The sequence below is a fragment of the Temnothorax nylanderi genome, unplaced genomic scaffold (assembly GCF_030848795.1).
Source record: "Temnothorax nylanderi isolate EJ_2023f unplaced genomic scaffold, tnyl_v1.0 TNYL_tig0340_pilon, whole genome shotgun sequence".
NCBI lineage: Eukaryota > Metazoa > Arthropoda > Insecta > Hymenoptera > Formicidae > Temnothorax > Temnothorax nylanderi.
Genome location: NW_027249402.1, coordinates 137,450 through 201,313, shown reverse-complemented (window position 1 = coordinate 201,313; position 63,864 = coordinate 137,450). Strand labels below are relative to the sequence as shown.

Below are 63,864 nucleotides of genomic sequence, written 5' to 3'. Positions count from 1 at the left end.
TAGGCTGATATGTCTATTTTGATCGCTAATTTCCAGGTGGCTTCTACCTGTTGTAATTGTCCGGTTCTCTCGAATTGTCGTATCTCGTACGATGGTGCTGTCTCAGGTTTCGCTTTTTTCGCGAAGTGCTGGACGACGATCAGCGTCCTGTAAGATAAGGACTCATGTTACTTTTCTCTGAATTTTTCTCTTGGCTTTATTCTACTGTCTCCTTGCATTCTTTTTGTTGCGCGTTTAGTCGCTCTTGACGCTTAGATCTGAGCACATTATTCGTTGCGCTGATTTGTGGTACCATCTAAAATGAGGTGCATACGGTGTGACCTCTATTTTGCTCCATCAACGTGTGATGCGTGTTGGCGCACGTATTGGCTACGCGCCGCTCGTGCGGGCGCCGTGAGCGTGAGTGCCGCGCCTCGTGCGCCTAGTGCGCGGGTGGCTGCGAATTTAGGTTCGGGGCCGACGTCGCCCCCTCCCTCCTACGCGGAAGTGTTATTAACACCTCCGGGCACATGGGTGCCCATCATGCCCTTGGAAGTCTCGGTGGATGTGGCCACCGGTCGACGGGTGGTGCGGATGGTTCGCCGTGCTTGATGTTCGGTAAGTACTTATTATCTTATTTATCTTATTTTTTAATATCTTCTACTTTCTATCGCCTACTTTCTATTGCTTGCTCTTTTGCGCTTTTTACTGTTCTATAAAGGGCTTTAGTCGGTTTACGTGTACTCGCGTGGTTTTCCGTCCCTTTTTGATCGTGTAATTGACGTCTGAGTGTTTTTCAATTACTTCGTACGGTCCTATCCACGGGGATTCTAATTTTTTCGATCTCCCTCTACGCACCGTTTCGTCGTGCAAGAGAACTTTGTCTCCCACTCGGAAATTGATTTCTTTTGTCTTCTTATCATACGTCTCCTTGGCCTTAGATTTTCGTTCCGCAAATGTTCCTTTGCAACTCTTGTGTCGCTCTTAATTTTTCTTTCAGCTCTTGCGCGTAATCGTCATAAGTGTACGTTGGTTTTGGTGGTTGCGACAGTGCCGTCGGTAGTGTCGCTCGGTGCCCGTATACCAATTCAAAGGTGTAAACCCGGTCGCCGTGTGTGGCGTCGTGTTGTACGCGAACATTGCGTATGGCGTCCATTCGTCCCAGTCTGTCTGGTCCGCGTTAATATAATGTCTCAAGTATTCTGCTAACGTCCTATGAGAGCGTTCTAATGCTCCATTGCTCTCAGGATGGTACGCCGTTGTTTGAATTTTTTCGATCTTCAGTAATTTACACGTGCTTTTAAATATCTCGCTAAGGAAATTCGTTCCTCGGTCTGTCAGTACTTTGTCGGGGATACCGTATTCAAAGATGATCTTTGTGACAAATTCTTTCGCGATTGTATTCGCTTCTGATTAGGTACGGGTATCGCTTTACTGAATTTTGATAAATTATCCTGAAACGTGAGGATATATTTATTTCCGTTTTCGGTCACCGTCAGTGGTCCTACTATATCTAGAGCACATTTTTCGAATGGTCTGTCTGCGGTGTCTGTGATTACTAAGGGTGCTTTATTTTTCCGCGATAATTTGTTCTTCTGACACAATTCGCATTTATTAATGTACTCTTCGACGTCTCGAGTTAATCCTCTCCAATATGCGTCAACCTTATTCGGTTTATGGTGCGTTCCACACCTTGATGTCCTCCTACAGGTGCGTCATGGTATTCGTATAATATACGTTGCTTCTCTTCTTCTGTGTATTTCTTTCGCTCTCCTCTTCGTTGTTCTCTTCCTTCTCTATCTTGTTGATATCTGTCGGCACATGTCGACTCAGCGCATCGGCGTTTCTATTCTCTTGACCGGCCTTGTGTACGATAGTGTAGTCGTATTCCTCTAATTTTAACCTCCATCGGATTAATCGGGATCCGGGGTCTTTTACGTTAAATAGCCAAACCAATGATTTATGGTCTGTCACTATAGTAAATTTTGTTCCATAAACGTATGGTCGGAAGTGGTTTCACCGCCCATACTATCGCTAATAATTCTTTCTCAGTAGTGTTGTAATTTTGCTCGGCCTTTGACAGTACTCTGCTCGCATACGCCACGGGTTGATCTTGACCTATCTTTCCCTGTGACAGTATGGCTCCGATTGCGTAGTCTGACGCGTCGGTCGTCACTACAAATTCTTGGGAGAAGTCCGGGTATTTTAATACCGGTGCTGTAGTTAATTTTTCTTTAAGTATTTTAAATGCGTTTTGTTGTTCTGCGTTCCACTCGAATTTGATATTCTTTCTGGTCATTTTTGTGAGTGGCTTGGCGATTGCTGAGAAATCTTTAATAAATCTTCGGTAATATCCGGCTAATCCTACGAAAGCCTGGATGTCTTTTACCTTTGTTGGTGTCGGGAAGCTTTTTACTGCTTCTAGTTTTGAAGGATCTGGCGAGATTCCGTTTTCTGTTATTACATGTCCGAGATACGTCACTTCTTTCCGAAGGAATTCGCATTTATCGGGCTGTAATTTCAAATTGTACTTTCTCAGTCTTTTTAGTACTTCTACTAACCTTTTATTGTGCTCTTGTAAACTTGCTCCGTATACTATTATATCGTCTAGATATACTAAGCATTGTAATCCTACTAGTCCTGCTAGAACGGCTATTATTGCTCGTTGAAATGTCGCTGGGGCATTTTTCAGTCCAAAAGGCATTCGATTATGCTCGTAATGTCCGTATTGTGTAGAGAACGCTGTTTTTTCTTTATCTTCTTCTTCCATCGGGATTTGATGATATCCCGAGGCGAGGTCTAGCGTGGTAAAATATTTTGCTTTTCCCAGTTGGTCAAGGATATCGGTTATGTTTGGCAACGGGAAGGAATCTCCCTCCGTTAGATCGTTTACAAACCGAAAATCTATTACCACTCTCAGTTTTAATTTTCCTGATGCGTCTCTTTTCTTCGGTACTACTAGCAACGGCGCATTCCACGGGCTCGTGCTAGGTCTAATTATTCCGTTTTTTAACATCTCTTTCACTTGTCTATTTACTTCTTCCTTGTGCTTTTCTGGCAAGCGGTACGGTCGGACGTTGACCGGTACGCTGCCCGCCTTCGTGGTAATCTTATGCGCGACGATATCAGTGCATGTCAGTGGCTCTCCTTCCACATGCAATACATCGCTGTAATCTCTGCAAATTTCCATAATGGCTTTCTTTTCTTCTTCATTTAAGTGTTGCGTGCGTATCAATTTTTCGACTCTTTCGCTACGCGGCACTGTTTCTTCTGCCTTGTTTACTTGGTTTACTTCTATCTCTTCTGCTTCTTCTTGCTCTAACTCCTCTACTGTCACTTGCGGCATTAGCATTTCGACTGTCTTCTCAGTCGTATTCAATATGCTTGCTGGACATAGAAAGTTTTCTGGCATCACTAGGCAATTTCCTATGAACACTCCTGGCATTGTCTCTTCTGCCTGTATTATTCCTAGTGAATTTTTATCGGTCGCGACTTGTACTATTGTCTCGCTTCGCGGTTTTAAAACCATTTTCTTATACGGATATAATTTTAATATGCTTTTCCCTATGCGTATTGAGCTTGACTCGTAACTATATGACGCTTGATGCTTCTTTATAAAATCTACGCCTAGTATCCCGTCGTATTCAATCGGAAAATCATCCTTGACGACATATATCGTGTGCTTGATCTTTCTATCTTTCAAATCTATGGTCGCTGTAAATTTTCCAATCGTATGGGCTTTGTGACCTGTTACTCCGGTAAGGGCCATTTTATCCTCTTCTATCATTGTTTCGCCTTTCAAATGTTTTACTTTTATTATTGATACGGCCGCTCAGGTATCAAACAGTAAATTTATTTTTTCGCGCTTCGCTTCTCGCATGGGCAGAGTGATTAAGTCCAGTCCTGCATGCTTCCGCGGCTTGTTCGTCATGTGTGACACCTGATACTCTAATGCCGGTCGGCGGTGCTTTGTGTCCTCTTTGTCTTCTTCATCGCTATTCGCGGCTGAATTGCTGTCTTTTTTTCTCGGTCCGTTCGTTTTCGGATGAAAGTTTTTGTTTTGTCCTCTCGGATTATTAGGTTTGTGGTGGTTTGTTCTTTCTTTATTTGGTCGACCATTTAACAGCCAACATTCTTCGCGCATGTGTCCTGCTTTCTTACAATAATTGCAGACTTTATCTATCGCGTTTACGCGGGGTGTCCTATCGGGTTTCGGTAAGGTGAAACGGTTCGCGTATCTACTGGTACGACATTCCCTTCCGTGATGCCCGTATTTTCCGCATTTTTGGCATTGTACTATCGCTCGGTTATCGCGCGGTTGCGGCGAGTACGCATAATTATTTTTGGGACGCGGCGGAATTCCGCTTGGCCCGTTTACTTTTTCTTCGGCGCTTGCTCCGGCAATCGCTTCTTGCAAGGTTGCGAAATGTTGAGCTCGGACAAGTAACTTGATCTCGTCTCTCAATCCTAATTGGAAATTCTGTAATGCCTGTTGTTGAATCGTTTCTAATATAGTTCGCTTGCTTTCTATCGTGTGATTTCTTCCCTCTATCATGGAGTCGTATAGCTCCATTGCTAGTTTATCTGCTCTTAATCCGAATGCTCTTGCATTTTCTCCGGGTTTTTGCTTGAGTGTATTGAACTCTAGTTGTAAGTGTGTTGTGCTTTTGCGGCTCAGATAGCAAACTTCTAATTCTTTCTTTAGTTGTGCGAAATCTCTTATTTCTCGCGTTTGAAAATCTATCATCGCTCTTCCTTTTAGCTTTGTGCATAATACTGCTTCTAATAGCGTTCCTTCTTCCATAGGATTTATGTTTTTTATTGCATATGACGCGGCGCTTAAGAATTCTTGTAACTTACTCGAGGATCCGTCGAACTCGGGTATCATATCTCGTGCCTCTTTTAAGCGTAGATATCCGATAGCGCGTTCCGCTTGGTTCCGGATATCGTATGACGTTCGTCCGTACGTTACTTCGAACGGGAGGTTACTTGGCTCGCGTCTCGCGACAAATTCGCGGCGTTCAGGATTCGCCGTTTCTAGTTGATTTACGCGGTCTTGTAAGTTGCGGATTCCATTTAATATCTCGTCGAGAATGGCATCTCTATCGTCCGGTTGTAATCCGGGAATTCGGTTACGATTATTCGCCGGTGTTCTCCTCTGAGATAACACTCTATTAAGGCGGTTGATTTCTGCGTCTACGTCTTCTGGAGTTATCGGCGCGTTGTCATTTACGTTATTCGCGTCGTGGTTGCTATTAGTTGCTTCCGCCATCTCGAGTACGTTCACGTTTCTCGAGGCAGAATAATACTCGTGCGGATTAAATACGCTGCTATCATACGAGGTTAATGAAAACTCTCGTCTGTGTGTTAGCCTACTGGTCGTACTGTCCGCGTCTTCGGATTGTGTGTGCGCGTGTGAGGGGTGGAGTCTATCTTCGTCGGGGCAGTTATTTTGTCCTATTACTCTCGCGTCTAAAATTACAACGGAATCGTCGAATTGTTCGCGTTCGATTACGCTGTTCGGGTGTAATTCCGGTTCCGATTCGCTTTCGCTTGAGTAGTACGCGTCTAAATTTCTACGCACGGTTTCGCGATTATCGCTTACGACTTCTTCGGTCGTTTGCACGGGGCTTAACGGTCTATTTCTACGCGCTCGTCGTGACGTCCCGCTATGGAGCCACGATTGGTTTAGTTCCGCAGGTGGATTTTCGTTTTCCGACATCTACGGTAATTGCGTTTTACATAATTTGCTTAATCGACTTACATTACGGTCGCTAGTCGCATGTTGCTGGTCGGTGCTCGTGCCGCTTTATCAGTCGGTGAGCCCTCGTTGAGGTAGGTCGGTGCCGTCTCGGGTTACGCTGCTTGCTTGTCCCTCGTCGGCCGCTACCGTGTTGTCCGCTGCTTTTGAATCTGGCTGCCGTGTCTCCGTTGAGGATGTTGCACTGCCTCACTGATTCACTTGTTTTTCTTTTTCAGCTGTCGTTCCCGTCTTCCTGCCAATGGATCCCACCGCTGCCACCATTTGTTGTGCCCCCTTTTTGCGAGGGGTCACTTGGATCCTTTTGGTCCACGGAGGGTACGGGGTCGACGGAATTAAATAGCACTTTTTGAATAAAGGATAACGTTTAATAGTCACTCTGCGTTACAATCGTTATTCGCGTTTGATGCCCGTTACTGGTCTGCTCCCTGACTCACATTGCCCTCTCGTCTCCTTTTGTCGCTTCCTTTTGTATCCTCGTCCTGTCCTTCGTTATCGCTGAGTTGCTCGATCGTATGTGGGCCGATCGCGCAACTCATCTCGTTCTGATTCGGCTTGCGTAATTCTGTCGGACTTTCGCGGTCGCGTTCCTTATTGTTATTCTCGGTCTTTCTTCTTTATTATTAAATTCTTTTCTTTAAACAGTATTTCTTAATCTATTTCGTAATACTAATTGGGGCCGCAACACATTTTTTGTAAAAATTATAATTTCTTTAAGGAAAAATAAAGCTACTATCGCTTGTGTAGGAAGACACTTAAATACAGAGATATTTTTTAAAAATGATGCAACAGTTATTTTCCGAAGAATATATATTCATTTTTTAATTGGCGCAATTTATAGATTTCATTCATTTTTGTGAAAATACAAACATACCACATCGGTTTTTTAGAAGTATAAAAATACCTCATCAGTTTTTTTTAGGTACAAAGATACCTCATCGGTTTTTTGAGGTACATACATACCACATCGGTTTTTTTTTAGGTACAAACATACCACATCAGTTTTTTTAGGTACAAAGATACCTCATCGGTTTTTTTGAGATAATCATTTTCTTCGAGCTAACATGCTGCGCGTATACTTGGCGCCTTTTTTTACCTTTTTTTAAAAAAGGTAATTTTGTTGTGATATCATTTTTTTTTGTGGTATTAGGGATCATATAAACATTAAGCAGTACATATTTATAACATATATTTTGCGACATAGAATACAAATACAACTCAGCGTAATCAAACAAACAATATACTTAATTTTATATACACAAACATACACGCACAAGAGAGAGAAAGAGAGAGACACACACACGCATGCACGTAAAAATGACTTTAGTAGTATTTATTTGTATAAAAATAAAAATCCCACCATATATCACCCCCATCGTCTTAAAAACTAAAAGTCAATACGGTTCGCGCTTGATGTAAGTAGCCTAACTAATTGATATCTCTATATAGAACATATGCATTCCGCATAGGTATTTTTCCAAATTATCGTAGCTATCGGCAGCTTGGTTTGCCAGACTTAAAACACAGCTTAATTTTGAAAAATACATATGCGGAATTAGAGTTCTAAAGGACGGTAATTTTACCGGGTAACTTTGGTAATTTACCGTAATTTACTGTAAATTACCCAATAAAATTACCGTAATTTACCGAAAAGTTGAAAACACATGATCAATGATTACAATTATAATTTATAATAAATATTGCCTGTTTTATTCGATTTGAATAGCGTTTATTTTTATTTTAAAAAAGTACAGGAACATTTCAAGGGAACATCGCAATCGCAAATAGAGCTTATACTTATCTTATACTTATTTTTATTTGGTATTGCTTTTGTACTTAAAGCTTAGTTATAAAAAAAATTATTGCACTTTGCAAAACCTGCAAAACAAATAATTGCCGTACCTTAACGTCCTTAACATTAAAAAATAAAATAGTTTCAATTAGAAGTTAAAACAAACAAATCATACTTTATAGTCAAAACAAAACCAAACCAGAGTTCAGTCTTTTCGTTGAGCATTTGGTAACTCTCATCACATTAATATAAATATAAATTAAGATGACAATGATCAGATTATGATCTTACTCATCATTTTCTAGATCGCTATCGCTTTCAGTTTCAACGTCACTCTCATTTTCGTTAGAATTAGAAGACAAAGGTAAATCACGAACTACAAAAGGATCGCGAGATTTCTTTCCAGATTGATGTTTGACGCTATAAAAAGCATTAATTGCAACCAACATTTCAACTTTATTTGGTAGGAGCTTATTTCTAGATCGGGTATGAATTCTAACAAATGTGCTCCAATTTCTCTCGCATCCGGCCGACGTCGGTGGAAGATTGAGAAGCTGAACAGCAATGGGGCACAATGGCTGTTTAGTACATAATCCTTGCCACCAAGTAATTGGGTCAATATTTTGTGCAGAGTAACACAGTTGTGGCCTAGACCACAACCCTGACTTAGTTCTGTATTCTGCCAGATTTGACAAAACAAGGCTGGTATCCAATTTCAGGTGCTCAGCCAACTGAATGATAATATCAATAGCCTCAGTAGCAGCGGCATCCGTTATTACCTGACCACAGTACCGTGGATCTAGTATATTTACAGCTTTGTGTACAGGTTTGCAGCAAAACTCTTCACGGCGTGTCACAAACCTTCTAACTTGCTCTTGTTCATTTTCAGTCAGTGGAGCAGATGAGAGACAGTTGTCCATCACCTTATTTATTTCAGAAAATATTTGGGGCACATCTGACAAATATGCACTGTCTGATTCAATATATGTAATAGCCTCAGCAATAGGGATTAAAATTGCCAAAGCAGATCTAGCCTTAGCCCAAAAAGTTTCATCGAGTACAGTTTGGCGCACAAACCGATCAATTTGGAGATCTTTGTCAATGACTGTGGCTTGCAAAGCAGCTTCATTAGTTAATATGCTCTTTAGGCTAATAACAATACCACCCCATCAAGGTTTTACTTGGTAATTTTAAGGAAATACCGTTTCCTTTGCCATATTTCAAATCCTGGTTCTTTTTAAAAGTAATTAATTTGTTTCCACTTTTAATACTCTTAATAATTTTTTTCACGTTTAAGTAGAGATCATTCATGCTTTTTAAGTTCATTATATCAGACAATAATAAGTTTATTGAATGTGCAGCACAACCAATAGTAATAATGTGGGGAAATTTCTGCTTTATTATTTTCCATGCAGCTTTCATATTACTTGCATTGTCAGTCACTAATAGTATAACCTTATCTTTTCCTACTTCATTTATGATTTTTTCCAAATGAAATGCAATAAATTCACCAGTCTCTCTGTTTTCTCTTTTTAAAGATTTTAAAAACATAGGTTTTGGTGTAGAAATCATGAAATTTACAATACTTTCTCCTTTGATATTTGTCCAACTGTCTGTCATAATAGCTAATGAAGCAGCTTCATTAATCTTTTGGTGAGTTTCAGTCATAACCCTTTCATACTCATTTTGCAGAAGTTTTCCTCCTAAATTATATGCAGTGGGAGGTTTATAGGCAGGTCTAAGAATACTAAATGCCTTTATCCACAATGAGTGCTCAAATGTGCAGAGTGGTATAGCTGTGGCAAAAGCAGCTCTAGCCAAGGCCTCATCAACCTCAGTTTTTGAATCAAGAGAAATTGAGTCAATAAATGATTTCAAGCCTGTCTGAGTTTTAACAGCTACTGCATCACTTTGTTGATTTGCAGTTTTAGAATTTTGAGAAACCCCTGGTTGACCACTAACAGATGATATTGCCTGAATCTCATCATCTTCTTCCTCTTCACTTAAGTTTCCATGAGTGAGCTTAAACTTCTTACAGTCTTTCAGGTGCAATTTCATCCTGGTTGAGTTAGCATTCTGGTAAGATTTTCCGCAAGATTTGCAGCGAACAGATTTCTTGCCATCAGTATCGGTGACATGGAAATAGCTCCACACAGTTGATGCTGTGCGACCCATCTTTAAACCTGGAATAGAAACTTAATGACAGGTTCACTAATGACTGACACGTTATGAGACAGAAAATAGCCTTATTTAATGTACAAGATTTGAGGTTATGTTTCTATCTTTAGTCCTTACAGTTTTATACGGCTTGAGATGGTTTTGCCGGTTTTGCGTTACGGCGTGCAACGCTAGCAATTATTATGCAAAATATTGTACTTAAAATCCTTAGCTAATAATGTTTATATGTGAAATCGTGACGTCACTGGTGGAGTAGCTATCTCACTTATACTTTGAATGTCTCTGTCTTATACATGGTGTTTGTTCGTGCTGTCGTGCAGTTCGTGCAGCTCGTGCGGTAAGTCGGTCTGTCGGTAACTTGTACTGTTTGCACTCTTCGCACTTTTTAACATAATATGATAGCTACTCCACCAGTGACGTCACGATTTCACATATAAACATTATTAGGTAAGGATTTTAAGTACAATATTTTGCATAATAATTGCTAGCGTTGCACGCCGAAACGCAAAACCATCTCAAGCCGTATAAAACTGTAAGGACTAAAGATAGAAACATAATCTCAAATCTTGTACATTAAATAGGGCTATTTTCTGTCTCATATCGTGTGTCAGTCATTAGTGAACCTGTCATTAAATTTCTATTCCAGGTTTAAAGATGGGTCGCACAGTCGCACAGCATCAACTGTGTGGAGCTATTTCCATGTCACTGATACTGATGGCAAGAAATCTGCTCGCTGCAAATTTTGCAGAAAATCTTACCAGAATGCTAACTCAACCAGGATGAAATTGCACCTGAAAGACTGTAAGAAGTTTAAGCTCACTCATGGAAACTTAAGTGAAGAGGAAGAAGATGATGAGAATCAGGCAATATCATCTGTTAGTGGTCAACCAGGGGTTTCTCAAAATTCTAAAACTGCAAATCAACAAAGTGATGCAGTAGCTGTTAAAACTCAGACAGGCTTGAAATCATTTATTGACTCAATTTCTCTTGATTCAAAAACTGAGGTTGATAAGGCCTTGGCTAAAGCTGCTTTTGCCACAGCTATACCACTCTGCGCATTTGAGCACTCATTGTGGATAAAGGCATTTAGTATTCTTAGACCTGCCTATAAACCTCCCACTGCATATAATTTAGGAGGAAAACTTCTGCAAAATGAGTATGAAAGGGTTATGACTGAAACTCACCAAAAGATTAACGAAGCTGCTTCATTAGCTATTATGACAGACAGTTGGACAAATATCAAAGGAGAAAGTATTGTAAATTTCATGATTTCTACACCAAAACCAATGTTTTTAAAATCTTTAAAAAGAGAAAACAGGGAGACTGGTGAATTTATTGCATTTCATTTGGAAAAAATCATAAATGAAGTAGGAAAAGATAAGGTTATACTATTAGTGACTGACAATGCAAGTAATATGAAAGCTGCATGGAAAATAATAAAGCAGAAATTTCCCCACATTATTACTATTGGTTGTGCTGCACATTCAATAAACTTATTATTGTCTGATATAATGAACTTAAAAAGCATGAATGATCTCTACTTAAACGTGAAAAAAATTATTAAGAGTATTAAAAGTGGAAACAAATTAATTACTTTTAAAAAGAACCAGGATTTGAAATATGGCAAAGGAAACGGTATTTCCTTAAAATTACCAAGTAAAACCTTGATGGGGTGGTATTGTTATTAGCCTAAAGAGCATATTAACTAATGAAGCTGCTTTGCAAGCCACAGTCATTGACAAAGATCTCCAAATTGATCGGTTTGTGCGCCAAACTGTACTCGATGAAACTTTTTGGGCTAAGGCTAGATCTGCTTTGGCAATTTTAATCCCTATTGCTGAGGCTATTACATATATTGAATCAGACAGTGCATATTTGTCAGATGTGCCCCAAATATTTTCTGAAATAAATAAGGTGAAGGACAACTCTCTCTCATCTGCTCCACTGACTGAAAATGAACAAAAGCAAGTTAGAATGTTTGTGGCACGCCGTGAAGAGTTTTGCTGCAAACCTGTACACAAAGCTGTAAATATACTAGATCCACGGTACTGTGGTCAGGTAATAACGGATGCCGCTGCTACTGAGGCTATTGATATTATCATTCAGTTTGCTGAGCACCTGAAATTGGATACCAGCCTTGTTTTGTCAAATCTGGCAGAATACAGAACTAAGTCAGGGTTGTGGTCTAGGCCACAACTGTGTTACTCTGCACAAAATATTAACCCAATTACTTGGTAGCAAGGATTATGTACCAAACAGCCATTGTGCCCCATTGCTGTTCAGACTTCAGCTTCTCAATCTTCCACCGACGTCGGCCGGATGCGAGAGAAATTGAGGCACATTTGGTAGAATTCATACCCGATCTAGAAATAAGCTCCTACCAAATAAAGTTGAAATGTTGGTTGCAATTGATGCTTTTTATAGCGTCAAACATCAATCTGGAAAAAAATCTCGCGATCCTTTTGTAGTTTGTGATTTACCTTTGTCTTCTAATTCTAACGAAAATGAGAGTGACGTTGAAATTGAAAGCGATAGCGATCTAGAAAATGATGAGTAAGATCATGATCTGATCATTGTCAACAATGTCAACTTAATTTATATTTATATTAATGTGATGAGAGTTACCAAATGCTCAACGAAAAGACTGAAGTCTGGTTTGGTTTTGTTTTGACTATAAAGTATGATTTGTTTGTTTTAACTTCTAACTTCTAACTGAAACTATTTTATTTTTTAATGTTAAGAACGTTAAGGTACGGCTAATTATTTGTTTTGCAGGTTTTGTGTGTAAAGTGCAATAATTTTTTTTATAACTAAGCTTTAAGTACAAAAGCAATACCAAATAAAAATAAGTATAAGTATAAGCTCTATTTGCGATGTTCCCTTGAAACGTTCCTGTACTTTTTTAAAATAAAAATAAACGCTATTCAAATCGAATAAAACAGGCAATATTTATTATAAATTATAATTGTAATAACGAGACGGACATTTGTTGTTTGAGCAGTTTGAGTCAATGTAAGCAATGTATTATTACGTAATTTTCGCTCAAGTTCACAAATATTGTGTAAAATAATGTTCAATTGTTCAATAAGTCATCATAATCGACAAATCTAAAAATATAAATTAATTACCAAAATTACCGAAAATTACGGTAAATTACCGTAATTTACCGTAAAATTACGCTCGATTTTAAATTACCGGTAATTTTAGAACTCTATGCGGAATGCATATGTACTACATAGAGATATCAATTAGGCTACTTACATCAAGCGCGGACCGTATTGACGTTTAGTTATTAAAATTTGATGGTCTATTTTATTATAATAAAATAAAAATCCCACCACCACCTTCATCGTCTTTTGTAATTACAACTTAACAATATGAAAACGATGGTCGATTTTATTATAATAAAATGAAAATCCCACCACCACCCCCATCGTCTTAAAAACTAAAAGCCAATACGGTCCGCGCTTGATGTAAGTAGCCTAACTAATTGATATCTCTATATAGAACATATGCATTCCGCATAGGTATTTTTCCAAATTATCGTAGTTATACGGCAGCTTGGTTTGCCAGACTTAAAACACAGCTTAATTTTGAAAAATACATATGCGGAATGCATATGTACTACATAGAGATATCAATTAGGCTACTTACATCAAGCGCGGATCGTATTGGCGTTTAGTTATTATTTGATGGTCTATTTTATTATAATAAAATTAAAATCCCACCACCACCCCCATCGTCTTTTGTAATTACAACTTAACAATATGAAAACGATGGTCTATTTTATTATAATAAAATGAAAATCTCACCACCATCCCCATCGTCTTAAAAACTTACATCAAGTAAGTAGCCTAACTAATTGATATATATCTCTATATAGAACATATGCATTCCGCATAGGTATTTTTCCAAATTATCGTAGCTGTACGGCAGCTTGGTTTGCCAGACTTAAAACACAGCTTAATTTTGAAAAATACATATGCGGAATGCATATGTACTACATAGAGATATCAATTAGGCTACTTACATCAAGCGCGGACCGTATTGGCGTTTAGTTATTAAAATTTGATGGTTTATTTTATTATAATAAAATAAAAATCCCACCACCACCCCCATCGTCTTTTGTAATTACAATTTAATATCAAAACGATGGTCTATTTTATTATTATAAAATAAAAATCCCACCACCACCCCCATCGTTTTTTGTAAATGATAAAAACGATGGTCTATTTTATATACTTGGCGCGAGATACTACCGTGCCTCTTGATAATATGTTGTTCGCTCCACAATATCACTGAAAATAATGAAAGAGATAATAGTATTAAGCAGACATTGTAAAAATACAAATAAATATACCTACTTAAGGGGATGCTGGAGCCGCAGGCGAACTCGATCAGCGTCGATAAAGAAGTGGTCACCGACTATATCTGTCCTTGTATAGACAAAGATATAGACAAGGATAGCACGCTACATTGCACGCACACATACGCACGATACACATCGACATTATACTTTTATATTACGCTTCCAAATCTTGATTTGAGGGGTTTATCGATGTTTTTATTGTTGTGCAATTCAGGGGAACTTGTTTTCGCGTTCGTACCAATGGTATATCTCTTATATGAAATACATCTTGTGACGAGCTGACAGCTCGCCGCTACTCGAGACGCCATATTGGGATAAAAGTAGATAAGGAAATCTGTACTTCCGTAATTTTTTCTCGTTTTCTATATAAAATCGGAGTTCCCCTGAATCATTAATGTATGTACTGCAATTCTGGAGAAGGATTTTTAATTCTGTCAAATATTAACGACGCTACGTGCCGACAACAAAATGCCGGTAAAACAGACGGCTCCAGCATCCCCTTAAATACAAAGAAATATTAAATACAAATAAATATCTTTCAAAATACTTGACTGCTACTAAACTGAATTGACATTGCTAAACCGAATATGTTACTTTACCTAATTCCTTATAATCTAAACAACATTATAAAGATCGCCGAAATTACATGTCACTTACATTCTATACTTAATTCTAATTTTTTTATATACACACACACGCGCGCACGAGAGAGAGAGAGAGAGAGAGAGAGAGAGAGAGAGAGAGAGAGAGAGAGAGAGAGACACACACACACACACACACACACACACACACACACACACACACACACATGCACGCACGTACAAGAAATTAACACATCGGTTTAGCAACACCAATTCAGTCTAAACTAACAATTTTAACTAACTACTTACAATATTTATTTGTATTGAAATATTTTCTTACTAATTATTTAAATATTTATTTGTATAACAAGATCTGTTTAATATTATAATCTCCTTAATTTTTCCAATAAAACCTTTATTGTAATTTAAAAATCTTATAATTTTGCTTGCAATGGATGAGGAGATATATTTAACAAAAAATAGCCCACCATCAACCCAGTCATTTTTTAATTTTGTTTATATGTATATATGTATTTTAATAAAATCCATATAATTGTGTATGTAAGTACACACACAAAAACACACACATACATACATAACATATACATACACACAGGAAGTCCCAGAATTTTTCGGACTATTTTTGTGTACAGATAAAACAAACTAAAATCTGAGTCGAAAAATGATTTACCATTTTGCAACTTTTGCAATAGTTAATGAATTATTAATAAAAATTGCAAAATAGAGGACTTTTAAACTCAGTTTATTTTGTTTTATCTGCGCACAGAACAGCAACACGAAAACTGTTTCATTAAATAATGTCAAATTCTTGTTAGAAATGTGACATAGCTTGCTGGACAGGTAATTGAGCAGATTCGGAATAGAAATTTTGCTGTATAATAAGAAAAACGCTGCTTTACAAAAACATTATACAACTTACAATGTGCAACTACATATTCTTTGAAAAGGCAACTATGTATTTTTCGTTACATTAATTGATTCCTTTCATTATCCTGTGTATAAAAGTATGAAGGTATAGTTGTCGAAAAATTAATAATAGTTAACACAAGATATTTTATACTTAATTGTATATCCATATTCTGTGATATACGTTCAATATATTTATATATTATTCATTTTTTGTAAGAATAACATATAATACAACTTACAATGTGCAACTACATATTCTTTGAAAAGGCAACTATGTATTTTTCGTTACATTAACTAATTCCTTTCATTATCCTGTGTATAAAAGTATGAAGGTATAGTTGTCAAAAAATTAATAATAGTTAACACAAGGTATTTTATACTTAATTGTACATCCATATTCTGTGCAATACGTTCAATATATTTATTTATTATTCATTTTTTGTAAGAATAACATATAAATATCTGTAGCGCCTCTAGGCCATTGTCTTTTTGTAATTTTCGCATCATCAATTTCAATCCAACTAGTAGACATTCCTTCTCTACATATACTCGTGTAATGACCATCCTCAATACATAAACCACTATGAAATATAGCACTCATAACTTTATACGATTGTCCAGCTATTAATATTTTAGTTGTAGGAATAGCACATATGTTAAATTTACGTATTGCTTTTACCATCTTATCATCTTGTGAGAAAAATAACACTAAATAAATAACAACTATATCTTTCGTCAACGTTAATTCATTCTTAAACAAAATATCATGTCCTTTACACTCTTCGCATGACTCATTATCTGACTGACACCAATGTGAGAATGAAACATTTAATAAATCGTTAAGATTATAGCTCTTTTTTCCCAAATTTTTAATAGGTACTAAAACAACTAAATTATTATGAATATTTTTCTTTGTGTAACCACAAGATTTACACCGACTGGTAGAAATTACTTGATGCTCTACCAGTTGTTTTATACAATCATATTTTGTGCACAAAATTGTAAAAAACTCAAGTGCATCTCGTTTTATATTGATATTGGTGGAAAATGATTCTCCTAAATATTGCCGTACTGCATATGTATTCAAATTGCGCATTCCATTTTCATACAGATGCATTAACGTACGTAAGACATTTGACGTATCACAATTAACCAATTGTTTTCTAATAGCGCTTAAATGCAATAGACATTGTAATACTGCATTTGCGTAACATGAAACATTATCCGTATTTTGAAAACCACGTAAAATCCAAGCAATATTTTGTCCAGATTTTTTATCTTGGCAATTCTCTTGAACGCAAACAATTGCTTTTGACACTGCCCATGGAATATCTCTCACTTTGCGATAGCGTTCTTTTGAAACAGTAATTATTTCTGCTTCTGGTTTGTACTTATTTCTTAGCCGATTATATTCCCTAATAGCTCCTTCGTCAGCTGTTACTGATGAAGGATCGTAGTTAATCAAATGCAACCCTTCTAGAGAAGTTAATCGCGATAAGGCAACATAAACTTGACCGTAATTAAATATAGAATTACCTATGTCCATAATAGCATTTGGTAAACTCAATCCTTGACTTTTGTGAATGGTTATTCCATAACTCAGACACAATGGAAATTGTTTTCTAATAACAAACCCTCTATCTACTACTTCGAATTTAACGCTTACTCTTTCAATTGAATATTCTAATCCTGATGATAAATGAAGATTAATTTTTTCTACATAATCAGTAGATGTATCTTATACAACTGAAATTACTGTAGCTAGTGTACCGTTTACAAGACCTAAGGTAGCATCAATATTACGCCTTATCATAACTTTTGCTCCAATCTTAATTACAATTTCTTTCGAAAGTCCAGCAGTTTTACAATTATCGTCATCATTATTCGACAATACTCTTGATACTTTTTTTCTCATATATGGAATACAGTCTATCGTGTCTTCGGCAATTAATAATATCTCTTTCGATGCAATGCGACTTAACATTGCAGCATTAAGAACGTCACACATATGACGAGTAGGCAATAGACAAACAGTGTCCAAATAAAAATCATTAATAAAATTACATAATTCGTTTAATCTGGATTTAAAAGAATCACCTTTAAAAGATATTTTTCTACTTTCAAGAATCTCGCAATCAGACTTTGTCAGTAAACCAATGCGAATTCTTGACAACAACTGCCGATAACAGTCATCCCCTTGCTGACGCATATTAATCGTCAACTCATCGTAATGGAATAATTCAGTCCACAAATTAACAGAAGCAAAAGAACCGACATAATTGCTAATTTTGTCTTGTGGTAATCGTTCAAAAACAGGATCTTCGCGTACAGGAGGTAACTGAAGCAGATCGCCAAACAAAAGAACGTGCTTTCCACCGAACCATCCGTTTTCACAATCACTCATCGTATTAAATATTTCACACAATCGAAGATGTATATATATTAAAGTCAAATTAGATATCATTGACACTTCATCAATCACAAAAAGAACAACATCTTTAAGCTCTGCTCGTAAAACCTTTAATACATGATCAGACAATGGTTTATATTTTGGAGTCTGACCATGTTCAACAGGTAACTGAAGCAATCTATGAATTGTCAAACCATCTATATTGAACGCTGCTATACCAGTAGGTGCTGCTACAGCGGTATCTTTATTGAGGTGTTGCTTTATCCAACACTTAATTGTTTTAATTAAGAAACTCTTTCCAGTTCCACCTTCTCCGCTAACATACAATCGTAATATCGAATTATCTGATTGCAGAGTATCAATGACTCTATCGAATACTCTTTCCTGATCAGAATTTAATTTCGCTATTATTTCAGATACATCAATTTTCTCATCTATTTTATTACCAAAATCTCTAAAATCTTGCATTGCTTCACCAGCCTCTATATTTTGAACGCCTATCGGATTGTCAGGGTCATCCTGAGACTCGGTTTTTTGTAATTCTTCATCTAATTGCCGAACTAACTCTTGTGCAGTTTCAAATGCTTTTTGCAATTCCTCTACTTTTTCGTGGTATCGCAATGCCTCCGTAAGATGTAATTTTACTTTATGAAATGATTCAGCGTAAGTATCACAATTATTTCTAAGATCCTCTAATTTTCGCCACGGTTTGAACATAAGCAGTAAAGAAAAGAAATAGTCTTCTGGTCGATTATTAACATTATGTCTGTAGTGATTAATAAGACATCCACGTTGTCGCCGTTTAAGATAATGACTTTTATCTACTTTATAGTATTCAATATTATTTCGCGGTTCGATTGTTGTGATATCATACCATTGTACGAATTCATACAGAGACACAGATTCTAATTCTTCCGGTCTATTTGGATAATAATTATCTATTACAGATGGGTAAAATATATCTGTAGATTCACCATCAAGAGCTTCAATTTCTTTACGACTTTTCAATTTCCTCTGCCGTATTAAATTAACATCTAACCATTTAATAGTTGTTTTTGGATCAGTCCCGTATAAAGAAATACCTAGCAATTATCAGCAGCTTCATTGGCTCCACATTCTCTGTGGCTTATAGCTCGTAAACAATAATTCCAAAGAACACTTGCCAATGATTTATTTTTAATATTTGTACTATTCTGAAAATCAAAATCAGAAAACTCAATTTTTCCAGGTTTATTAATATATTTAGTAACGTACCAAGTAAGCAATGACGACTTTTCACCAATATATTGTATATCCATATTTCCTTTCCACGCAGCAAGAATAGCAGAATTGTAATCATTAATAAGTATTTCCTCTCTCCTTCAAGGAAGACTGTACAATCTGCCTTTATGTTTTAATTGTCTTCTACCTGCTATCGCAGTTGCCACATCTCTTATAATCAGTGTATCAGTAATGACACGAGGAAATCCAAAACGACACCTACGAATAACTTTACGTCCTTGTTTTTTAGAACGAAGACAATAATCGTTATGTTTGTGTCGTTGATGCGTATTAACACGTCTGTATAATAACGGTGAAATATTTTTATCTGGCAATTTGCAGGTTACGTATTTTGAAATAAATTTAGAGACTTCTTCCATAGAAGATTTTTCCAAAATCGGTGCATCTTTAATCCAAAGTAATAAGTGAAAATGTTGTATACCTCTACCCTGATATTCTCGTCGCCAGAAATAATGTTCCACTTCACCGAGTGGAGAATCTTTGGAACAAATAAAATCAAGCATCGCTTTGAATTTATTATCAAGAAATTTTGACGTTGATACAGGATCTTTAGCAACGAGTTCACTGGTGCTCAATGAAGACTCTTGCCATCCATTTGCTTCACGAATATATTCACCTAATTCATCCCATAACCATTCACTAGGACTTAACGTTAGAAACCATGTCGCGGGTCCGTAATGTAGCGTCATACAATTCAAATCACTTCTCGGTCTACGCCAATATTGCTCAGTATTTCGAAGTGAAGAAAACATTGTATTTAAGTCGGACTCTAACTGTTCTTTCTTCATAGCCTCTAAATACTCCGCAGCCGTGTAACGACTACGTGGATTAGTTATATTCAATTTATGATAAATTCCACGACTTAACTGACGAATAGTCGCATTATGGAGCAAATAAAACAGATATTGTTGATTTAATCTAAATTCTGGATGTTTAGACGTCAAACGACATTTAATAAATTCATGCTCCTGAAGTTTGACCGGCCTACTTTCGTTACATTGTCCATTACAACCAAATGGAAATAAATCTGGAAAACACATCAAATCTAAATTTTTTTCACGATTATCTAAAGGTACATCCTGAATTTTTAACATTTGATATAAAGAAGTAGCAGATTGATTATCTTTTTTTTCATACAGAGGATATACAGTATATTGCTCATAATAACTATCGCCTTCATCTTTTTGTGTTAGCATCGCCCCGCGCTGATCATCCAATGCAACTTCTGCATGATCTTTTATTTCTTGCGTATGTAATTCGACATTATTTAATTTAGGTTCATCATCATCACATTCGTCATTATCTGAAACTCTTGTGTCATTTTCTGTTTCTTGCATTTGAAATTCTGCATTGCTCAATACTCCCAAACTGTCCCATAATTTTTCGTAAGTATTGGGCAATACAATATTAAAATATAAAAAATTATTATTTTTCAGCCATGTTAGAGCTTCAAATACTTTTTTCATATCCACCAAATCTTCCCAGATAATTTTTGACTTAGTCGGAATATTTCGAAGTAAAATATACAATTCGTGATTGAGATTTATTGGATCAGTTACGGAACATAACTTATCGATGGTCTGTTGTAAGGGAAGTGGCAAATGAAATGTTCTACCTTTAACTTTTTGTATCTTTTGTCTTGCAGGTATTTTTCTGTTAACAACTGTTCTCATTTTAACAACAGTTTGAAAAGCTTTAGCTCTCTGTACAAGCAATTTCTCAAATTCATTAAGAGACGATATTACTTCGGGTACATCATTTACGGAAAGATTATTCAGAACGCAGTAAGCAGGCAACAAGCCGCTACGCAATTTACGATCACAATAATGACAAATATATTGCGGATTAATTTGTTTTTGCTCTACATATGCCATTAAATCTTTCCAAATTGGATTATCTCGTGTTTTAAGTTTACGTTCAGTAAGTTTAGAAACACTTCTTTTATAACAAAGTCTCTCACACGACACACAAACGTACCGTGGTGTGTCCAGTGAACGTTTTTTCAAAACTGTAAATGCGTTATGATATTTAGAAAAAATGTCATCATCACTCAAAGTTATTTCACTTTGCCGATGCTTGTACACATCTGCTTTTTCTTGTGCTGAAGTTACAATTTCATTTAATATATTTAGTTCAGCAGAATATAATGCTTCGTCCAAATGTAAGATCTTTTGATAACAACTCTTAAGTCGATATTGTTACGTCCTGCAGACTCCACGATTTCCCCTTTTTCGCGGGAATTCTTGTGCGCCTAAGAGTGGCCCTTAAGATTAGGATACACAAACCGAGCACGGACGGTTGTCGATCGGGGAGTGAGTTTAGATCTCCTCACATTCCTTTTTTTTTATGATCAAATAAAACCAACCCTCCAGATTACGAATTGGTGACAGACGGGGCATATGGTGACCAGATTCTCAGCAACCTTATCGGGCCCATAACTATAAACCCGGCGACACGACGCGTAAAAGGGGCCTTAATTCCAGACAGGGGTTGATGGGGATCTGTACTGTATCGTGCGACTAGCTCAAATTTCCCGCGCAATGTTCCGACAAACAGAAACGAGATCTAAAACGTGCTTTTGGAAATCTTGTAAGAGCACGTGGCGGAAGTTTCTGTTTGCACTTAGCAATAAAACTGCAGTAAAACTGCACTTGAGATTGGAGGGATATGCGTCGTCTGTCGGCGATTCGAGCAGGGTCGCAAGACAAATAAGGGACCCTAATAAAAGAGAAATCGGCGATAGTCGAAAAACAGATGAATCACTGGAGGAAACGATAGGTTGCACCCCCAGCAAGACAGTGGGGGCCTTACGAGGGGACTCACCAATGAACACCCGGAAAAATCGACAACCGTCTCTAGCTTTCTAGGATAGGCGAAAACTTAAGAACCCAGCTCTTGGGTGAAGACCATCCCACCCAATAAGAAATCCCTTAAACAATAATTAGAAACATCCCGCCAACCAGAAGTTCCCTAAACGAAAATCAGACACATCCCACACGAAATTCATCCCTTCCATCCCTTTAACTTTCCTATATAAACCCCGACATTGGAGCACTCAGCTCTCATTTTATTTTTCTTCATCTCCACCTCCTGAACTTCGGTCTCTTCGAACCCTGCAGTCAGACTTCCAAGTTGAGTTGTGCGCGTTGAAATTGCGAGTGTTCGCTGAGAGCCCGAGGATCATCGGTTCCGGCTATTTCTACTCTCAATCCAACCAGCGTCAAGTAGTAAGTCGTATATACACTTCATTTATTTATCCCCATTTTTTCGTGTGTCCAGAAGTTCTCTCGGTTAACATTAATCCATAATCCTTAAACATTAATCCCTCTAACCCTCCAATCACCTTTTCTATATTACTCCTGAGTTAGCTGATTTATCGGCGGGCTCGGAGTAATCTCTATTCCTATATTACTTCTGAGTTAGCTGATTTATCGGCGGGCTCGGAGTAATCTCTATTATATTACTTCTGAGTTAGCTGATTTATCGGCGGGCTCGAAGTAATCTCTATTATATTACTTCTGAGTTAGCTGATTCATCGGCGGGCTCGGAGTAATCTTTATTCCTATATTACTTCTGAGTTAGCTGATTTATCGGCGGGCTCGGAGTAATTTCTTTTTCTATATTACTCCTGAGTTAGCTGATTTATCGGCGGGCTCGGAGTAATCTCTTTTCTATTTACTGCTGGGAACCTCAGCAGACTCTCTCTCGTTAATTCCAACCCTCCAAAATCGAGTCGACTTGCCGCGATTAACGGTTTTTAACAATTAACAAGCTATTAACTTGTAGTGGAATCCCGCGGTCCCCCCCTTAAGAAATCTCGAAGGGCCGTAAAACACGAGCGTGATCGTCGGAAGCAGCAATAGCGAAGGAGATTAGAAAACGAACAAGCTAAACCCGGTCCTTCGCGTGTCGCCAGTCCACCGCCTCCACCAACCTTCTCGGAGCAACCCTGTTCCTCTCAGCAGAGTCGCCCCGTCGTGGCACCTCGCCCTATTATTCTACCATCACGGCCTTTCCCCGCACCTTTTCGCCCTGTTTGTCGGGTGGCCCCATTCCGCGTGGTCCCCGTCAACCGCGATCCCGCCACCTTGCTCGAACCTCCCGATTCCCCCTCCTCTTCCCGAAGTCCGTCCCCGACCTCCTCGACCGCTTCGACTCTTGATCTCGAGGAACTGGTCCGTCCTGAGGTGGTTACTCTTGACTAGAGGTATACCACAAAATCTTTTATCTTCCTTGTCTTAACTTACATGTATATTCAGCTTTCCTCGACCCATAGCTTATAATTATTTGTTAAATCCTGTTTCTCCGTCTTCACCCTCCGATCATCTCTTTATATCTTTAATTTAGACTCAAATACACCTACACATCGCACACATATTTAATTAAATTCATGTAAACTCTATTCTACGATTAATTGTAATAATAGCGGGCAGGATGTGCATTGAATAGGTTTCCCCTTCAAAAATCCTGCCCGATCACCTCCGCACTAGTGTAACACCCGCGATGAATACACCTTACACAAACACTTTCACTTTAAAATATTTCAATTCTCCGTTTAAGTTACCTATGCCTTACTAAACTGTAATATCGATAGTTTGCTCAAATTATATTTAGAATAAATGTTTCTTTTTTCATGTTAACTGTGAGTTCCCACCTCATTTTATTTGTAACTTAAGATTCACCCATTACTCATCCCCCACCTCTCGAGATCGCACAAGGTCCGATCCTAAGTTAAAGGGATTAAATTCCCTGACTTGAAAGAGGACCGACGATCGCACCGCTCTAGGAAGGCGTCCTACCGTTCCTACGGACGTCGACCCTTCCTGAGCCATTGAAAAGTGCGTTCCGCTCGCGCCACGCGCCTCAGAGCGTACCTGCGAGCGACATTTGTGAGTATCTGGTTGCGTCCTCCCTTACCCCTACCCCTCTGGTTAGCCTTTCCTTCGCTTCCCAGTTTTTCTTATCCTAATCCAGGGGTTGGACGTAACAATATATAACACGTATAAAATATCTTACTTGGGGGAAATGAGGCGATAACAATTGCATTGGAACAGACATTGCTTTACAAAGATTTAAATCAATGTAACAATTTTGCGTATGGCCTAATTTATAACAAGTTTTCACAGTACATTCGAAAATGTTCTGCATCAGTTTTGGTACGTCTTTTTTCACAGTACATTCGAAAATGTTCCGCATCAGTTTTGGTACGTTTTTTAAAGTACATGTATTTATAGCTACTAGAAGTTTTTGATATCGATCAATTAAGACCGCATCATTAATTTTACATAAAGAATTGCACAACCACGATTTTTTTGCTCGCGCTTCTATCAAGGGTAATACATTTTCAGTCAGTCTTTTCGTATTTATTATTAAAGGCTCCGCTGTATTGGCTTTAAATGAATTTATATCGTGATATGTAGAATCAAGAAAATAACTTTCGGACGAAGCTGTATGTCTAGATTCGCCACACAGCGTACATAATTTGTCATCAACTGTAGAACATTCTGCAACAAGAGTTAAACGTACTTCTGATTTGTTTTGAAGCCAAGTTAATATTTTACGCATATTACGAATATAACCTTCTCTAATATACATACACCAGCGTATGATTCTTTCAACTTCTAATCGCTTTTCAATGTAATCTTTGCTGGAGTCTGTAATATTCAACTTGTGTAGAATATTTTTAATGATAACTTCTGGAGACTCCCGAATTTTTATAGAATTTTTCAACCGAATCTGGACATATTTTTTCCCAATATTTTTTGCAATATCGTAATTTTTCTTTCCAAGTCTCGATAACTTAGAACTTCTTTTCTGATAATATCGCTTATTGCGAAGCCATTTTTGATCAGAAGATAATGCTTTTTGTCTCTCTCGTTCACGCTGAGAATGCTGAATATAATATATTTGTTTTCGGGCACATTCTTTTACAACGTTCTTTTTATATTGACAGCGTTTTTTAATACGATTTTGTGGATCTTGTTTATATCTACGCAAACTTTTCAAACGATTATTTTCAATATCTTCTTGATATCGAAGTCTCTTTTTAAGAAGAATATTTTTTCGATTTTTATTATATTCTTGTACTGAGCGAGTGCGTTTTTTTTTCCGGATTCTTATTATATTGTTGTGCTTTATAAACGCGATATTTTTCTGGATTTTTATTATATCGTTGTACTCGAACAGCGCGATTATTTTCTAGGTCTTGTTGATATGCCTGTCGCCTTCTAGCATTCTTTTTAGCATTATTATCTAAACACTGTTCGTCATATTTACGTTTTTTAGCATTGCATTCTAAGTTTTGTTGATGTACGTCAGTGCAATCAAATTCTGAAATAACCATGTAGGTCACTTGATTTAAATGTTCAATTTTTTGTTCATACTGCATTTTTTGTTGATGTTTGTTGTTATTGTTGATATTCTCTTCATTAAGATCTACTCTAAGATCATTTACATATTGCAAATGTTTATCAATACTTTTATTTTTAAAATCTTTTATATCATGATGTACTTGATTCTGCTTATTGCTGTCACACAAACTAATATTTTCATTGTTATTTAATAAACATATTTTCTTAGATTGATGTAAATCACAATGTTGTTCTATTTCACATTGACGTTTTGTACCTTTACCTATACACACATTTGAAACTGTTTTAGATTGATGAGAATCACTATTATTTTGTAACTGATTCTCTTTCTCTTTCTGTGTATTGTCATATTGACGTTTTGCACGTATACGTGCTGCTTCAGCTTCTTTTGCCTTTATTACTGCTAATGGAAGCACTTTCTGAGGATTGTTTAAATCTTGAGGAAAATGCTCAATGACATTAAATTCGAAAATTTTTATTAAATGCGAACGCATTAAACTATGATTATACCTAACTTTGTCAGGTTTAATATTATATAACAATGAAGTAGCAAAGGTTATTGCGAAAACACCGCAATCGTTATAGTTGGGCTGTTGTTGTACTGTAGGAAACTTGACAGGATTTTTGTTAAAATCATATGTTGGAAACAATCTTCTCAAGAATTGTTCATGGTCTTTATGTAATGTTTGTTTATTCAAAGAATCATATGTAAATATATTTTTTCTATCGTAATAGCTGCATACCCAATGTGACGGACTGGATAATATTTGAATGTGTTTTGTATCTTGTAACACAGGTTGTATCAAATGAGGAATTTGTATTTGCAATGTTACGACAGGTCTATAATCGGAACAGTTTTGTAAAAGTTGGTGAAAATGATTCATATGTTCATCGTTAAGCCATTCATTTCGGATAATAATATCTATATTTTCAGGCTTTAAAATAATATTTTTTTGTCTTTAGAGACATTTTGTTTTAATTTTTTGCAAACGTAAAGCAATTCTTCACAAACGCTCAGCAGCCTATTTTTGTAGGCGCACAGCAGCCTATTTTTGCAGGCGCACAGCAGCCGATGTTTATAGGCGCACAGCACCCAATCTTTGCAGGCGCACAGCAACCTTGTACCGGCGCACAGCAGCCTTGTACCGGCGCACAGCAGCCGTTCTTTGTAGGCGCACAGCAACCTTGTACCGGCGCACAGCAGCCTTGTACCAGCGCACAGCAGCCGTTATTTGTATGCGCACAGTCCTATATCGGCGCACAGCAGCCGTTATTTGCAGACGCTATATATAAAACCGCTTAACAGCCAATTTTATATATAACGATTTTATATAGGCACACAATAGTCTTACTTCACCGCAGCAACGTTATATAGATACTTAAGAGAAAATAAGAGAAAAGGAGAAAGAAGAAAAAAAGAAATTGAAAAAGAAAAATATAGAGAGAAATCTAGAAAGAAATAGAAAGAGATACAAAGAAAACACAAAAACTTACCTGTATTGGTCACAAAACAATCTAAAACAAATAAATTTTACAAAATGTTTATTATGTATATACATACATATAATATTTATATTATATTATATATATAATATTATATTACATATACACAGGGTGAATTTGTTAAAGTGTAACAAACTTGTTCGAAATCGAACTGCTTTCGGAATTATAGCATAATTTCTCTCGAGACGCACGCGGATTATCTCGAAGAATTCTTAAATTGCAAAGCTAAATGTATTCGCGTTTCGGAGAATAGTCGCCGTGTTTCCGAGAAGACATCGCCGAGAAGTTTCGAGAGACCAAAAACAGTGTTACGCTTTTTCCGCGTGTACCGATTCTCTCCCTTTGTCTCGGGAACCTCTGAGCGAGAGGTAAACACCCGGGACAAAGAGAGAGACGTATACGAAAACAGCTGATCGGTTATCGGCCCCGAGGACTGCTGAACAGTTCGAAGTTGTCAAATTACGTACGTCTCGGGGTTTCGATAGTAGATTGGCCCAGCGCATTTTCGGAGCGCGAACGGGGGGTTCGGAGTGTGAGCCGGTAAAGCTTCGGTCCTCCGCGCGCTGCTCGGCATTCGTTTCCTAGTCGCATCGAGAGAAAAGTGAGAGTTGCTATTGAATTGTACACCGACTTAATGCGTTAAGATTACGATTCCATATTTCGTATTCGGCATATTCGGTCGGTCTTCAAGCATTTCTTACGCTGCTCTCGGTCTTAAACTCGTGCTTCGAGTGACGGCCTTCTCCGCGCGCATTCGCCCGCGTGAATAAGTTGGTAGCGAGAAACTAAAGACATTGTAAATAACTGTACATATCGTTCATTTTAATTATAGACATTTCGTTATAAATTTTGATAAACTTTTCAAAACCTCGACCGCTAATTTCCTTCACCCATTCGCGCACAAACTTATTGTATATCTCGGAAACAAAGCATTTTAGAGAAAAATGTTTCATACGAAAGTAATGCGACTTCAAGGGAGACATAAGATGATGACATTGATTTGACCTTGAATAGCCGTTTGAAAATCGTGAAGGTCACCTTTAATTTCTTAAATGAGATTCCCCATATTGTCATATATCGTAGGAAAGGGCATAAAATAAGAAAAATTCTGGCGCAAACCAGAGATCCATACGTTGATCCGTTCAAGAGTTATTTAGAGTCAAAAATTGGCTTTTTCGAACTTTAAGTTAAATAACCCCCAAACGAATCAAGATATAATCGACCTCTGGTTTGTGCCACAATTTTTCTTTTTTTTTTCATTTTCTTTCAAACGATATACTACAATATAGAGGAATCCATTTAAGATAAAATCGATTACATTGACCTGGCCTTGAAAAGGTCACTCAAGGTCAAGTCATATTTTCATCATGTGGCTTCCATCAAACCATGCAATTTTTGTCAAACATTTTTCCGTATCCTCCATATTTTTCGAGATATTTGCATATACACTGTTTATATCTCAGGAACGGTTGAGCTTGCAACCTATGTTTACTAAGCATTTACTCAGTATAATAAGTACTATCTACCCGGTAAGTCTTGAACTCTTTTTTTTAACACCATGTGTATATTAGAATGACACATTATAATTATATATTATCTTTATATAATAATAAAAATACACTCCGCTAAATAAAGGATCAAGAAAAATTGTTTAAAACATAAGCAATTCTTAAACAGCTGTAACTTTGTTTAATTAGGAATGGAATATTTGACGTACAAAAAACAATGAACTCGACAAAATGGGAAATATTTTTGTTAAAAACAAAATTTTATGTAGATAAATGTTACGTTTAAAACGGAGCAACGAGATACGGTTTTTATCTTGACATACTCGTATGTTATCAAGATCATGTTCCTAAATAACATTCAAAGTTTTAGCTATCGATCGTTGTTTATTAAAAAGTTAACAAAAAAAAGTTTCATAAATGAGACGTAATTTTTGTTTGCTGATAACACAGAAAAACAACATATACGTAGGTGGGGAAGGTACACTGTCCCTTTCCTTGCATCCTACCCCAAAAAATGTAACCTAACCCAAATCTATTTTTTATTTAAAACTAAAATTTTGTTGTAAAATTTTCTTTCAGCTTTAATCTTTTTTTAGATTTTGATTTCAATTTTTTCTTATCAAGTTATCGAGAATTAAGCCAGTCATGTACAAAATTTTGGCGAATAAAAACATTTGTTGGGGTAATAAATTTTTGATTACTCATAAGGACGCTCCTAGAGAAAATAATTCTCTACAACTTTCGTCTGGAACTTTTTTTCGTACAATGAATAGCTTCTGAGTTACAACTGCGTAAAGAGTGCAATCGTTTGGAATATGCATTTCTAAGAAAATGTCATATTTTGAGCTTTTACAAATTGAGTAAATATAATTAAATTATAACATGCAACATAAAGAATATTTTTGCACGTAATTTTTATTTGATATAAATATTTGATTTTTCTTTCTTTTAATTTAAATAGAACTCCTTAAGAGCGTGTTAAGAAAAAACCTAAATACTTTTAGAAACTTGCACATTGCTTCCTCCTCATTACAAATCGCTACCATTGCTCCTATTTTATTTCGCTCACAAAGCTCCTCTTATGAGGAAGCTTGCATTTTATTTGATGCATAATTTTATAAGTAGGTATTTATTTTAGTTGGGCTTCTCTCCTCATAAAAAAGCTTTATGAGCGAAATAAAATAGGAGCAATGGTAGCGATCTGTAATGAGGAGAATGTGCAAGTTTCTAATTTGCACACTTTATTTAATTTTAAATTTAATCTTTTTATGAATTGATAGAGGGTTAGCTTAGTAGCACAAGTGAGGTTTTACAATTGACGCAATATCAAATCGATTCTGACTTTAGGAGTTCAGGCTACATGGTCCATATGGACTTCGTATATAGACCTTTAATCGCGTATAAAGTTGGGTCTAATCAACCAAATCTTAAAGAATTATATATAAAATAAGGGTAGAAAAGACTATCTCAAAATTGACGGAAGTTAGAGCAACCACGAACATTTCTCAAAAATTCAAAAGTTTATAAAGAAAGAACCTCTATACCGATTATCGCCAAATTCAATACCAACCTTCTTTTAATGATACTCTATATAAAATTACATGAATAACTTGTACATATAACTTTTTAAGCAAAAATCGGTAGCTCCTTCACCAATTCTCGCCAAATTCAATACCTTCCTTAAATGATATTCTGTCCATCGAATAACTTACACATTTTTTAAGCAGAAATCGGTAACCCTTTCACCGATCCTCGCAAAATTCAAAACAACCTTCCTTTAATGATACTCTATATAAAATTACATGTACATTATATACACTTTTTAAGCAGAAATCGGTAATCCCTTCACCGATCATTGCCAAATTTAACACCAACCTACTTTTAATGATATTCTACCATAAAAAAAAATTAAGCTCGATATCTCAAAATTTGCGGAAATTTGAGTAATCATGTAGATTTTTTTTAGATAGAAATCGGTAACCCCTTTATTATTAGCAATTTTTCTAATTCTATTATATTCTTCAGTTTTTTCTACCCCTATTTTATATTTAAAGTTACCTCGTTAAAAGCAAATATTTTTATTAACGTGTTTTAATAAATATAACATTATAGTCGTTTTTATATTCTAATTTTGTATAAGAATCTGTAATACTAGAATTATCTATTTTTCTAGCCACAAAATGAGGCTTGTAATCAAGAGGAGGCTTTAACAATATATAGGTATAACACTTTTGTGAATTCTTCAGCTTTAATAAAAGTCATATTAATTCTTTTCTTAATAATTTTCATGGCTCATTAATCTCTGTTGTAAGAACAATTGTATCTAGTATAACAACCTGTCGAATATTGATGGATAAAAATCTTATTCTCCACACTTTTCGTCGCAGCGTGACATTAATTTCAATAAACGAGTTAATATATTACCAAGAGCAAAATATTATAATAACCTGAAAAAGAATCAAATTTAAAATTTAAACAGATTGTCGAAATTATTATGTGTGTAAATGGCATTTTTACTATACGGTACACTAAAGGGCACTTATCGTTCCAAGTGAGAACCGTGATTTTACAATAAAATATCGTATCTCAAGTGTTAAGCGCAAAAATGAAGCATTGAATCACAAATTTACTTTACATGGCCTCTCCTTTACATCAAAGTAACATAATAAAGTAACAATAAATTGTTCAGAATTATACATATGATATAAGTATTCCACAAGGATAACTGAAATTATATTCACAGCTTTTTCGAGTTACGATACTCGGAACTTGAAATAAAAGATTTGGAACGATAAAAGTATCTCTAATTGTACCATGTATCAAATTCGCTTTACATAGGAATTTTCTCTTTTAATAATAATATTGCAACAATTTCAACAATAATATTGCAACATATTTCAACAATTCGCGTTTAAATTTCAAGTTCGATTTCTATCCAGATCACATATTTTGTCCTTGGCAATAGATTGATGATAAAAATAATATAGGTATGTGCTATAATAGTCCAAAATTAATTTAACACTGCAATGAAAGGAATAGAGAATTAAATAATTGTATAAGATGTCATATCTCTTTCGAGCGTACGATGTAAGAATAGAGATAATAAAATTTATTATCTTTTTTTTACTTTTATCTATTTTATGATCTTAAGATCATTTGAAGCAGCATGTTATAATAATATTAAACAATATATAATTGTATAGAACCACAATCCTGTACCACTTCAGATACATTATCCACTCTGTAATCTCATTACAATCATGTATTTTAATAAAATATTACCTTATTGTTTTCTTGTAAAATTATCTAACATAAAAATAATAAACTACAATTACATATTGTTTATTCATTTTTGTAACAGGCTGCTTTTTTTAATTTCTTGATTGCCTCAATTTATTTATTCTTACATAGTACGCTGAAAAGAGATGACAATGTAGGTATACAATGTATGAAGAAAAACATATCAAAATGTATAAATTGTAATATCTATTTTGTAATCACTTACGTTATTATAAACAATACAGTTGTTTATTACAATATTTCCACCTAACGCTCCAATCTTTTACCGCCTCAATTCTTATCGTACGCTGGAAAGAAATGACAATTTATACTTTATATAATTTGAGAGAAGAATATTATAATAAATAAAACATTTCAATGTTTCTGGAAATTAAAATGATATATGTATTGATAACACAGCCCCACAAAAATAAATAAATTTTCTGTCCGGCGGACCGGACTAGTCAATTCTTACGTATTTTGGGTCGCTGAATCCGAATCCGAGGTCAGAATTTAAAAGTTGGTTCGTTTTTTTTTCTAATCTCAAAAAACATACTTTTTTAGTACATTTTGAGCCGTAATGAAAAAGCGCGAGCTAGTTTCGAAATTGTGACCGTGGATTTGGATTCAAAAGCTTGAATTACATAACAATTGACTAGATTTTTAAATAAAAAATGGCAGATCCAATATGGCGGACCCAATATGGCGGATGGTTTTTTAAATTGATCCGATTCGCTTTAAACTTGGTACTCGGGGGTTTTTGTGGTCGCTGAGTACGAATCTGATGTCAGTTTTCCAAAATTCAAAATGGCAGATCCAGTATACTCGATGAGTTTTTGAAAATTGACCAGATTCGCCTAAAATTTGTTACTCGAGGGTTTTTGGGGTCGCTGAATACGAATCTGACGTCAGATCATAACATAATCACACTGAAAATGCAGTTTTTCCCACATGACTCTGAGAAAGTACAAATCTTATATATTTGACGTCCAAGACCACAATAGCTATAGTCAAAGTAGATCCATGACTTGATCCTTCTGCAACCAGGGTACCTCCACGTGGTGATGGTGGGCAACGGATTTATTCCGGCGTTATAGATACGTATCTAACCCAGGAATTTCGCCTTCTTAGGGTTTTCAACCTAATATCTGCGACTGGTCTGATTACGTCACTCACACAGTCGTAAATCTCACTAATGCAGTCCCATGTAGCCCTTCGCATCCTCTAACCACAAGTAAGTTCGTTATGAAGAATTCGGTTATAAAAAGATACGACTGTAACAGAAGAATTACTCCTTTTTTTTATGGTATCTTACTCTTTTAGTTTCAAAAGATCTGCGCAATGGCTGTCTTTTATGTTTCCTCTGTTCCACAGGAATATCTCGTTTGAGATTCCAACAGAAATCAGCCATCATGTTCACATCCCACCTGCCTTGATATCGATGCTCAATTGTTTTAATGTCCTGATGGAATCTTTCTCCCTGTTCCTCGCTAAAATCACCTAAATTTTCTGGGAAGTAGTCTATATGAGAATCAAAAAAATGCAGTTTTAGATTCATTAAGCAGCCTTGTTTTCTATAGTCTTCTACCATTTTCGCAACTCTTTGTTCGTAATCTGGACTTTTGTGATTTCCAAGAAAATTTTCTACTACATCCTTGAAACTTAGCCATGCTGCTTTTTCATCATTTTTTATTTTGGTGACAAAAGTCTCGTCTTTTAACATTTTGCATATCTGAGGTCCATCAAAAATTCCTTCCTTCAATTTCGCTTCAGTGACATTAATAAATTTTTCTTCTAGATACAAGTAGCACTTACCTTTTTTATCTAGAGATTTCACCCATTGTTTCATGAGACCTAATTTGAGGTGAAGAGGTGGAAGAAGGACTTTTGAAGACTCAACTAGTGGTTGATTTATAACGTTCTTAGACCCAGGTTGCAAAGATGTCCTTTTCGGCCATTCTTTCTTTTTGTAATGACTATTTCGGTCTCTACTATCCCATTCGCATAGGAAGCACGGGTATTTCGTGTAACCGGATTGTTGACCCAATAATATAGTGATGATTTTCAGATCTCCGCAAATTTGCCACTCATGTTCTGTGTACTTAATTCTTTCTAGAACTATTTTGAGAGTTGCGTAAGTTTCTTTCATCTTCACCGAGTGCGCTATAGGAATGGAGGCATATACATTAGTATTATGCAACAACACTGCTTTCAAGCTTGCCTTAGAAGAGTCGATAAAGAGTCTCCACTCATCATCCTTGTAACACCCAAGTTTAAGTTTATTCATTAATCCATTAACGTCGTGACAATAGACTAATGAATGCTGTTTTTCTTGAGAAAAATATTCTCGATATTCTACTTCCCGTTCTCGATAGTAGGAGGCTTTAACTGCTTTTGCTTCTGCAGTATTGTGTTTCAACCATGACGCCAAATATTCTGCCCCGTCCTTGGGTAAACCCAAATCTCGAACGAGATCATTTACTTTTTCTTGTGTTATGTTTCCTAACTTTTTTGGACAATATTCATCATTACTTGAGTTAGTTTCACTATTACACTTACTTCCTATTTCACTCTCACATTGTTCATCCGAACTTTCATCAACTTCCATTACATTTCCATCAGAGGTGATCTTTGCATCCATGTCTCGATCATTAACCTCATCGGATATAGACATATATATCGGTTTCGTTAAACTCGAAACGTTAGCGTAGCAGAATGTCGACTTTTTTTGGGTTATTCCATGCAAATTTGTCATACAAAAATAGCAATCTTCACGGGTCAGAGGTTTCTTCCATATTGAAGGTACTGTCATCTTTAGTTTTGTTCTGTCATTTTGAGATCTTCGCAACATTAAATGACAAGAGCTACATATTTTCTGAGGAACCCAATCACATCCTTCGTTCGCAATTTCAGAACCGAAGTATTGTAAATAAAGTTCTCTTACACTCTGATTTATGTTTCTCCGGTTATTTGGTACCTCATATAGGCTACACACATAGCAAAAGACATCTTTGCTCTTATCACAGTTATGATATGATTCTTTGGCTACACCTGAAGCCAACTTTCGCGAACGAAGTTTCCTTGTAACATTAGATTCTGTAGTAGCCAAGTTTTCCACTACTACAGAACTGCGGTTGCATGATGACGACGGCTGCGGACCCGCTTTCCCACCCTGACCAGTCGCCGATACTGGGTTTCCGAGACCCTGCGTAAAAAGGTTGTTACCCTCTGCCATGACGGCGTCAAGTTATCTAACCCAGGAATTTCGCCGGAATAAATCCGTTGCCCACCGTCACCACGTGGAGGTACCCTGGTTGCAGAAGGATCAAGTCATGGATCTACTTTGACTATAGCTATTGTGGTCTTGGACGTCAAATATATAAGATTTGTACTTTCTCAGAGTCATGTGGGAAAAACTGCATTTTCAGTGTGATTATGTTATGATCTGACGTCAGATTCGTATTCAGCGACCCCAAAAACCTTCGAGTAACAAATTTTAGGCGAATCTGGTCAATTTTCAAAAACTCATCGAGTATACTGGATCTGCCATTTTGAATTTTGGAAAACTGACATCAGATTCGTACTCAGCGACCACAAAAACCCCCGAGTACCAAGTTTAAAGCGAATCGGATCAATTTGAAAAACCATCCGCCATATTGGGTCCGCCATATTGGATCTGCCATTTTTTATTTAAAAATCTAGTCAATTGTTATGTAATTCAAGCTTTTGAATCCGAATCCACGGTCACAATTTCGAAACTAGCTCGCGCTTTTTCATTACGGCTCAAAATGTACTAAAAAAGTATGTTTTTTGAGATTAGAAAAAAAAACGAACCAACTTTTGAATTCTGACCTCGGATTCGGATTCAGCGACCCAAAATACGTAAGAATTGACTAGTCCGGTCCGCCGGACAGAAAATTTATTTATTTTTGTGGGGCTGTGTAATTGATCTGCATCCGGTAAAATACTACACTGATTATTTGCATTGCGATATTTATTTAACTTTATTTGCATAAGTTGGAATTACATTACTATTTGTAAATTGTACATAACTATGCACAGAGAGAATTTTCTCTTACAATTTACCCTGAAAATCATGGTAGTTTTGGGACATGTATTACGAAAAATTGTATGCGAGTTATTTTAATAATATCTACCATAATAAAAATATTAATATCTATTACAATATAAAATGTTTGATTAATTTTACTAAAATATAAAATAAAATTTCAATCATATCCGAGATGTCCATAGATGTTATATATAAAGAATATATTCACAGAATATCGGCGCTGTCAAGAGAATATCTTTCAACACAAATTTGATTTAATAATTTGATCACTTACGTTATCATGAACAATACACTCGTCTGTATTTCCTATAACACTTCTACAAATTAGAAAAATTTGGAAGAAATTAACCAAGGAACCGAAAACATTCAATTAACAACCACTAACAACTCAACACTACCGCGTCTCTTCATCTATCAGGAACTAAAGAGCTATTATCGTATGGTAATAATCAGTAGGTAAATCCATATATATATATATACATAATAGATAGATACGTAAATATTACCGACTAGGTCCTGGAACATCGAAAAAAGATAATGTCGATAATAAAAATCGATGTACTATTTTACATACTATTTTACAACAAATCTCACATTCGCATTCAGTGGTGTCAAAATGGAGCCACGGCGCCACGGGCTCGTGACGCCGGGAGGATCGAAAAACTGTGGAGAAATGTAAAAAATACTGAACATCTTACCTGCGAAATGCACATTACAAAATATGAAATAGATTAAGGACTACTTCAACCAACTCCGATCTTAACTTTAATCGACGATTAAGTGCCAACCGTGATTGAGCAATCTGTCTTAACGACAAATGCGATTGGTCAATTCCAATACATGTTACAAAGGGTGCGTTCCGTTTCACGCATGGATCGCATGAAAAGCTTGGAAATCGTTCCGTTTCACTCCATGCGCAATTCATGCGCGCATGAGAATTTCTCCCACCATACCACCACTCAGCGCATGAGAACGCATGAACTGCCTCAGCTCTCGAGGTGAGGCAGCCCATGCGTGGTCCATGCGTATGCGTTTCATGCGTTTTATGCGCGAAATGGAACGCAGCGTTGTTCGGATAAAATAAAGTTTTCCCATAATTTTATACCATGGCTAATGAAAAAGAGTTAACAGTACTCGTAAACGATGAATTATGGACACTTAACGTATCCGAAATTGAATTCTTAGCAGCAACGACTGGCAGTAAGTATTAATATAAAAAATTTTAATTCTAACCTCAAATTTCATGATTCTTTAAAACAATGTATTTATTCCAAATACTCATTAAATTTTACTTTTACAAGCTGTAAGGCTGGGTCTACAAAAAGTGTAGTGGGCCTTAAGCCGTAAGAAATTAACCAATTACATTCATTATTTATTAATATTCAGTATTTTATATATGAGGAAATGTCCTGTATATACATACAAATAATATATACAGGACAGGATTTCTTTATATACAGGATTTCTTTATATATAAATTATTAAATTCCAATCAAAAATAACACTGATCTTTGTAAGATGCCCTGTGAATAATTAAAGTTTTGCTTTCTTTTACTAGATGAAGACATTATCAAGCTATTAATAGAAAGAGAAAGAGAAAAAAGAAGTATGGCAATGATCGAACAACTAGAGCAACATTCCTTAGAAGGTTACCAACTTGTGGATGCATCTGAAATAAACAACGAACAGCCTGTGGATGCATCTGAGATAAACAACGAAGTTATAAATAAGAAAGAGTCCTTTACATGGCCAGATAAAGCAGTCCTTTTATTACTCGAGATCTATCGAAATAAAGAATCAGAATTTGCGGGTTTAAAACGTCACAACAAAATATGGAATGAAATATCTAATGAAATGAAGGAGGGAAACTATAATGTGACTGGTACTCAGTGCCAAAACAAAATGTCCGGACTCAAAAGAACATACAAAAATATTACTGATAGCAATAAAAAGTCAGGAAATCATTCCAGTTCTTGGGCTTTTTACTCGGCGATGGATTCAATATTCGGAGAAAAAGCATGGGTAGATCCGGTGTCAATAGCCAGCAGTGATAATCCACCTTCCCCAGGTTCTTTCTCAGAAAAGTCATCATCTATTTCAGAGAAGTTAGCCGACAGATTTGGGTAAGTTAATTTTTTTTTAATATATTAAGATTAAAGTTAATAGCTCTAAAATTACAAGTTAATATGTTTAAAATTAACATTAATATTAACAAAACTAAATTAAGTTAAAAGTTTATTACTTTTTTATTTGATTAATTTAAGTTTTAACTTTTTAAATAGCTTAAGCATGACAGCGGAGGAACCAAAACCGAAAAAAAGAAGAGTAGAATCGATTTTAGAGTCATTTATTTACGAAATGAAAGAAGAAAAACAAAAAGAGAAAGAAGATAGAGAACGACGCACAGTGGGGCCATTTCAAATTCTAGGTGGAAAAAAGTCAAAAAATGAAAATTTGTAAACACGTATTCTGTCGCATGGAAGTTGTTCAGAAAGATCTACCGAACATGGCAACAATGTTGACAAAACAAAACAGCGTTCCGTCGTCGTCGTAGTAACGCATTACGCGTTGGCTCGCTGTCTGTCGATTTTACTTAAAGTTGTTGACCTTTCTTTGTTGCTTCATTGTTACATTATACAGTGATTGAAAGTAGTCGTATTTATGATCATTTGGAAGCTGGTTTAACATTGTATCAACATTTTCAGTTGGATTTACTATTTATGTTCCTCGGTACAAGGTAAATGAGTACATTTAATTAGTAAATTTAGTAAATAATTTGTAACTATAAAATTGCAAATGTATAACGCGACCACGAGAAACCATGCTCGAAAACACACAGATATCTTCTTTAGAGTCCCCTCTAACCTATCAATGTGAAAATGTCTGCAGATAGTTGCAGATACGCTATTTAGAGCTCTTAGTAAGTGCAAAATCATGAAAAAATTCGTTCTTTTTCATTAAAATAGTGGTTTTCTCGCATATATACAACACAGTAATGGCTATAAACATATGAAAATGTCGATAAAATAATGCTCTTGAAAAAAGATTATATTTTATGTATGAAATCTTACCACCTAGCCAATCCACAACCATAGAGAATGGGCAAACTTATTTAAAATATAACTAAAAATTGATCTGAGATATAAATTATTATCCTATTCGTGTTCATTTTTTAAATATTTTAGATGGAATCAATTCCATACCGTAAACTTATACATGCACTGCAAAATTGCCCCTTCATTGCGCTCACAAAGGTGTCCAACAAGAAGTCAGTTCAGTATTTATACGAATTTATATTAACAAAGCTGCAATGTGAGCTCAATGAGCCTACATCCACTACACTACGTAATGATGTATGGAACTTCTGCCGCCAACTCGAGCGACGGTACAATAAATGTGGTAGGAAATTAGATGTTGTGCAGAGCAGTGAGTGGGCGGAAAACGTCTTCGATTGTCGTCCCTTCTTACGACCACATCGAGAGTGTACTGGACGACCGTCGAAACCATTTGCAGACTGTGGAGAGAAAACGAAGAAAGCTCGAGTTCAATCTCTTCTTGATACAGTACCTACCGAACAGCTTCTGTATGCAGGAAAATGTAGTCTGTTGGCCGAGCGAAAAAGAGCCGCAGCAAGTGTGGTAGCCGAGGCTACCGCACCTTTATCTCCGGACCATGCTGTCAAAATGAAGAGGAAACTGCAAGAGACGTCGAACAAACCTGAGCCAATGACACCCGATGAAGCACTCGCTCTTTTTATGAATACGAAATTGACGCGATTACAGTACAATATGATTCGTTGTGAGGTCAACAAACGGTGCAAAACACAAATTTTTCCCTCATATAAGAAAATTCAAGAGGTAAAAAAATTATGTTACCCAGATAATATTAAAGTTACCGAGGAAGGTATTTAGATTTGCACTTTTTGCCATTCTCTTATTTTGAATATTATAACAAATTCCATCCTTCCTAAATCCATTCTTATCCCTTCCACAAAATATTTCGATTCACAATTAGGCGCCAGCATACCATTACAAAACATCGTTGACCATACGACCAAGAGAATATACGATAGCATTGCCATACAACAACCAGAACTTGATATGAACGTTTTTGATCGCATGGAACTAATCGGGAAATTGGGGTCAGATGGAAGTTCTGGTTATGGCAGTCATATGCATATACCAAAACGGCCATCCACTTCCTCGTCTTCAGATGATTCAGCGTTTATAGAAGAAGAGGAAATAATACCGGGTAAAAATATGATATCCTCAGTACTATGAGCCATGAAACTAGATTACTCATTTTCTCGAAATAGGGTTTACATACATGCTCTGCAGAGTTGAATACCTAGTTTATATAGACGAGATGTGAGTAATCCCTGTTTTTTTCTTTATAGATTCTGGTAGTACACCTATCAAGTATGACGATGATAAACTGTTTCTCATTTCATATGTACCGCTGAGGCTATTGGTTACTACCATAGAAAATAAAGAACATAAACTGTGGGTAAATCCCCGACCATCTTCGCCGCGATATTGCCGACCAGTGAGGTTTGTGTATGCGAAAGAAGATAAACAACTTGTGAAGAAGGAAATCAGTGAAATGAACCAAGAAATGGACAATCTTAAACCTACAGTGTTGGAGGCATTTCTTAATATAGAAGTACACCATCAACTGCACTTCACAATGGTCGATGGGAAAACGATTAATATCCTTACGGATACTGCGAATTCACGTTGTTACATCTGTAATGCAGGACCGAAACAAATGGCGGATCTTTCGACCATAAAGAATCGAAAAATCACGGAAGGATATCTAAAGTATGGTTTATCCACCTTGCACGGGTGGATTAAATGTTTGGACTGTATTCTTCATATAAGTTATAAATTAGAACTGAAGACTGCAACTGTTCGGGGAGCTGATGTCGAACAAAGAGCCATCATACAACATCGGAAAAAGGAAATACCAGCGAAACTGAAGGATGCGTTGGGTATTTCTGTTGATCAGGTCTGCTGTGGAAGTGGAACGTCGAATACGGGAAATGTAGCCCGAAAATTTTTCTCGAATTGGTCCATAGTTTCCGATATCACTGGCGTTGATGGAGAGCTGATCAGGAGACTGGGAATTATAATGATCGCCTTATCGAGTGCACATGCAATTAATGTGACAAAATTTGATGAGTACTGTTGGGACACTGTTGTTCGTATGATGGACTTATACCCCTGGTTCCAGATGTTCCCTAGTGTACATAAATTGCTCGTACATGAGGAGCATACATGGCGCACAAGTAATCCAGGCGATACTGGTTCCTATTGGAACACTCAGTGAGGAAGCACAAGAAGCAGTGAACAAATTGTATCGTGCCTATCGAAGTTCTCATACTCGGAAGTCGTCACTGATCAATACTACTACCGATTTGATGAACATAATGCTTGTCAATTCTGACCCACTCATCACATCTTTACGCGTACTGCCACAAGAAAAGAAGAAAGAAATACCGATAGAAGCACAACAGCTTTTAACTTTTGAAGAAAGTTCATGTAGATATAAAGAAGTTTGCAATATTGATTCGTTTTTCAGCTTATCGTATTCTTCTATAATTTTTGTTTAAAGGTACTTCTGCAGAGGATGACGAAGGATCAAGTGACAGCCATATCCCCCTTCCAATAATGGATGAACATTAAGCATATATAATAATTTAATAAATATAAGTATATAACATAATAGTACATAAGTTATATATATAATATTAAATTCAATTACGATTTCATTCTTTGGACATTATTTTACCCGATTTTTATCTATTTTCAACTAAAAAAATAGTTTTATAAGTGGATATAAGTGGACAATTTTTTTGGGATACTGTTTCCTATGCCTAGTATTGTATTTTGAACCACTTCTCATGTAAAAATAATTTTTTCTACTTAAATATTTATTTTTGCAGTTGACACTGAGTTTTACCTACTTTTTTTATGTACAAAAATAGTTATTTTGGCTGCAATACAGCTGAAACGTAGGACAAAATTTTTTGACTATTTTTCCTTTGTTTAGTATCTCATTTTGAATCATTTTCTGCATAAAAATAATTTTTTCCACCTAGAATTTGAAATGGCCCCACTGTGCGACGTAGAGCAGAAAAGGTAGAAAGACTGAATGAAATGCATAAAGAAAAAATGCAACTTCAGCAGTCTTTCCTTGAAATATTCTCCAAGATCGCAGAACGCAAGTAGCCCTAAAGTATGCATATGCTTATTGATGTTTTTTCGTTTAAAAATTTAGCTAAAATAGCTATTTATACAAATTATAAACATGTAATGATAATTTTATTTGATTCGAAAAAGCGCTCAAGACTTATTGTTCATACATTTGATACAATTACATATACATAACATCTGCTTAATATGAAGCATAAGATACAGCATGGTATTGTTTGATTATAAGATATAAAATTTTTATTTAATTTAATTTTTTTTTAAATTCAATATTGTAGTTATCAAAAATTAGTGTTACATTAATTAAATGTTATGTAATTTTAAAGCTATTTCAAGCAATATTACTTCATTTTGCAATGCATTTGTGTTGGAGGCACATAATGAAAACTGCATGATGTGCTTATTGTTGTTTTTTTTTCATTCAAAAGTTTTGATCATACATTTAAGTTTTTTGTTATTCAATTAATAACAATTGTGATTGCTGCAACTGCACAGTTTTCTTAAAGACTGCATGACTTATCCTAGTCAAAGTAAATTTTATTTAGTTTTTATATATCCCAGCAAACACCAAGTAACAGTTATATAATTGTTAAATTATATAACTGTTACTTGGTGTTTGTTGGGATGTATATCTGAGATAAGTTAAATAGAATTTAATTTTATAGAGTTTATTTATTTGAATTGAACTTATATGTGATTTTTCTTAAGATTAAACATTGTATTAGCAAGACTAAGGCTCGATTGTAACAATATTATTTCGGTTTTATATTTACATATATGTAAGTGAGACTTACAATTAAATATGTATCTTTATTTATTATAAAGAAAGGTCAAGATAGACACATTTAAGATAGACTCTTTCTGTTCTTATTTTAATATAGAAAGTGTGCGTATATATTGTAAAATTATACATTCATAAAAATATGTTAATAAAGTTATTACAGAATTTATTGAATATCAGTTTTTTAATATAGTGTTTATAAAACAAATATTTTTATTGTATATATTATATTTATAGAGTTCAAATATTTCAAAATACAATATATTAGATATAGTACAGTAATATCTTATCACTATTATACGTAAATTAAAATGTAATTGTAGCTTTACATAGTTGCAAATTTTACTACGAAATCTCACAAAATGTTGAAAGAAGAAGTATGCTGAAAAAAGGTAAATAGGCAAAAACAAGTTAGACAAGAAAAGTTGGAAATATACAAAGACAGCTCCAACAGTCTAACTAAACTATACTCACTAAAGTATTTACAATATTTACAGTATTTACAATATTTACTCACTAAACATTTACAGTATTCACTAAATATTTACAGTATTTACAATATTTACTCACTAAAGTATTTACAATATTTACAGTATTTACATTCACTGCATGTTACTGATACCATTTTTTTGTCTAGTTATTTTCGTTTCCAAGTCTCATTCTCAACTCATTCATAATTCTCACCCTTTTTTGATTACCCACATCTGCACCTGCTGCTACGACATCAGGAACATCATTCCCATCATTGGGACAAACTACAACATCGTCTATAATATCATTTTGCAGTATGCAGATATTATGCATTACAGAGCATGCAATAATAAACTGTGGTATTTTGGCCACATCAGTGAGAGGTAGACAGTCTAGTAAAATGCGAAACCGCATTTTTAAAAGCCCGAAAGCTTTTTCAATGGCCATGCGAGTAGACGATAAGCAGTAATTGAAATTTTTTTGCCTTGCAGTTAGGTGTCCGTTATCTCGAAATGGTACCATAACATGCGAATGAAGTGTATAAGCTGCATCTCCAATAAGATGAGAATCTGCAGGAAAATATTCATGTGACCTCTGAATAAAATCAGCTATAGGAGAATTCCTAAAAACTCGTGCATCATGCACAGAACCCACATGCCCAGCATAGCAATGTGTAAATAGGCTTCGAGCATCACATACAGCTTGGAGGTGAATAGCATGAAAATTTTTCCTGCAGACATAAGAAGCTGCATCTTTTTTAGGAGCTCTTATCTTTATAAAGGAACCATCAATTGCCCCAATAACGCCTGGAAAATTCTTTGCTCTTTCAAACTCTTCGATCACGCGGGTAGCTTCCTCTCCTCTTGGCCATTTTATGAAACGTGGCGCTAGACAGTGGAGAGCGTGAATTACACGCCTCACAGCACGCCATGCAGTACCTTTTCCTACACCAAACTTGACGCACATAGACCTAAATACAGAATGATAGAACTAGGTTGGAATCTCATTTAACGTTTGTTACTATGTCAGATGGATTGCGATTAGCTATCAGGTAGAAAATTCTTAGGGCGCATTCAAACCTTGGCAGAAAAGTAAAAAGTAGACAAAAACTAAACAGAATTCATGCTGCAATAGCAAACAGAATAGCAGAAAGCAGAAACTGTCGCCAAGGTCTAAATGCACCTTTACAATTATCTCACTCAGCATGTAATATTTCTGAAACATTGCTGTCATTGTTTCAATATTATATGCTGAGTGGGATCGATAGAGACTATAGAAATTCTTCATTCAATAGTCAGTCGCTACATCTGATAACGGTGATAAACATTAAATAAAATTGCAGGCTTACAGCTGCATTTTTAACATAATCAAATATTATACATACCGATATGAATCTGGAGTAGCCATGAACCATAATGTAATTAAAAGTTGCTTCTCTGCAGATATTTGTTTCCTTCCACAAGCATTGATGCTATTCAAAATTGGTTTTACAAGCATCAAAACTAGTTGGAATGTCTCTGGAAACACTCTGCAACATAACTCAAAGTCAAATACATGGCAGATTTGTTATTTATCAATCATTGAGAGAAAATACATTTGTACAAACCTAAAATGTTGTTTAAAAGTTATTTTGGAGTATCCTGGAACAACTCGTTCCACATAATCGGACAACTTTTCAACTGCAGAAATTTCACCCCGCGTCTCATGTACCATCAATATGGCACAAAAAGTATTCATGTCATCATTTTCTTCATAATCTTCTTCACTGCTACATGATGAAGAAGTTTGATCATGAAAATCTTCATCAATCTGGTTGAAAATAGGAAACATTACAAAGAGCACATCACTCGCCATGTCTTCTTTTCTTCTTTTTCAAATAGTTTTAATAATCAAATTTTATAGAGGAGACAAAAAAACCCTACAAATATTGTCCAAACAAAAATACGCACAATACAGTCGATCGTGTGAAGAATGACAACGGACTATTCCACGGATTCCACCATGTTTGTTTTCAAGTCAAACGAAACGCATCATAACAGTTCCGTTTCTCTATGCGCAGTAAGAGTATGAGAAAAACGGAACGCACCCATGCGCTCATGCGATGCGCTCCCGTCCATGAGATCCATGCGTGAAACGGAACGCACCCAAAATGTGTGTATTTTTTAAGTTCAAAATGCAATTACAGGAATTAATACAGCATTTAATACAAGAGTATCACAGATATACCGTGTCGACAATATAATAAAACAATAAATTGGTATATTTATTAGATATTTGTTCAATTAGGGCTGCGGTCCACTTGACGCTACAAATGCTTCGAATCATTCCTTTTCTCCTTTCTTTCAATAAAGAAAGAAGAAGAAGAACATACAAATTATTAACTGTAAGTATAAATGTTTTTATTACTTTAAGTACTTAACATTATTTTAAATTAATTGAAAAAAATATTATATTTCCCGCGGCTTCCCATATGTATGTTGCCACCGCGACCGCGACCGCGACCGCGACCACGACCGCGATTTCTTCCCGCTCTCTGCCATCTTGGTGGTCCTGTAATAATTTTTTATATGTATAATGTATCTTATACATATACTCTCTAAATCTGAATCAGTGAATAGTATCAATGTTAAGTATGCCACTGATTCGAATCAGTGGCATACTTTACACTGATATCAGTGACTATTCACTGATTCAGGGAGTACATACATATATATATATATATATATATATATATATATATATACATATATATATATATATATATATATTTAATAAAATCAGTACTTACGTGCTGTTTCAGTAGATGTAGCGGATGATACAGCTGCTGGTGCTGGCCCATTTTTTGATGTTGATTATCTATCTGATTTTGTACCGATTGGTTGCTGATCCTTGGTTGTTGATTTTGCAGCAAGAGCTTTTGCTTTCGCCAATTCTTTTTCTAATGTTTGAATTTTGTTTTTGTACTTTTGCTCTTTTATACTGTTGTTTAATTCGTCTTCTACGTTTGCCTGGCAAAAAATTATTTATTTATTTATTATTATACTCTTAGACGATACAACACATTTACAAGGCTTTATTCTACAAAATTACTTGACGATAAAGAACGTTTTCCAGATTATTTTCAGATTCTTTTCAATTCATTATGTGTGATAGACTTGAGAGCAACAATGCTTGGAAAAATTCTTTATCACCAAATTACTCTGCGTATTTAATTACATGTGAATCTTCATTAAATTCTTTAACATTAAATCGAATAATATATTACATATTTTACATTTCATTAATTTGATACTTACAAGCATTTCATCATCTTCACTCATGTTTTGATTTTGATTATCTTTGTCCATGTTTTGATCTTGTTTTTTTTGCGACGCCATGATTGCGGCAGTTTTGGCGACGATCTTAGGAGCTGCCTTCTTCGGGTTTTCCGCGGCCTTCTCCCGCACGTCCTTCTTAGACTCCGCTTTCCACGTATTCGAGTAGAGGCACGTTACGCCTTCCTCTTGGCTTCGTCCTTAGGTTTATCGGTCGACAGCGTGAAGGAGCCGGTATTGTTTTTGCCTCTGCACCCTGCACAACAGCACCAACAGAGACGGCGGTCTTGATCTCACCTTTATACACGTTTTCACCAACGTCGTTTAACTTGAACCTTAGTTCAATTCACTCTTTGTTTGTTTCTAACAGTCTCCCTTAGAAACAAACAAAGAGTGAATTGAACTAAGATTCAAATTAAACGACGTTGGTGAAAAATGGCATTACACATATAACTACATACACGAAGCAAGAGGCGCTACGAGCTCGCGTCCGTAGCGTTATGAGCACGTGCCCGTACTTCGTGTATGTATGTACGTGTATGACAAGGTGAGATCAAGCCCGCCCGTTACCCGCCGTCTCTGTTAGTGCTATCGTACAGAGTGTAGATCAAGGGCAAAAACCACTCCTTGACGCTGTCGACTGACAAACCTAAGAACAAAGCCAAGAGGAAGGTGCAACGTGTTTCATCTATTCGAATACGTGAAAAGTGGAGACTAAGAAGGACGTGCGGGAGAAGACCGTGGAAAGCCCGAAGAAGGCAGCTCCCAAGATCATCGCCAAAATTACCGCGATCATGGCGTTGCAAAAGAAACAAAATCAAAATGGACGAAGATGATAAAATGCTTGTAAGTATCAAATTAATGAAATGTAAAATATGTAATATATTATTAGATTTAATGATAAAGAATTTAATGAAGATTCACATGTAATTAAAAATACGCAGAGTAATTTGGTGATAAAGAATTTTTTCCATGCATTGTTACTCTCAAGTCCATCACACATAACGAATCTGGAAAGAGTTCTTCATTGTCAAGTAATTCTGTAATAAAGCCTTGTAAATGTATTGTATCGCTTAAAAGCTATAATAATAAATAATAATAACTAAGTAAGGCTCTGTTCGCGAAATCGCTGATATTTCCCGACGATGGAAGCGGGATAAGAAGGACGTGCGTGGCGGGTGTCAACGAATTATTTCTTTTGTTTAATGTAACTCAGACCACAGTCTGAGCCGTCTTTAATGCGTCCAAATATGTACAATCTGACCTGAGAAACGATGAGCGGTGTATAAATGAGAAGTCTTTGATGCGCGAGACAATTATATGAATTGCCTCGCTCGTGGTGATTCGCCCGGTGAGCCGTTGAGACACGTGGCGGTCGGCACTCGCGCACGTGTGAGCCTGAGTCGTCGTGTTGATGTACCAGAGCTGGATGAGCGGTCTCTTTACACTTTAAAGTATCTCTGCAGCTTCAATCACTGCGATGGGCACTTTATCCGTAGTCCCACTAGAGAAACGCACAGAGCACACGTCGTACGTCTCGTCACAGCGCGGACATGGTTTTCTCTCTGGCGCGAGGGAGAAGTTCGCGATGAGCGCGCCCGTGCTTGCGCAAGCTGCCGCGTCGATCCGGCCTGTCGATACCCGATCGATGCTGCCATCTGATGAGATGGCGCAACGCGATAGCGGAATCTCGAACAGGCTCTATAATGTAAACGAAAAGACCTTAAACGGGCAATAAGAGCACAAGCGTGTCGTTAAAACGCTAAACTTTATTCTCAGAAGTCGAAATTAGTCAAATTCACGAACGTCTCGACTCTTATTTGGGGTCCTCCTCAGCGTAACTCCTACATATAAAAATTAGTACAAATTGGTCTGACGTCGCAAACATACATACAGATATTCTACCGCCGTAAACAACAAATCATCGCTGGTCAGTTATGTTAGATGTGCACTCCGACACGTTCCAGAATATCGTCGCATAGAAGTTTCCTGGTTGGAGCGCCAGAAAATTTTTCAAACGGATGTAATGTCGTTGTCATTGTGACGCAACGCCTGTGGACAAATTCGGAGTACCATCCTCTCTCAATATTCATACAGGAACACAATAGATAGCACAAAAGATATCAACCAAGGTAACTCACAGATTTAACATACTGGACAATAGTCAAGTCGCAACGCCACGTCAATCAATTACAGGGATCGGTGTGTCTCCGAGGACGTTCACACAGAGAATGGCACGCTTGCCTTATACAAGGTATCGACGACATAGGAAGCGGGGGGAAAGGTCACGCGTAATTTAAAACAAGTCCGCGTAACAACAATAATTCTAGACTTTAACAAGTCCATCGATAACACTAATGTATGTTTCTGGTATATCTTCCGTATCCGTCTGCAAATTTAAACCTTCTCTTTGCCTTTTTATGTAAATCATTTCTGATATTAAGCGTTTACTCAGGGACGGTTCCTGGTCTAATATTTCCACATCTTTCCAATTGAAGTCATGGTTATACTGCAATCTGTGGTCTGTTAAGACCGAATGACCCGCACCACTCCTTCTGATATGCGAATAAATAATAAATTATTATTTGTCAGATAAACGTAGAACAAGAAGACATCATAAAAGAGCAAGTGTACAAAATTCGAATATTAGGAAAAGAATTGGCGAAAGCAAAAGCTCTTGTTGCAAAATCAGCAACCAAGGATCAGCAACCAATTGGTGCAAAATCAGCTGGAGAATCAACTTCAAAAAATGAGCCAGCACCAGTAGCTATATCATCCGCTACATCTACTGAAACAGCACGTAAGTACTAACTTTATTATATATATATATATATATAGTATATATAGGTATGTATAAGATACATTATATAAAAAATTATTACAGGACCACCAAGATGGCAGAGAGCAGGGAGATATCGCGGTCGTGGTCGCAACATACATATGGGAAGCCGCGGAAAATATAATATTTTTTTCAATTAATTTAAAATAATGTTAAGTACTTAATCTAGACTGCGGGCCACTTGACGCTACAAATGCGTTAAAGCGTTCTTCTTCTTTCTTCATTGAAAGAAAGGAGAAGAGGAATGATTCGAAGCATTTAGCGTCAAGTGGACCGCAGCCCTAATTGAACAGATATCTAATAGATATACCAATTTATTGTTTCATTATACATATATTGTCGACACGGTATATCTGTAATGTACTCCTGTATTAAATGCTGTATTTAATTCCTGTAATTGCGTTTAAAATTTTAAAAATACACACATTTTGTAACATGTATAAGCTAAACTGTTATTCATGTATTATTGTAAAAAATACATCACCACATAAACCTATTATTCCAATTATAATTTTCAGACTTATTTGGAAGGTATAATTGCATCAAAAAAGTAAGAAATTGTCACGCAAAGAGAATATTTATTTATAAAATAGTTTATAGTGACTACAATACAATATATAAAATTATTATCTACAAGAATTATATGTGTGCACTGGCGCACTCCTATGCAGTTGCTGATAATTAATAAACTTGCACGTAATATGTAAAATGTAATAACTGTTGAACAGGAATGAAAAGAAATACATGAGAGTCCAATAAATGCACATCTTATAAATAAAATACCAACTTTTTATTACAAATAAGTGCACAAATTACTTTTATTTTTACATAACTATTTTATATTTTAAAATCTATATAAAATATCTTAAAAGATACATTATTGCTTCTTACCGTTTAAATTTGTAAATTTTCAATTTTTCTAATAATAAATTCATAGGAAAAGAATATAAAATATAAACTTAATGTAACACTTATTAGGCTGCGTTCGGGGAGCGCGCTATTAGCGCTATTTACATTGTATCCTTATTTTACACCTAATGAGCGATAAAGATAGATGCAATAGCGCTAATAGCGCGCTTTCCAAACGCAGCTAATCGTAGATTATTCACTTTGTTTCTCTTTTTAACCAACATCTTAGAAAGAGATAAAGAGTAAGTTAAGCTAAAGTTAAATGTTACGTGACGTTGGTACAACCGGGTCTTAATTAGTTATTTTTTGCACAACCATAATATCATTATTAAAACTGGCAGGAGTAACTGGGCGGTCACCTCGTTACTAACCTAATTTTTTTCAATGTCGCGCGCATCGCGCTTCTTCTTCTTCTTCTTCTTAAATATGACCTTCAAGCAGTACTGCTCTAAATATGGCCAGGGCGACCCTCTTGTCGTGTGTCTTTTTTCAATTGCACTGACGCGAGTATGTGTAGTTGTGTGTGTATGTCCGCGGTGTCGGGAACTCGGGTTAATGTCGTAGGTTCGTTAAGCCCAAGGAACTGCGCGGATCACTTCCCCCTGCGGCCAGCGCGCATCGCGCGTCTTGCACTGTCACATCACATACTGCACTTGACTGCACTACGCTACACTGCACTGCACTATTAGCTTGCGAGCGCCGCCGTCGTCGAAAGAGTAAACTGTACATTTCCTCACCCCCGTCCTTGAACCTCATTACATGCCTACAAGTACGACGGAGAAGGAGAAAACGGAGTATCTTAATCTCAAATTCACCGTATTTAGATTTTGCATCGCGATATCTCCGCTCGTAGGGCACGTATAGGAAAAATAAAAACACTTTTCTTATACAAATCGAACCTAAGCTATCCATCGGGCCAAGTTAGAAGTCGATCGGATCAGCCGTTATTGAGATCTGATAATCGAAGGTCCCTTGAAAAATCGTCTCGGCGTAAAAGAGGCTCGGTGGTCTCGCGCTGCGCTATACTTGGCGCAAGACACTACCGTGCCTCTTGATATATTCTGTACATAAAAAGATGTAAAATAATTAAAGAAATAAAGAATAGAAGAAGCGTAAATGATAAATGAATAATAGAAATACACTCTTGGCCAACATGTCTACCTCTTTCTTCAAAGTTCCGTTATAAATTAAGAAAAATAACTTGTAATTAATACAAGAAAAATTGAATTAAAAATTAAATTATTTGTCCCAAATAGAAAATTAGACAATATTCTGTTAGTATATACAGGGTATCCGAAAAATCGCCTACTCCATTTCGGGAGGTGATTCGGGACCCAAAAACAAGCAAAAAAGTTCATACAAACATAGGTTCGGAAATGAGCCGTTTCCGAGTTATAGCCACTTTTATGTTCAAAAATCGTAAATTTTTATTTTTAATTTTTTTTAATTACAATTTTTCTAGTCTTTTCCACTTTTTCAATATTACAATTACAATTACATTATTTTTAAAGTAAACATAAACAGATATTTAAATCGAATTAAATAAGGTGTTCAAAATGACCACCTTTAGCACGAATGCAGGCCCTTATTCTTCTATCAAAGGAATTCCGAACTCTTTGAAAAACATTTGGATCCCTCCTTACTTCGTCAAATTCATGAATTATTCGCTGTCTTAATTCAGCAATATTGTTTGGTGCATTTCTGTAAACAATTGATTTTACATGACCCCATAGATAAAAATCAAGTGGATTCATGTCTGGTGATCTTGGGGGCCAGGGAACCGGACCTCCACGCCCTATCCATCTCTGACCATAATTTTGATTCAAATGATCTCTGGCAACACGGCTAAAATGCGCAGGTGCACCATCATGCATGAACCACATGTTTTGACCACGTGGTCAGAATTATGTACGATTTCTTAGAGAAGAGTTAGGCCACCTTCTTGAAAACGTCCCTTTAATAATACGACAAAACATGTGGTTCATGCATGATGGTGCACCTGCGCATTTTAGCCGTGTTGCCAGAGATCATTTGAATCAAAATTATGGTCAGAGATGGATAGGGCGTGGAGGTCCGGTTCCCTGGCCCCCAAGATCACCAGACATGAATCCACTTGATTTTTATCTATGGGGTCATGTAAAATCAATTGTTTACAGAAATGCACCAAACAATATTGCTGAATTAAGACAGAGAATAATTCATGAATTTGACGAAGTAAAGAGGGATCCAAATGTTTTTCAAAGAGTTCGGAATTCCTTTGATAGAAGAATAAGGGCCTGCATTCGTGCTGAAGGTGGTCATTTTGAACACCTTATTTAATTCGATTTAAATATCTGTTTATGTTTACTTTAAAAATAATGTAATTGTAATTGTAATATTGAAAAATTGAAAAAGACTAAAAAAATTGTAATTAAAAAAAATTAAAAATAAAAATTTACGATTTTTGAACATAAAAGTGGCTATAACTCGGAAACGGCTCATTTCCGAACATATGTTTGTATGAACTTTTTTGCTTGTTTTTGGGTCCCGAATCACCTCCCAAAGTGGAGTAGGCGATTTTTCGGATACCCTGCATATTAGTGTATTTAGAGTAGGGGAGACAGGGGCTAAACCGCCAACGGGGTTGAACCGCCAAATCAAATATCTCGGAACCTGTATATTGTGCGAACTCGCTATTAACATTGTAAACGCTGCTTATGGTACCCATGTGACCAACGGAGTTTCGGCAGGTTACCTGCCGTGTTATGATTTTTACGAGGGCAAACGTGTTTTCGGAAGGTGAAAGTGAAATTTTCTGCGCGTGGAAATATTGTAATATCTGCAATAATATTTGCTCTCCAAATCTCGAGGTACGTGATTATAAAGAGTAATGCATGCTGAACACGAATCCAGTGTAGTTTTTTCATTATCGTTGATGTCTAATATTTCGTGGGCGATCAAACCTGAAACTTATGTTTGGGGCTTATCTGCCAGTAAGCACCCGGGGCTGGTCCGCCAGTCTCGTCACTGTGGCGCGCCGGGCGCACGACTTCAGCTCACGGCGATTTCAGGTTAGGTTGTAACCGAACGGCACTACAGGGGGTTACGATTCACGCTGAATGTCCTTATAATCACCGGTCGCCACTCGGTTTGACCTTGGATAACCGAGAAGGTAAGTAGCTATGATTCCTTGGAATATCAATTTAACTAATTATCCTTATTTTCAGGTTCCTGCCACGCATGGATCATCGCCTTCGCCGACACCAGGATCACCGCTGCCACCGCTTCATCAGGATCAACGAGGGACTTCGATGAATCGACGCCGATGGATCAGGTAAGTAAAAGGTAAGTAAATTTTGATAATTCCAGAAATTATTTATGCTATGATTGAATAATTCATTCAACACTATTTATTCACACAGATGGTTGTTTACATTTCTTCAAGTTACACAAGATGGTGGTCGCACGCTTCGTTAAGCTACGCACAAGTTCTTTTCGGTATACAATACCGTTCGCTTTTGTAAAAACGAATATTAACGCGTTTCGCGGGCGTTCCCGTTTGTTAGGGATGTCGTGGTATAATAATTCACGCACTCGAATTACGATCGCGGGACTTAGCGCGACAACGAACTGTATACGTGGTATAACGTGTTACCTATTCGACGATCCACGAGAGACTGCCTCGAGTATCGTTGCTCGCTGTGGTTCCCCACTTTCGATCTTTCCCCCCACTACGGCGTCACGGCCGCTTTCTCTTTCGGGAATGTTCGCCGCGACGCAATAACACATGTTGTTTACCATTTGCGAACGTTCCAGATGTTTCCGACGGAAAATTCCACTTGCCTCGCCTTCCGGACGATGTTTGTGAAGTTGGCCCCCCTTTTTCAAAATTCGGAAAATTTTATTAGAGTTCTGGATTCCCCAGAAAGAGTTCTAGAGTTCTCTGTAGTTTTTAGAAAGAGTTCCGTCATTTAAAGTGGTGAAAACACCATTTTAAAAATGGGGGGGCTAACTTCACGGCGCCCCCATTTTTGCAAAAATAAATTTTTTATGGTAGTTCCGGATAGATTTCGATGAGTTCTAGAGTTCCCTATAGGTTTTAAAAAGAGTTCCATTCAAATAAGCCCAAAAATCGATGTCAAAGTTGAACAAAAAATTTCCACTTTTTTTTTAAATAAATTATTTATGGTAGATTCAGAAAGATTTCGACGAGTTCTAGAGTTCCCTATAGGTTTTATAACGCTACGACCAATATTTCAAAAGTTACAGACCTTTGAAGTGCCACACCTCGAAAATTTTCTAAGTCCCAAAGGTTAATTTTTTTTTCGGAAATCGGCAGTTCGCGCGGGAGTTCTGGTCGCACCCCGAGAAGTTCTATCGAAAACTATCAGGGTCCAAAGCGCTCCGACCAATATTTCAAAAGTTACAGCCCTTCAAAGGGTCACCCCTAAAATTAAAAAAATTTTTACCCGGAGTTCTGACGGGAGTTCTGGTGGCCCCCCGAAGAGTTCTATCGAAAACTATCAGGGTCCGAAACGATCCGACCAATATTTTAAAAGTTACAGCCCTTTAAAGGGTCACCCCTAAAATTAAAAAATTATTTTACCGGAGTTCTGACGGGAGTTCTGGTGGCCCCCCGAAGAGTTCTATCGAAAACTATCAGGGTCCGAAACGATCCGACCAATATTTCAAAAGTTACAGCCCTTCAAAGGGTCACCCCTAAAATTAAAAAATTATTTTACCGGAGTTCTGACGGGAGTTCTGGTGGCCCCCCGAAGAGTTCTATTGAAAACTATCAGGGTCCGAAACGATCCGACCAATATTTCAAAAGTTACAGCCCTTCAAAGGGTCACCCGTAAAATTAAAAAATTTTTTTACCGGAGTTCTGGCGAGAGTTCTGGTCGCCCCCCGAAGAGTTCTATCGAAAACTATCAGGGTCCGAAACGATCCGACCAATATTTCAAAAGTTACAGCCCTTCAAAGGGTCACCCCTAAAATTAAAAAATTTTTTTACCGGAGTTCTGGCGGGAGTTCTGGTCGCCCCCGAAGAGTTCTATCGAAAACTATCAGGGTCCGAAACGATCCGACCATTATTTCAAAAGTTACAGCCCTTCAAAGTGCGCACCTCGAAAATTTTATAAGTCTCGAAGAGTAATTTTTTTTTCGGAAATCGGCAGTTCTCGCGGGAGTTCTGGTGGCCCCCCGAAGAGTTCTATCGAAAACTATCAGGGTCCAAAGCGCCCCGACCAATATTTCAAAAGTTACAGCTTTTCAAAGAGTCACCCCCAAAATTAAAAAAAATTTTTCCCGGAGTTCTAACGGGAGTTCTGGTGGCCCCCCGAAGAGTTCTATCGAAAACTATCAGGGTCCGAAACGAATCGACCAATATTTTAAAAGTTACAGCCCTTCAAAGGGTCACCCCTAAAATTAAAAAAATTTTTTTTCGGAGTTCTGGCGGGAGTTCTGGTGGCCCCCCGAAGAGTTCTATCGAAAACTATCAGGGTCCAAAGCGCCCCGACCAATATTTCAAAAGTTACAGCTTTTCAAAGAGTCACCCCCAAAATTAAAAAAAATTTTTCCCGGAGTTCTAACGGGAGTTCTGGTGGCCCCCCGAAGAGTTCTATCGAAAACTATCAGGGTCCGAAACGAATCGACCAATATTTTAAAAGTTACAGCCCTTCAAAGGGTCACTCCTAAAATTAAAAAATTATTTTACCGGAGTTCTGACGGGAGTTCTGGTGGCCCCCCGAAGAGTTCTATCGAAAACTATCAGGGTCCGAAACGATCCGACCAATATTTCAAAAGTTACAGCCCTTCAAAGTGCGCACCTCGAAAATTTTCTAAGTCCCAAAGGGTAATTTTTTTTTCGGAAATCGGCAGTTCTCGCGGGAGTTCTGGTGGCCCCCCGAAGAGTTCTATCGAAAACTATCAGGGTCCGAAACGATCCGACAGATATTTCAAAAGTTACAGCCTTTCAAAGTGCCACACCTCGACAATTTTTTAAGTCTCGAGGGGTAAATTTTTTTTCGGAAATCGGCAGTTTTCGCGCGAATTCTGGTCGCGTTTTATCGAAGACTATTATGGTCCAAAGCGCTACGATTAATATTTCAAATATTTCAGCCACCCAAAGTGTGCACTTCGAACATATCTAGAATTTCATTGTCGATTTGTCACAAAATTAAAAAGACTGTGTGTATAATACGACTAACTGATATCAACTCTATTTAATACGAGTTACAAGTCGACAATGTAATGTTGTACCATCGTTTATTAAAAACTTACCATTCTTCGTAATTTTTTTACGTCTTTAATGTGCATTCTTTTGTTTTCTTGATTATATGATTATAAACATGTAGTCAATTTTAAACCAACTTTCTATTAGAAGGCAACTATGGATTGATTAATCTATATATTTTTTAATAATATATTAATGTTTGGTAATTAAGGATGTTCTGGAGATACCGTCCCAACCAAAATTATGCAGAAAATATTAAAAACATTAATATTAATGGATTCTCCAAGGATCCATAGACAAAAAAATATATATGAATAGTTACGGCACATCTAATAGAGTGTGAAAAACGTAGATGTAGTAAATAACTGTTACTATTTAAAAAAAATTTTTTTTTAATTGTAAATTGTTTCAAATTTTGTTGCTATATTTTTGTTTGTTGATCTACTTGTGTGTAAAATATTATTATATTGGTAACATTTTTTAATGTTCATATTTTTCTGTAAAACCCTTTATAAGACGGATATTCAAGGATTTATAACTTTTTATCTAAATTGTTAATTAATTTGAAATTTGGCCTCAATCTTTGAAACAGAATACAGAATATGATAATAAATTTTCATGAACTTCGTTATATTTTTTGACTAATTCTCCAGAATACCTTTAAAATTCAATGTATGATTTATAATTTACGTACTGACGTCCACGTTATTATTATCATAACTTAGTATTAATTATTTTGTTATCAAAATGAAGGCGTTTGATTTATCAGAAATTAATTCTATATCATTAATTCCCGATCATTTATTATTTCAAACTTTGTATTACAAAAATAATTGTTTTTAACATCAATTTGTTTAGTGGAATAAAATTGATGATGAAAAAGAAGCGTTATTATCACGAATTCTAATATGTCGATTCAGGAATGAATCAATTGGGAAAAGGAATTTATTGGCAAAAGAAATAATTAGACAAATTTTAGCAAAACTTATATAATTCTGTTTTAATGTTATATGTTAGGAACAAAATACAAAGAAATATATAAAATGTATAAGTAATACATGAGTAATATAATATATACTAGAAGAAAATAATAAAAGAATTTTGCACATTGTATGTAAAATAAAAAAAAATATATATATTGTGACGTTGCAGTTTCGCTGCATCGTTGCAGCGCCCCGCCGCCGTCACAAGGCGCGGGTTTCGCGACCTTTTTCACGCCCGAGGACGGTTCAACGAATCGATGCGAGATCTCCAGGGGCATATTATAATTGCGTTACAATATTCTGATCCTTTTTGTTATATTTTGTATTATTGCGTGGCGCCTCACCGAGCCGAGACCCGGAGTTTCCTGAGAGGATACAGAGGAAGCGGAAGCGGAGTCGACGAAAAGGATAAAAGCGAGAGATCGGACGACGGAAAGCGGATCGAAGCGACTCGCGGACCGCCGAGAGCGACGGAGCGCAGGAAAACACGCGCGCGGCGCGTGACCCAGCGGCAGGCGGACCCATAATGGCAGGGCCCCGGGGAGCCGGGGCTAAATCAGCTCACCTGCCCTCCTCACACTGCTGACCGGATTCCGGGATGGATGGCCACCATTCCCGAACCGAAAAAGAGGAACGCGGAGGCAGACACGACCCGTTCGCCGCCGGGAAGAATCCAGGAAAATTTGCCGCGCGAGCGAAGGGCCGTTTAGCGCCCTGCGGAAAGCCGTAATTCACGGCCCTACGCACGAATCCGCCGCGAGCCTGCGAGCTCACCCCTCATTGGTCCGCGCTCCAACGTCGCGGGGCCGCGTACGCCCGAGGTGGGGTGCGCTATCGATTCCGCCATCGAGCGAAATTTCGGGAGCATTCTTGGATCGTCCTCGCCAATCGACACACGTAAAATCTAAGTCGCGATAATTTTGTGTTCCGCACTTCGTCGTTTCGTACGTTGGAGCTTGTCGAACTTCTCGCAGCTACTCTTCCGACCCTTGGGACGACGGCGAAGATCCTCGAGAGAGAATCAGCCTACGGTGAGGTTGCCTCGGTAATATTCGATGTAAAGCCACGACACCGCTCCCCGGGTCGCGCTCTCGCTCGGGAATATTCGCGATAATTAGCGTATTCGCCGACAAGGCGTATTTAGCGATCGATAGCGAGAGCGAGGGGCACCGGAATGGTCTCGTGGCCTTGGGATCGCGATCGAAGCCTACGGACTCCTGGAGATCGCGGTAGGCGCGTCAGTGACGACATTCGATATCGCGAATACGCCATTTCTCGCGCCCTTCGCGGTCACGACCGCGTGTCTCGTTGTGCGTAGTACTTCGTCCGGTCGAATCTTAGATTCTGCACGCGATATTAATGGCATCAGACGGTTATTCGCGTTGGTTTAATTGCGTTACTTACGATTCGCGTTCGGACCTTTAGATTATCCTCGCGATATCGGCTGCGTTGAGATATTATTTGCGTTAGGATGTTGTTCGCCTTAAGATGCCATTCGCGTTGACCTAATATTGCGTCTCGTTATTACTCGCGATAATTCCGTAATCTTTCTCGCGTTAATTCGAGTATTTCGCGTTATGCCGAGTGTCTCGGCGCACCATTTTTCGCGTTGGACGATCGCTGACGATCGCGTGTGTTGCGTTCGATCAGAATCACTTGCGTTAATCTCGGTTTCCTGCGTTAGGATAAATCGGTAATTTCGCGTTAGTTGTAGTATTGCTCGCGGTAATTCCGCATATTTCCTCGCGTTAGTTTAGTATTTTGCGTTATGTCAAGCGCCCCGGCGCCTTATTCTTCGCGTTAGGATGTCCTTGGCGATATCACATGTTGCGTTCGTTCCTTCTTGCGTTGGGACGTTACTCGCGTCACGTCTATTCTCTGCGTTAGATTAGGATTGTTACTTGCGTTAGATTAATATTATTTGGCGACAGAATCCCTGCACGGGTTTGGACCTTGCGCTCACGCGCTCCGCGCGTGACGCACTACCATTTCGCGGCATTTCACGCTATTATTTCGCGTTTATTCCAGTTACGTCGTATTCGGTCGTAATTTTTCCGATACTCTATACTATTTGTCCGCGTAATATTCTACTATTATTATCTGCGAAATTCTATGATCTCGATGATTTTGTAAGTTTAGTTTCTTCACACTCTATCTTGCTGCGTCTTCCACGCGTTTACGGAGTGAGCGGAGTTTTCCATTCATTTCTGGCGTCCGCGTGATCATAATTGGTTATTACAAAATCCGACGCCCGCGTTACTAATCCCCTATCCGTTTTGGTTCGATTGAAGGAAGCCGAATTGGCATTTACTGTTCATCCGGGGATTATTACAGAATAAATGTTATTCTTTATTTGTTGATGGCTTGAGTTACGACATTCTTTATTAGGCGTCACCCCGCCGAATACTGCGCTGCCTTTCATCAACCCCGCCCTGCTATTAGGTCGAGCTAGCCATTCCCTCGCACACCGACTTATTTTGTTTTGCGTCTCGTTTTTGGTTTCTCGCGATTTCGCGGACGCGAATCCACGCGTCTGGCGCCCAACAATAAAATCGTTTCGTGGAGTGTGGGAGGTGCGAGAGAATCACCGGAGAGGCCTATCATCCCGCTCTCCCTTCCCCTTTTGATCCGGCACACGCCCCGGGCCGTTCCGGGAGTGAAAAAGTCGTGACAATATATATCCTGAAATAAGGAGAGGAAAACCTGAAAAAAATAATAAATATAATTTAAAGAATAATTTAATGTAACGATGCAAAATCCGTTATAATACAACATAACATATAAAAATTGCAAACATTTTAAGTAATTTTTAAAATTTCTATAAAAAAGCAGAAAAGTATTATATTGGATTTCGATTCATTACATTGAACCTTCGGTTATCACACCTCTTTTTTCGAATACGTTTGTCACACGGGGTCAATTTGACCCCAGCCAATTTTTAAGCAGCTGCTGTTAAAAAACTAACAGTTTAAGTGGATCATAAAAAATTCCAGAATTAAGTTTAAACATTGTAGAATGTTTTTGTTATAAAAAATAAATTTTTGAGCATTATGTTACAAAAATGTAAATTCTTGAAAAAAAAATCATAACTTTTATTTTTCTATGTTTTTTGTTCAAAATTTTGCATAATACTCTTAAGATGTTATTTTAATAAAAAAAAAATAGTCTGGAATCACTTTGACTCCGTGTGACAACTGAGGATTAATATTTTTATTACTCATTATTACATATAATTAAAGATGTGCATCAAATGCATATCTAATATTTTCGTTAATAAGAGAGAAATTATTTTCAAACAGCCACACAGTGGGCCAAAATAACAATCTAGCTGGTCAAAAAAGTCATTTTTAAAGATTAATATTTTTTTAAAATAAATGATTAATTTTTAAGAAAGATATCTGATAGTTTATTTTCTACAATATATTTTCTACTATATATACTTGCAGTTATGTTATATCATTTAAATAAGTCATATAAATGTCATCCCGCAAAACATTAAATCATTACTTTTGTAGCGCTCGAAACAAGAACAGTGAAACTTTAAATTAGATAAATATGGAAAAAAGTAAATATTTTTTAATTCCATTAACAAATCTTAGAATAGTTTGTTAATAACAACGGTATTTTAAGTCAAACATTGCCAATTTTTAATTATGAAATTTATTAAGTATGAAACTTAAGGTCTACAAATGTGCTGCGGGATGCCGCCGTCATTTTACTACTAGCATTATTCCTTACACATTTCTGATTTTTATCCTTTAAAATTAGCTGCCGCCAAGTGCCTATTTCCTACATATAGCGTTTTTCAGATATTGACATCTATCTTGGTTTTTCATAGTTTCTTGATTTTTATCGAATTTATCATGAATTTATCACACTGAAAATAGTCTAATAATAGACCAAAATGTTTAAGTTTTTATTTAATTAAAGTTTACGATACTAACATCTTGTTATGGCTCTGTGCACTTTTCAGTAATTACTACTGCTTTATTAAGCATTAAAAAAATAGCTCAAAACTCAATTTTTATAAGGAATAGCGCTATGTAGTTAATAAACGGTCTTTTAGAAACACTCTGTATATTAAATGTTATAAAATTAGGCCTGATATAATTGTACAAGTTTAACTTTCTATCTTGAGAACATTTGTTTAAAGATCAAATTAAGTTGATATACATTGTACAAGTTTACTTTCTATTTTAAAACACTTAAGTACATTTGATTAAAGATAAAACCAAAATTACTATATTTGTCTAGCTAGATTGCCGTTTTAGCCCACAGTGAGCCGCTAGTTTCTTAAAATAGCACAAATCGAAAATCCGCTAGAGAAGATTTAAGTTTTTTCTTTAAGATGATTACATCATTTTTGCTTTCAGATCATATGGCCGGTATTCATAGCCGGTTCTTATTTCAAGACCGTCCTAAGTAATGTCTTAAAGAGGTTGGTTTCTCAAATCAATACAATAAGAATTAGTTGAAATTTATGAAAAATATTCGTCTATGTGAATCTGTCAATTATGCCAAAGTTGAAGACAAATTGTCTGCATGGTTGTCGAGTAATTAATTATTGAAATTACTCTTATCTCTTTCTTATACAGGGGCAACATAGAAAAAACGTTACGACACCTGTAATGTACGAGTAACTCTCGAAAGCATATTAAAAATAAGAACTCAGCAAGAAATGCACTTCTCGGCCGATTTCAGTTGGCTCCGCCTAGCGCTATCCCCCTTATATCGTCGACCCGCGCACAGTCTACGAGCTCGAGGCTCAGGTGCGTATCATTTGTAAACAATAGTTTTCCATGTTACCCATGAGATACTATTGTTGACGCGTCTTTTTTGAAGTGGGATCTCTGCGCGCGGGACGACGAGGTAAGGAGAATAGGCGGAGCTAGAGACCCTATAATAAAAGACCATAAAGCGATTTTGTCAAAATCCTGTGAGAGAAAGATATATATTCACTATATCGCTTTCTCTTTCTCTCTATCTCTTTTCTACCTTTCTTTTTCTATTTCTCTTGCCTTTGACAAAACTGGCGGACCAATCAAAACTGGCTGTCTTATGACCAGTCTCTTATAGGGTTTCTATAGGCGAAGCCAACTGCTTCTTGCCGAGCTCTGTTAAAAATGATAAGAATTTGATGAAAATAGGTACAAATAATTCTTTAAATATTTAGAAAAAACTTTTACGAAGACTGAAATGATTAATGTACATAGTTATAAAAAAATTATAAAAATAAAATAGCATATTGCCACATTTCAACGTGTATAATGAAATTTACCTAATGAAATAACCTAATAAAATTTACAACTTTGTCGAGTTAGATTTTTGATTTTTTACTTCCCTTGTTTATTAAATCAAACATAAAGAAGTTAGATTTAGAAAATTTTCAATCAAAAACTAGATATTTCATTTAATTTAACGTCGAGGGCAGATATTGATATTGAACTTAAATGATTAAACCCTGATTAGGCTTGAAAAAATCTTAGACTAACAAAGTCTCACTAAATCTTACCTTAACAAACGAAATTCATTGAAATAGCACCTGATGTTAGTTAATAAAAACTGCTGAATAAAGTAAGATTGAAGTATTTCTATTATGTAATCAATTTTTTTATTAATTATTAATAAACTTTAAGTTATCAACAAGTTTTGAGCCTTCGCATCTATCGGAGATGGGCAGAATGCTTCCACTCAATATGAAGACTACTTATATAAAGATCTATTTATATAGGATGTAGCTGATCAAGAGTCGATAACGCTATTCTCATTCAAGAGTTGATAAAGCTAATTCTTGTTTTCAAATACTACGTCCAACCATATGTTAATACGTTTGAGTCATTACACGTGATCAGCCGTTTAACTGTAGCAGTATAGATTTTAAACATTTTACAGAATGTAATACACGAAAACATAACAGATTGGTAACAAACGAAGACATTATAAATAAGCTATTGATCTTCAGATCCTTATATAAGTAGTCTTCGTACTGCATTCTGTCCAATTCCAATAGATGCGGACGCTCAAAACTTGTAAATAACTTAAAATTCATTAATTATTAAAAAAATTGATTACGTAATAGAAATACTTCAGTCTTACTTTATTCAGCAGTTTTTATTAACTAAAATCA

General features: G+C 36.5%; 4 protein-coding genes and 2 long non-coding RNA genes across 8 annotated transcripts; 3 read left to right on the top strand and 3 right to left on the bottom strand.

The window, feature by feature from the left end:
- Nucleotides 1-3,728: 3,728 nt before the first annotated feature.
- On the bottom strand, nt 3,729-6,002 carry LOC139781483 (uncharacterized). The gene has a single exon (XM_071720336.1). It carries the CDS (start codon nt 5,699-5,701, stop codon nt 3,812-3,814), a length of 1,890 nt encoding a protein of 629 aa, XP_071576437.1. The 5' UTR covers nt 5,702-6,002; the 3' UTR covers nt 3,729-3,811.
- A 31,021-nt stretch (nt 6,003-37,023) lies between these two features.
- Nucleotides 37,024-39,148, top strand: LOC139781480 (uncharacterized). The gene is made up of 3 exons (XM_071720333.1): nt 37,024-37,214; nt 37,573-38,137; nt 38,297-39,148. The coding sequence occupies exons 1-3, from the start codon at nt 37,121-37,123 to the stop codon at nt 38,472-38,474; spliced, it is 837 nt and encodes a 278-aa protein (XP_071576434.1). The 5' UTR covers nt 37,024-37,120; the 3' UTR covers nt 38,475-39,148.
- An 89-nt stretch (nt 39,149-39,237) lies between these two features.
- LOC139781470 (uncharacterized) lies at nt 39,238-41,342 on the top strand. The gene is made up of 2 exons (XM_071720325.1): nt 39,238-40,265; nt 40,411-41,342. Exons 1-2 carry the CDS (start codon nt 40,115-40,117, stop codon nt 41,340-41,342), a joined length of 1,083 nt encoding a protein of 360 aa, XP_071576426.1. The 5' UTR covers nt 39,238-40,114.
- A 2,056-nt stretch (nt 41,343-43,398) lies between these two features.
- LOC139781479 (putative nuclease HARBI1) lies at nt 43,399-45,272 on the bottom strand. The gene is made up of 3 exons (XM_071720332.1): nt 45,085-45,272; nt 44,863-45,006; nt 43,399-44,448 (listed from the first exon to the last, which is right to left on the bottom strand). The coding sequence occupies exons 1-3, from the start codon at nt 45,213-45,215 to the stop codon at nt 43,641-43,643; spliced, it is 1,083 nt and encodes a 360-aa protein (XP_071576433.1). The 5' UTR covers nt 45,216-45,272; the 3' UTR covers nt 43,399-43,640.
- Nucleotides 45,273-45,698: 426 nt separating this feature from the next.
- On the bottom strand, nt 45,699-49,036 carry LOC139781476 (uncharacterized). 2 transcript variants are annotated; one of them, XR_011720550.1, is made up of 5 exons: nt 48,934-49,036; nt 48,687-48,844; nt 48,057-48,493; nt 46,267-46,486; nt 45,699-46,028 (listed from the first exon to the last, which is right to left on the bottom strand). It is a non-coding gene; the product is annotated as an uncharacterized lncRNA (long non-coding RNA). The 2 variants fall into 2 exon arrangements; XR_011720549.1 differs by lacking the exons at nt 45,699-46,028; nt 46,267-46,486; nt 48,057-48,493 and having other exon boundaries at nt 48,544-48,844.
- On the top strand, nt 48,808-50,068 carry LOC139781477 (uncharacterized). 2 transcript variants are annotated; one of them, XR_011720552.1, is made up of 4 exons: nt 48,828-48,924; nt 48,989-49,046; nt 49,385-49,592; nt 49,677-50,068. It is a non-coding gene; the product is annotated as an uncharacterized lncRNA (long non-coding RNA). The 2 variants fall into 2 exon arrangements; XR_011720551.1 differs by lacking the exon at nt 48,989-49,046 and having other exon boundaries at nt 48,808-48,924.
- Nucleotides 50,069-63,864: the final 13,796 nt, after the last annotated feature.

Bases quoted from the DNA above. Each gene is read 5' to 3' on its own strand.
- LOC139781483 (XM_071720336.1), bottom strand. From the start codon at position 5,701: ATGTCGGAAAACGAAAATCCACCTGCGGAACTAAACCAATCGTGGCTC.
- LOC139781480 (XM_071720333.1), top strand. From the start codon at position 37,121: ATGGCTAATGAAAAAGAGTTAACAGTACTCGTAAACGATGAATTATGG. The intron at 37,215-37,572 runs GTAAGTATTAAT...TTCTTTTACTAG, and splicing joins CTTAGCAGCAACGACTGGCA to ATGAAGACATTATCAAGCTA. The intron at 38,138-38,296 runs GTAAGTTAATTT...CTTTTTAAATAG, and splicing joins AAGTTAGCCGACAGATTTGG to CTTAAGCATGACAGCGGAGG.
- LOC139781470 (XM_071720325.1), top strand. From the start codon at position 40,115: ATGAACGTTTTTGATCGCATGGAACTAATCGGGAAATTGGGGTCAGAT. The intron at 40,266-40,410 runs GTAAAAATATGA...TTTTCTTTATAG, and splicing joins AGAAGAGGAAATAATACCGG to ATTCTGGTAGTACACCTATC.
- LOC139781479 (XM_071720332.1), bottom strand. From the start codon at position 45,215: ATGAATACTTTTTGTGCCATATTGATGGTACATGAGACGCGGGGTGAA. The intron at 45,007-45,084 runs GTTTGTACAAAT...GTTATGTTGCAG, and splicing joins ACTTTTAAACAACATTTTAG to AGTGTTTCCAGAGACATTCC. The intron at 44,449-44,862 runs GTATGTATAATA...TTCTGTATTTAG, and splicing joins GCTACTCCAGATTCATATCG to GTCTATGTGCGTCAAGTTTG.